This window comes from Marmota flaviventris, chromosome 2 (genome assembly GCF_047511675.1).
Source record: "Marmota flaviventris isolate mMarFla1 chromosome 2, mMarFla1.hap1, whole genome shotgun sequence".
Lineage (NCBI taxonomy): Eukaryota > Metazoa > Chordata > Mammalia > Rodentia > Sciuridae > Marmota > Marmota flaviventris.
Window position 1 is genome coordinate 82255718 of NC_092499.1, and position 72089 is coordinate 82327806.

Consider the following 72089-nt stretch of genomic DNA (forward strand, 5'->3'; position numbering starts at 1 on the left):
TTTATTTTTCTGGATTTGGGGAAATTTTGGTTCTGGTTCTGGTTCTGATTCAACATGTCTCATAAATAATTAATTCCTCACTGATGACAGTAAGAATTACAAATTTGATTTCAAGATCTGATCATTCAATCATCTCTACTGGGATAGTAGAGATGTAGTGTGTATCAGATGAAAGATAATAGACAATTTGTTTAGTTTGCTTTTATTATCTATTGGTCTGTTTTTCTTCATTCCATGGGAAATAGAACAGCTCTTACAAATCTGGTATGAGATTGCATATGAAAATATTTCATACTTGCATATGTGAGTGTCTGTGTCTATGTGTGTGTATGTGTGCAAGAGATTTTACCTATATTTGTATAGAGTCTCTGTATCTTCAAAACATATTAGTAAAATATATTCATTTTTTTCTGCTTTTAACCCATTATGTCCCATCATCCTACATATAGGACATCTATAAAAACTTAAATTTTTATAACACCTGTAAAGGGGAAGGGAGGGGGCGGGGTTAGCAATGATGGTGGAGTGTGATAGACATCATTATCCAAAGTATATGTATCAAGTCATGAATTGGTGTAAACATACTTTATATACAAACAGAGATATAAAAAATTGTGCTCTGTATGTGTAATAAGAAATGTAATGCATTCCACTGTTATATATTTAAAAAATAAATTAAATATTTAAAAAATTTTATGATACCTATAAAAATACCTAAGTTTTTATAAAACAAAAAAAACTAAGTTTTTATAAAAACTTAGATATAGGTGTCATATATGAAGGATGATGGGAAATAACAGATTAAAAATAGCACTTACTGCCCTTAACATATGGGTAGGATATTTGCAAAAATAGGGAGTTATATTTTGAGTGTTCATGAGCTTTTCTGAGCCACTAAAATAACTATATGTCAATGATTCTCAATTTTCCTTCTTAAGAGACGAAAGACTTTTTCTTTTCCTGACCAAAATTAGTCAGACCCCCTCTGAGCTCTCTTCTCAACTAGGCCTCTACCTTGGTCCCCTTTCCTCATGGGTATGTATACCCAGCTTTAGCAAAAATCATGCTAAGTAGAAATACAGAGAATACCCGCACCCTTGATATCTTCTCTTAATACTTTTCATTCCACTGACTCACAACCTGCTGCTTATCTATAAAATTCTCCACTTATTCTTACCCTATGGAGAATTCAACCCAGTGCAATGCTGAAAGGTCTCTATTCCCCTATTATAATAGTTCCTGAACAATATGTTTTTATCATTAACTGTAGTCAGGCTGCAGGGCATTTGTTGTTGTAGTAGTGTTTTGTTTTGTTTTGTTTTGTTTTGGTACTGAGGATGGAACCTAGGGATGCTCAGCCATTAAACCACATCCCTAGCCTTTTTTATATACTTTACTTAGAGTCAGAGTCTCACTAAATGCTTAGAACCTCATTATGTTGCTGAGGATAACTTTGAAGTCCTGCCTCAGCCTCCCAAGCCACTGAGATTACAGGTATGCACTATCACGCCTGGCAAATAGCAAGATTTTTTTAAAGTATTCTCTATGAAATAAGAGTAAGTCACTTTGATTAAAGTCATAATTAAAAGGGGTAACTGAGATGAGAAGAAATAGTGGACAACATAAAAATGGCTATAAAGGGTAAAAGGATATGGCTTTCTTTTTCAAGAGGAAAAAAGGTACATTCTAAGATAAAATGGCTGATTATTTCCAAATTTAGGCCTCAAACTTGGCCCCCTTCACTGATGGATATGCATAACCCAGTCTTAGTGAAAGACAAAACCTAATGGATATAGAAAGTAGGAAGTAAATTCTATTTTCCCTTGTTGTATAGGTATAACTTCAATTAACAAAACTAAAGAGAGGTGATGACATCTGTTAAGTTTTGGGCAAAGTTTATAGAGTGTGGCTTTGATGAATTACTAAAATAAAAAACATTAAGGAACACTTAATTACCAACTGTTACATCAAAGCAAGACTAGAGCTCAGTTTTCTCTAAGTTACTTCTACTATGTTAATTAAAAATACATTTCACTCTGTAGTTATACTACAACCATTTTAGTTCCCTGATAGCTTCACTACCTATACTACTACTTTGGGTTGACTGGTTTCCACCAAGTAGATTCTTTGCAGTTTTGTGAATGTGAGATTATTTGCAAATGGGATCTTTGCAAATGTAGTCAACTTAAGATGAGGCCATACTGGATTACAAAGGACTAAGGAGAAATTTCCTCCTGTTCTGAAGTCCTTAATTAAGGTAGAGTTTTCCTGTTATGTATTTCTAATAATTACTTCATATAATATCATCCATTTGGGATTAGGCTCAAAATCATTATAATCTTTAGTTTCTAAATATTTTGCATGTAATTCCTCCTCTTTCAGAAATTAATGGCCCTCTTTCTTAAGTGAAAGATAAAATGGACTTAATACAGTATGGATCATCAAATCAAGATAGGACAAAGAGAAGCTTTTATCTGAGTTTGACCATCACAGTGATCTTCAATAGTCCATGAGTATTCTTTACAACACTACCAATCACTTAAGAGATCTTCCTGTAACTCACTAACTGTCTGCATATTCTCCTCATTGCCACCTTCATTTCTTGATTCCTTAGTGTGTAGATGACAGGATTCAGAAAAGGAGTCAGAACTGCATCAAAGAAGGCCAGGAACTTGTCCAAGTGTGTGGAGGGAGACGGCCGTGCATATACAAATATCAAAGGAACAAAGAACAAGACCACCACAGTGATGTGAGCTGAAAGTGTAGACAGAGCCTTGGAAGAACCAGCAGAAGAGTGTTTCTGAACAGTAAGAATTATGACAATATAGGAAATGATCAGTATGAAGAAGGAGCCCACAGAGATGAAACCACCATTAACTGTGACCATGAATTCCAGTCGATAGGTGTCTGTGCAGGCAAGTCTGATGAACCAAGGAAGGTCACAATAGAAACTATCCAACACATTAGGGCCACAGAAGGGCAATTTTACTACAAAAACTAATTGAACCACTGAGTGAATAAGGCCAACCACCCAGGCAGCCACTAAAAAGAAGATGCACATCCTTGGGCTCATGATGGTCAGGTACTGAAGAGGCTTACATATGGCCACATATCTGTCAAAGGCCATGGCCATGAGTAGCACCATCTCCACACCACCAATGACATGGATGAAGAAGATCTGAGTGATGCAACCTCTAAAGGAAATGACTTTTCGCTTCCTGAAAAGGTCATAAATCATCTTTGGGGAGATGACAGAAGAAAAACCCAGGTCAATGAAGGAGAGGTTGGCCAATAGAAAGTACATGGGAGAGTGTAAGTGAGGCTCAGAAGCCACTGTGAACACAATGAGGGAGTTTCCCATCATGCTTGCCACATAAAACATGAAGGAGAACCCAAAGAGGAGTAGTTGGATACTCCAGGAGTTGGTAAGTCCCAGGAATACAAATTCCGACACCACAGAATGATTTGCTCCATCCATTGACTTTGTTGGAGGTGCTGCCTGAAGAACAACAGGAGAAAATGCAAATTATGACAAGTATATTAGTAAACTAGGAGGAGAGAAGTCAAAGTTATAAAAGTTTATTTATACTTTAGCGTTAAAACTGACTTCACATGCTAATAGTCCCTGAAATATAAAATTGGTCACCGTTATGTATATCTCCTCTCGACACTTATTTTCTGTCTTTATTCAATATAACACCCTGATTCCTCCCAGCTAGTCTTTGTGATGTTCCTTGTGAGAAAGAAGATGACCAACATAAGTAATAAGAACTCAAACCAAAAAAACTCTTCCTATTTTTGTCAGCTCCAGTCACATGTTACTAAGCACTATTGCATCAACTTTCAAGACGATGAAACATCTGGAAAACACTCCTTTTCTTCCTTTATTTCTAACCCTACCTCTAAGATGTGGTCATCTTCACAATTAATTTCCATTTGCCACATCGATGAAATCTCCCTTTATTATTACTAGTATTTATTTTACTGTCCCTTATATTAAAATAAAATTGGTACAAATCTAACTCATCAAGGAGACCATAAACTTCCTGAATGCAGGCATTATGATTTACCCATATTTAGGCTCCTAAATCAACAAAAATATGGTATACTGAAAAGTACCTATGAACTGTTATCATTTTGCATCACATTAGGTACAAAAATTGAAAACAAATGTTTAGAAACTTCTCTAGAAATTAACATTACAATGATACCAATGTTTCTGATTTTGTATTTTTCCAAAAATCTCCACCTGTGAAGGACAGCAAATTAATGGGGAAAAGGACTGGTCCCTTGTGGTACAGTAATTTGAGAAGGGCTACCTTAGAGTACATGATCCATGTTCTGAAAAGCTTAAAGCTAGCAGAATCATCACAGTGAAATGGAAAATATATTCTACAAATCTCTGTGATGATTCATCGTGTTAACTTGTAATTATTTAATTTTAGTTACAGAAAGAATATGGGGTTTAAATTCACAAAACAAGATTTCTTCCATTATTCATCCATTGACAGTTTTGATTTGGGGCAAGTTACTTACACTCTTTGATCTTAAGTTTATTTATCTATGAAACTCTAATTGGTGCAATAATTAGTATATCTTAATCATATGATTTTTGTATATATTTGGGAATTTTTTTCTCTTTATTTTACTTGTCGATGATAGATGGTTCAATTCATGAGACAAAACTGATGAATGAATAAAAAAATAAGATGCTACTTTCCGGCAGAAAACATGAAAATTCCATATCATAAGATATATATTTCAATAACATAATATGCCAAAAAAATAATCAATAAATGGGCAAAGGAACTGAAAAGGCACTTCACATAATAAGAAAAAATACAACCTGTCAACAAATATATGAAAAAAGGCTCAACATCTCTAGCCATTCGAGAAATGAAAATTAAAACTACACTGAGATTCCATCTCCCTCCAGTCAGAATGGCAATTATCAACAATACAAGTCACAATAAATTTTGGCTAGGATGTGTTACACTCATATATTGCTGGTAGGACTGCAAATTGGTGCAACCACTGTGGAAAGCAGTATGGAAGTTCCTTACAAAACTTGAAATGGAATCACCATCTGACCATCTGACCCAGTTATTATCCCATTCCTCCACATATACCCAAAGTAATAAAAATTTAGAATCACTCCTGATGTAAAATATGGCACATAAATTTTTGCTGAAAAGATAAATAAAATCCATTTGTTTGCAGTTAAATTTACCAGATGAGGATAGAATAAAAGGTAGAATGAAAAAATTTGTTCTACCAAAAGTCAGAATAGAACTAAAAGGTAAGTCTCCAGTCTATTCCAGGAGACCCAAATCAATGAGGTCAGCTTTAAAACATACAGATAAATTGAAGATCTCTAATTCAGGAAAGTCTCTAATCTTTTTAGATCAGGAAATGCATTACCAAATATATTAAATAACTTGACAAAAAATAAACTTAGTGATAGAGCTTAGACTAGAACCCAAGTGACAAGGTGATGATAGAAACTGTTGGGGAAAGATGAGCACCTTTTACAGCTCCTCACTTCCACTCAATGACATTGATGAGTGCTGCTTTGGCCACCAAAATTAACCATCCCAGACAACTCTCAGCTTTCTAATATCTTGAAAAATATGACAGTTTCCTAAAACATTTGTTATCATTCTCATTGTTCAAGAAAATACTGTTACTTGAAATAGATGGGTTTCTATATGGGCTCATAACAGAAAATGCCAGTTTAACACTCAACTCTGTCTCCAGAGGAATGAAACCTCTAGAGAGGGTCCAGCAAGCTTTAATTGCTATTAGAGGTTGCAAGATTGTGCCTTCCTTTGAATTCATCTCTATTTTAGCTCTTATAAGATCTAATAACAATTTTTAAATCTCCATGTAATAATATAATGATTATAGGTTTCAGTATATGGAAAAACTATGTTTCACGTTCTTCTACCTAATAACTTGATGATCTTGAATAACATACATTTCATCTCTGAGCACTTTTCCCATAAGTAAAATGGAGAAAATTAAAGTCACCGAAATGAGAATGTGAACTAATATGATACCAAATATAATTATTCTACCTCCGAAATGTATCAAGTAATGAAATAATTTATAAATAAATTATTGTATATTAATTCACTGTAATAAATTATTTGGAAATTTTGGAAGAATGAATCAGATTTATACTTCTCACCATGAAGAAGTCTCAAGAATATAATATTTAATGGAAAATATCAGATTATAAAATAGTATATTCATATAAATTGACCAAAATTTTAATTCCATACATATTAAATATTATTAAATATAAATATAAATGCATATACATATAAACCATAAAATACATATATACCATAAAAAAGTTTGAACAAAAAGAATATCCAACTCCAGAAAAGTGATTTTCTCTGGGAAGGAAGAAAGAGGAAACTAACAGGACAAGTGAATTCAGCTGTGTTTGTAATGATTTATCACCAAAAAAAAAAAATCTCATGAAAAAATAGCAAATATTCATGTGTTAAATCTGGAAACTAAACACGCAATACCCATGATACAGTTAAGGGCACTTTTTCAGAGGTTAGTGTGTCATATTTCCTTTTTAAATTTCATATGTCAGCCATATATCTGTATCTTTCTCTCATCAGGTTTCACCAGGGTCACTACAAAGCCTCCACAGCATCCTGCTGCTTCAACAAGCCTCCATCTGCACTCAAAGCAGATGCTGACCATCCCATTAGTGGTTTAGAGCATCCTCTCTGCCTCCAGGTGAACTGCAACCTCTTCAAGCATTCAAAGCCCGTTTAGAGCTGCTACCTTCTAACTTCATTTTCTACTTCATTTTTTCTAGTTTTTTTTAATCTCATGATCCAGCATTATCAATTTATTTGTTGGCATTGCCACGAAATAAACATTCCCTCATGCCTTTAAATATACAAGTCCTTCTTTCCCAACTCCCTTCCCATCATCTAACCATTGCTCTCCTCCACCTGGGAGAAAACTGCTATCCATACCTCATGGAGAGCTAAACACATGCTTTAGTAGACTCCCCTTCTCAACAATCTCATTACATCATAAGCAGAATCCATACTTTACTCATCTCAATGTTCCTACTCATAACATTTTATTCATGCCAATAAATAACACTGAACACATTATATTAGTTTTACATTTGTATGAATTGAGGACATGAATTGTGTTATGTGATTTTTATAACTGCAACTGCTAACACAATGCAAAGAATAAAAAGAGGCAAGAGGAAAGAAACCAAAAATATTATCCCCATCAAAAATCAGTTGAAGGTTTCAGTGATGGAGAACTTAGACCTCAGATATAATAATGGTAAGCTGGGAAAATCACATTGCAATTGAAAATCAGAAAATAGAACAATCAGATTACAATTGAAATACTGATAGATACAGCATATCATGTATTTATGATATCACAGTTTAGGATAAAAGAGTTTACATTGAAATTACTTAAAATGTAAAATATACCTAGTAATATAATTAGGGAAGATGAATTTAAAAAACTGATAAAAGTTCTGAAGCAACAAAAAAAAACAGAAAATAGAAGATTATGAAAATGAAGTAGAATTAAGGAAAAAGAAAATATATAAAAATCAAAGCCATAAAGAAAAATAAGTAATATAAGAAATTGGGAAATTTAAGGAAAACTGAATATAAAAGCAAAGATATTGTAAATATAATCTAATTGGACAATACTAAGTTGTCTTTAATTGCCCTAAAACAGGTACTGGGGAAGAAAAAAATGGCAAAAGTCAATAAGAAATTATCCCTAGATGTACTAAAAGAAAGAGTAGTAACAACCATTAGAAAACAGAAATCCACATAGTTTGGGTCATCAAAACTAAATCCACTTGAGGTAGAGTCAGGATCCAATTCTCAGTCCTAAGCAATAGTCATAAGCATGTTTCTAATGGAATAACAAGGAATGGTGCCCATTCACATAAAAGTGATCAAATACTTACAACCCTATTGATTATGCTCTGAAGCAATTTCTTAGATTGACTGTTCTCAAGAGAGAACATTTTTACCTGACACCAATATAGTCAAATAAGCCAATTAATAAATGGGCAAATGAATTAAGCAGATACTTCTCAAAAGAAGAAACACAAATGGCCAACAAATACGTGAAAAAATTGCTCAACATAATTAGCAATTATGGAAATGCAAATCAAAACTACATTGAGATTTTACCTCTCAGAATGGCAGTCATCAAGAATACAAATAATAGGGCTGGGGTTGTGGCTCAGTTGTAGAGCACTTGCCTGGCACATATGAGGTACTGGTTCATTCCTTGGAACCACATAAAAATAAATAAATAAATAAATAAGATATTTTTTAAAAATACAAATAATAATAATACAAATTCAATATTGTCCAATTAGGTTAATAAATGCTAAAGAGGATTAGGGGGAAGTTACACTCAAACATTGTTGGTAGAACAGCAAATTAGTACAACCACTCTGCAAAGCAGTATGGAGATACCTCAAAAAACTAGGAATTGAATGACCATATGACCCAGCAATCCCACTCTTTCATATTATCCAAAACAACTAAAATCATCATACTATAGTGATACAGTCATGTCAATGTTTGTAGCAGCACAATTCACAATAGCCAAGTTATGCAATCAGCCCAAATGCCTGGCAACAGATGAATGGATAAAGAAAGTGTGGTATATATAAACAATGGAGTTTTATTCAGTCATAAAGAAAGATGAAATTATGGCATTTGAAGGAAAATGGATGGAACTACAGACCATAATGTTAAGCAAAAAGACTCAAACTCAGAAGGTCAGGGCTCATGTTTTCTCTCATTTGCAGAAACTAGAGAGGAAAAAGGAAAAGAAAGGTGGAGGTAGATCTCCAAAAGGCAAAGGAAGATCAGTAGAGGAAAAAGACCACAGGGTGGGAAGCAGAGAGGAACTGGAAGTGCTGTGGATTGATATTGGCCAATTTGTATTGTTATAATGTGTGCATGTACAAATACGCAACACCAAATCCCACCAACATGTACGACTATAATGTACCAGTAAAAAATATGGGAAAAAGTGTGTTTTTAAAGAATTTTTCCAAAACAAAAAAAAATGATACAAAACACTTTGAAATTCAAAAGCACATAAGAAAACAGAACTAACTCAATTTCCTGGTAATTTTGTTTTACTTTAATTTTCCACATTTTATTTTAAAATAACATCTATACTAGCAGCAATTTATTAATTTTTGAATTTTGGATATCTCTTCTACTCTTTGGACATCTCTTCCATCCTAAAAACTTAAACATATCTTAATAAATTTGCTTCTATTTTCACAGTTTGTGCCTCATCTCTTTTTTTAATTATTAGCTGACAAACACAAATTTTATAGATTTATAATGTACAACATAATGTTTGGATACACTGTAGAATGGCTAAATCAAACTACCATATGCATTAGCATATATACTTATTTACTGAATTAAGAAATCTTAAAATCTACTCTTTTCATATACAACATATCATTAATAACTACAGTCATCCTGATGTACAATACAGCTCTTAAACTTATTTCTTCACTAACTGAAATTTTATGTTCTTTGATCAACATCTCACCAGTGCACGATCCCTCAACCTCCAAAACCACAGTTTTGCTCTTTGTCAGTTCAACTTTTCTACATTCCATGCACAAATGACATGACATACACACCTCATCTCTTTTTAAGCTATAATAAAAACAAAATTATAAGAACCCTTGTTTTCTTAGTTTCATGTGCCACTAAATATTTCTTACCTGTTTATCAAATTACAGAGGATGAGCATCATTCATACAGTCATCACTGGAAACAGTGTGATTAATTAATAGCAAGATGAATACAAAACATAAAGCTGTTTGAATTTTTCTAATACTTTTCACATTACCCCAACACAATGTGGTTCTAATTGAAAGTCCATGTCAGTTAACCACTTCTGTTTCACAATTACTTCCTTTTATCATAATTATTCTCCAGTAGTTCAATTTGTCACCCTAGACACTATCTTCTGTGTTTTATGATGATACTCATGCACTGTAGGAAATGATGCATGTCCATGGGAATTCCTATAACAGAATCATGTCAGACCAAAAACCTAAACCTGTTCTCCATACTATTAATTTATTTCTGATCCTCCATTTAACCTACAGAAAGAATAGGGCACCTTCATGGAGTCTGAGATTTTCCTGTGTTCTCTTAACACTAAAGGCCATAACGTTCTGCCATGGGTGGAAATGAAGCTGATTATAGCTTAAGGACAGTGGCCAAGTGATACTGCATAGATATGAGTTTAGACAGTCCTCATGGGTCAAAGGACTTTGTCCCCAGAGACCTATTCGGTTTTACCAGAAAAAACAAACATCCTAACATCTCATAATGAGACACTAGAGAAGAGGAAATGAGACTGGAATATTGCCTTCTTAATACATCTGTACTATTTTCTTGAACATTTTACAAATATAGGTAATGGCTTATTCTAGGCAGTTCCTAAAATATTCATTAAAAAGAAAGTTCAGACTCTATAAAACTCAGCCACACACATTACTAAGTAGAACAGTAGAGAGCAAACTTGCATGTATAATAGGTTGCTGTGCATATAAATATTTACTCCTCTGAGTCAGGCACCATGGTGCATGCCTGCAATCCCAGCTACTTAGGAAGCTAAGAAAGAAGGATCACTAGTTCAATGCCAGCATGGGAAACTTAGCAAGACCATGCCTCAAATTAAATTTAAAAAAAAAAAGTCTGGGGTGTGGCTCAGTAGTAGAGCTCTTACTTAGCATGCATAAGGCCCTCGGCTCAATCCCCAGTACCACTAAATAATAAATAAATACTTACTTTTATGGATAAATAGAGATTTTAAATTTTTCCATAAATAATTCAGGAAAGTAGGATCATTAGAGGAGCAAACAAGGATTTTGACTTTCAATTTTGCACACTTTTATCAGTCAGGATCCCATCAAGATAAGAGATGGCACAGTCAAATTAAATAACTGAGAAAGCTCAATAAAAAGAATATTCACAAAGCTGTGAACATTGTAAGGAAAAACTAGGGGTCCTAGGCTAAAGACAGCAGAGAAAACATTACCTCTCCTGAGCCTAAAGGGACGAAGACAAAAAGTAGTTGTAAAAGTCTAGAAATAAAGCATTTGTGGATGGAGAGGGCCATTGAAGAGTAACACAGCCAGCCCACGGTGTCCCTGAAGAGAAGAAATAAATGAAATGATCTGATCCTGGATCTCAAATCTCTCGCTACAGTTACACTTTGGCCAAAACCCAAAAGAAAACAGAAGACAATGGAACCTGTTTATGCAGCTCAGTGAGGTCAGATTTCCAAAGCCCATAAGAAGTAAGTGTTGAGACTGAAACTAGAGGCTATTTGCACTTTTTTTTTTTTTTTTTTTGGTACCAGGGATTGAACCCAGGGGCACTTAACCACTAAGCCACATCCCCAACCCTTTTTTATATCTTATTTAGAAACAAGGTCTTGCTGAGTTGCTTAGGGCCTCACTTAGTTGCTGACTTTGAACTTGCAATCCTCCTGCCTCAGCCTCCCTATTTGCTGGGATTACAGGCATGCACCACCACACCCAACTACCATTCACCTTTTATCAAGGAAACAAACAAGAAGGGAAAGAGGAAACTGAGTAACATAAAGAATTATTGGTCAGACATGGCAGTACAAGCTTGTAATCCCAGCAGCTTGGGAGACTAAGGAAGGAAGATCCCAAGTTCAAGGCCAGACTGGGCATCTTATTGAGACCTTGCCTCCAAATATAATTTTAAAAAGAGCTAAGGGAGCCAGGTGTGGTGGTGCACACCTGTAATCCCAATGGCTCAGGAGGCTGAGGCAGGAGAATCTCGAGTTCAAAGTCAGCCTCAGCAACAGCAAAGCACTAAGCAACTCAATGTGACCCTATCTCTAAATAAAATACAAAACAGGGCTGGTAATGTGGCTCAGTGGTCAAGTGCCCCTGAGTTCAATCTCAGTACACCCCCCCACAAAAAAAAAAAGAAAGAAAAAGAGCTGAGGGTATATAGCTCAGTGGTAGAGCACTCCAGAGTTAAATCCCCAGTATGGAAGGAAGGAAGGAAGGAAGGAAGGAAGGAAGGAAGGAAGGAAGGAAGGGAGGAAGGAAGGAGGGAGGAAGGGAGGAAGGAGGGAGGGAGGGAAAAACAAGGAAGGAGAGGAATGAATTCTTAGTGATCTAATCCAAAAATGTGAGCCACCATGAATGTATGTGCTTCTTACAAATTAGCAAAGAGGAAAATGTAATTAACATAACACATAGCTGTCATAGTCCCCACTTTGTGTAGCTGTTCATGAGGGCTATTTTGACAAGAGAATTTCTCTCATTTCACATTATCTGCCATTAGTATGTACCCTAGAGACTTCTCTACTTGATAGAATGAACAAAGCTTCTTTCCTATAGGATATTCATCATGACATAATCTTTTATTTACTAGGATGCCACTATTTTCTATTGATGAGAACTACTGGGCAAAGGAGTACTAAGAATCATCCAATGGATCCCCTGAGTTCTGGATTTAATATTCCTTGTCCTTGATATACAGGAGGAATCAAATTTCTCCCTGGTAATTGGGATGTGTCATCCCAATAATCATACTGTCCTTTACCCAAACAAAAAATAATATACTGCTCTGACCCATGCCATAAAGGCCCTAAACTGACCTCTCTCCAGCCATGCCCATCAACATGAAATGGAGATTTTGAGAGATACCTACCTGGACCCTACTTCCCTCCTTATTCATTTTTTTCTGATCCTCAAACATCACAAATCCATAAATGTGGTTTTTCCAAATTAGGTATAAATATATAAATATCAATATAGTGTACATTTATCAACACAGAAAGATAGAACACACTATACCCAAGAATTAATTACCTTGATGTATAACTTTAAATATTTCAACTAATGACTCATTAGTTTCCATTTTAACTCTTTCCTCAGACCACAAAATGTCAGACAGAGACTTTTTGAACTCTGGTACATGACATAAAGAGCCCCAAGCAGTCAGAGGCCATTATCAACTGTGTTCCCTGTGGAAAATTCTTCTCTGGGGCCCAAGGACCTCCAATCTCATTAAATAGAGTTCAAAAGAATAGGAGGCACACAGGCACTATGGTATACACCTATAATCCCAGAAAGCCAGGAGGCTGAGGCAGGAGGATCTAAGTTCAAGGACTCCTGTTCAATAGAGCATCTCTTTTTCATTTGAAGCCTCTCTTCACATAAGGACTGGCATACATGGATTAAGGCAAGGGTGTATCAGAGTGGCTCAAGCGGCCTTCTCTACACCCAATATTATGCAGATATAAAAGAGTTAATAGCCTTGGTCTGAGTGCTGTAGAATAAGAGGCATTAGCCACATGTGAGGTTGATATGTAAGATTTCCCTAAAATCAAGATACATAATATGTATAGAGAAAAGATAAAAATCATCCTACTAACTTAATATTGACCATATGTTAATGTCAAGTAACATAGATCTTACTGCATATTGGAGTTTACATAGCGTTTATGGTATGTTATCATATTTCCATGTCATAGAGGAATTCAAAGTCTTAAAAAGTAAAAAAGAGAGAGAGAGAGAGAGACATAAATTTTTCAAACATATAGTTTTGTTTTACATTTGTGACTTTTTTCACATTATATATATTCTGACCATATAAATATATGGTATATGTATATATATAAATATATATGGCATATATATTTATATGGTCAGAAAATATATAAATATATAATATATATTATATATAATATAATATATATACTACAAGAATCAGTACATATTGCCACTGATTTAAAGGATGCACCAAATAAATTAGACAACATGCAAAGCATTTACCAGTGAGTGGTTTTGACTTACAGAGTACAAATATAGCCAGTGAATTCAATACATATCTGTCCATTGTTATACTTCATTTTCTATAAAAAATGTTTCCAGAACTGAAATTACACCCTAGTAATAGATAAGGCAGGAGAGGTATTCTACAATTTCATGAACTGTAGTGTTGGAAGGAAAAGTCAGAACCTAGGATAAATGTATATCTCTATGAAAACCAGTCTTTATGTCTTCCATAAAATAAGGGCTTACCTTTATTCCACCTGCCACACAGTGAACAGCTAGTCCAGTTTAAGGCATGATGAAGCATGGTGCCACACAGTATACAAAGGATCTACCTTCATGCTGGTGGTTTGGGCATGCAATAGTGATGATACCAGATTACCCCTAGTGAAGGGAAACTGTTGTTGACTCCATACAAAGACTTTATCTATGCTGTATGGTCACTATTTAATACCAATTAAGCACCAAGTATATACTTATTTAGTGCCAATTAATGAGTCCTAGGATAGATAGGGAAAGCAGCTGAGTGACATTACAGAAATGAATCATCTCGTTCTTATTCAGAGAATAACTTCTAACATCATTTTTCATAGGCCATAAATATCTTAATTCCCCAGACCCTTTCTGAAAAATTCAGCTATATTCTCTCTAAAGAACCTCATTCCTTTTTTATTCCTCAGGGGTACTTTACCACTGAGCTAAGTCCCCAGTCTTTTTTGTTTGGTTTGGTTTTGTATTTATTTTGAGACAGGGTCTCACTAAGTTGCTTTGGGCCTTAATAAGTTGCTAAGGCTGGCCTTAAAATTATGATCCCCCTGCCTCAGCCTCCTGAGTCTCTGGGATTACAGGCATATATCATCATGCCTGCCTCTGCAGAATTTCATGTCAGTAATTTTATGATCTTCATTCTTTAGCCCTAACAACCAAACCAATCATTCATTTGCCTTACCAAAATTAGAAAGAGATGTTCCTCAAGTCATTATACTTTCCAAGGGAAGTATATAGTGGATTCCCTGAAATTCTTCACATTAAAAGGGTTTTACTTCATCATTATTCTCAGGACAACCCCAGAGTCTGTTTTAATAATGCAGTGAACATTCACTTGCATGACATATTTATCCATTCATAATACAAACTCACTGTTAATTAATCATATAGAACATGCTCACTGGAAAGAGATGTTGAAGGAGTTGGACACCATAGTTATCTGAGTATGCTACTCATGAAGGTTATTTTTTGCCTCCAGGCTGTCTAGAGAGACTTTCTTTGCTCCAGACAACTCTCATATCTGGAAGTTTATGAATTCTCCCAATAAATATGCTAGAGCAATACTCTCACATACTGTATATACTGCCTCCAAAATCCAAAGAGATTAGGTGAGGACTGGGTTTCTTTCTCTGCAGTGTGGCAACTTCAGAAAAAACAACATGACATGACTCAAACCACTTAGAGATAGAAGTCACTAATGTTGGAGGTCTATGAATATATGCAGGATTCATCTTCCATTATGTGGAACACATATGTCTTATTAAGGCATCTAGGATACTTACTACTTCTAATTCATCAAGTCCAGTTATCAAGTTATTATTAGAGCAGTGGAACAACATAATATTCCATATCATACCAATCCCCTCCAGATCTTTTTCTGGCAGTAATGATAAAAAATAAATGCATCACAGGTTGGATTCCCTGGGAAGTAGACTCTGAGATGTAGAACAGCATGCATCAAGTTTATCTGAGATTTCTCTCAGAATCAATTCTATTTGGAGATAGGAGGTAAGCCCGATGCAGCAGAGGGAGAAGCTGGACAACAGTAAAATTATAATATAGTTTCATCTCCCTTTCAGAAAGTTCTACACTTGGGAAGACCTATGATAATTGTTCCAAGTGGACTACTAACAACCAAAATTACCACAAAATGAGGGCATAGCCTTAGATAAGTCAGGTCTCCCTAGCAAAGACTATGCCAAAGAGGGAAGATTGATTAGAGACATAAGACAATAGTGCTTCCACCAGCTGGGGGACTGAACCCTTCTGACCTAAGGAGGGAATCTGAGTAGCACAACACAGCATACATGAATTCCACCCTGGAGCCATTTGCATCTTTATGCTTCACCTGAGTTCTGGGAAAGGCTCATTCAGGATTTAGATACATCTCGTAACATAAAGGCATATTATAAGAAAAGTTAATGGGATGAGTTACAATACTTGCTGCTAAAGTGAATCTTGAAATCACATCTGGCGCTCATATGCCTCCTATCCTGTACAGGCTAGAGTCCTCAGCTGGCAAAATCTAACCTACTTGGCTCATAAGTTCATTTAGACAGTTACCCATGAGTACGCTAAACCACTGTACACTATGTACTTCCCAAGCCCTGGCTGTTGTAGCGGCCCATTTACCATCACAGTTGGTTAAGGAAGTACTAAAAGTCACCTGTGTAGATCAATTAGTGCCAAACTGTGTTTTCCTTACTCTGATAACAGCCTTACTTCTTCCTAATGAGCAACTGTCCCTGCTAAGATGATGGTTGCTCATTTTGTCTGTTTGTTCTTGGCAGAAGCAGCTTGACTTTGCTGAGCAATTTCCATTAACCACATTTTAATGGGACTCGTGTCTGTGGTACAAAAGCTCCATCTAACTGTGAAAATCAGGACTTCTATACACATAATGTCCAAAGTTTCAAGGATGTGAGGCTTAAGTTCCCAATTATACCTTGTTTTCTGAACCTATATATACAATCTAATGGAGACACAGTATCAAATGATAATTACTGATTTATTATCTATAGAGTAACCTAGAGAATTCATCCTATTCTCAAAATATCATTTCCAAGCAGGTGCTTCAGCTTCGTGTGAAATGAGCCATCTCTGCTCTATTAGACCAGCAGATTCTATTACTGGGAACAGTAGACGTAATGGTCATAAGCTAACTCTCATACCTCCATTTCTTTAATGTTGGTCCTTGGTATAGTATTATGTGTGGTGGCATCCTCTGTCTACATATTACTCTGTAATACTTAGGAAAGTGGTTGCTCAAGCCCATACAGATTTTTGTTGTAATAATCCAACTGGTGCTTGGCAATAAACATCTTTTCTCTTCTCTCCACCAATTTTTCTAATACCACAGAGTATGCCAGATAGTATGGCCTACACAACAAGGCTATTTTCACAGAATCTTGACCCACTGCAAAGAATTTATATATTTTTGCATATCTGTACCCCACTCAAGTATGTCAGCCTTTCATATCCTCTAGTACATAGGTTGGAGTGGTATTCCTGATTATAGAATAGTCTTCCTCCAAAGAAACCTACCTGGCATAGTGCTTCCTATTCAGTGTTGGAAGACAGAAGATGCGATAATTTTCCTTTACTTTGAAAACAATGTCCTGACATGCTCCAAACTAAACTCCTAAAATTTTTAGTGATGTGACAATTTAATAATTCTTCATAGAACTTATTTGCTCCTTTGAGAGCACATATATATTACCAAAGCATCCAATACTGGCCAAATCTTATTTACCGGGTTTTGAAGAATGCTATCTTAAGATAATGGACCATTATAGTGGTTTAAAACACTCAAATGGTCCAGGTCTTTCCAGACTATATTGTTACAAAGGATAAAACTGTAAATGTATATGTAGGTCCATTCCAAGTAAATGCTATTTCTAATTCTCCCTTCCGAAAGAAATGTAAAAGAAAGTTTACTAGATCAGCAGTCACATATCATACATTCAAGACTATGTTAAATGACTCCAGCAAAAATACCACCTTTAGCACAGAAGCTGCAATTAAGATTACTCATGGGTTGCATTTACAATGGTTCATTGTCATTCTCTTGGAACTGTCTAATTTCTATAGGGGGACACACTACTGAATTAAGTACAGATAAGACAGAGATCATCATTCCCATACTTTGCGGGTATCTTTTTACCACCACTGCCATAAAAAATGCAAGAGAAATTTTGAAACACTATCTTAGCCCAGGAATGGAAAATTTTCAGTGCCTTCATCAATATAACAACTATAACTCACAGGGCAAGAAAAGATTGTGGAAGTTGAACCAACTTCCAAGTACATACATTCCAATTATACATTCAGGTAATGGTGTGACCCTCATCACTGGGGTTGTCATTTGGTGAACCCAATATACATTTGATCAAAACTAGGACTCCATGTATTACATAATTCCTATATGCTTCCACTCAAACCAGAGGGCAATGATGAACCCTTAGGAATATAAGTCCAATGTCAACTCTGAGTCCAAAAGTCTTTAAATGATGTGCTATTTCTTTTTTCCTGACATTTGATGATGCAAATAAATGGCCATAGGTACCTTTGGGCAGTAGAATTATGAAGCTGTTGCACAGTATTTTTATCACAGCAGACTTGGTAATACCATGTCTTCCACCCCTTTCCAGAAGAGTAGAGTTAAGGATTATCTATATAGGTTATGCATACTGAATCCACTCAAATATCTTTCTGAGCCTTTACTTTTTCTCTCTACAACCTATTAGGGAAACTCCAGAAATTTTCAACTTCCCTGATAGTAGTGAGTGCATAAAACAAAATACGTAGTTGATTATATATAAATAATAACTATTTGTAAGCTGACCCATAAATTTGGGGCTTTGGTGGTGATGAGGTCACCAGAGGAAGACCCATAAATAGGGATAGCATTCTTTTTTCCTTTATTAGTTCTTTTTTAATTATACATAACATTAGAATTCATTTTGACAAAATTATGATATATAATTTGTATAATTATATAATATAATTTGTTCTAATTCAGTCCCCAGTTCTACCCCTTTCCCTCCCGTTGTTCCCCTCTCTCTACTCTAATTATCTTTCTTCTATTCACTTATAGTTTTTTTTAATTGTGGATATATACATGATGGTGAGATTCACATGATGGTTGTGGTATATTCATGTACATACACAGGAATAATTGGTCAGATTCATTCCACTATTCTTTCATTATCACATCCCTCCTCCCTCCCCTTCAAAGATCAGTGAAATATATGAAGAAAATGCTTTCAAGTAAAAAAAAAAATTCTTCTGACATCTTAATTACCAAAGAATCACTGAAGTGCAGGAATTATGATAGCAGATCCTAAATTCAAACTGCCAGACTTTGAGTCTAACCTAATAGACCTTGAGGGTAGTTAGTATCTCTGCACCCCAGACTCTTTCTCTGTATTGTGGATAATGAAAGAATGTGCTACAAAAAATTCAAAGTAAATCACTTACAAAAATGTCTGGATCATGAGAAGTACTATGTGAGTCATATCGGTTGTTCCTTCCCCTAGCTTACAAACTACAAGAAACAATCATAATGCCATCAAACGTAAAAAGAAAACTTCAATCAATAGGGTTCTTTCCAATCTTTAGTAACCAAGTTACTGCACAATTTTTAGACAAAGAGAACTTTCACACTATTTTACTAATATTCCATTTTCTGTTTTCTGAAATATTTGAAATTTACCTGTCTGAGAAAGAAGCATAATGATTTTAATGTGAATTAATTAAGCAGCGTACACAATTCACCAATCACGTTTCTCACAAAAAGGAAGTATCATCAAGCTACCTGCATGTATGGAAATGTTACAACGAATTCCAATAATATGTACAAATAATACGTGTTAATTTTAAAAGATAATTTAAAAATTACTAAGAAAAGTATAAATAGGAAGTTGGTAGGCTGACCTTTCCAGATGTTACACTTACCGTAAGTCCACTGTCCTCAAGAGTAAAGTTCGGCTGTCCCGCTGTGCGACACTCCAAGCAGTGAGCAAGCGCAGAGCAGCCCGAACCTTGCGCGTGAGCCCGGGGACCAGGTGTGAAGGCTTGTGTCTAAGCTAGGGGGTTGCCAGCCTTACTGGTAGTGGTGTTCAAGTGCTCTACTTCCCCATCCATGAGACAGAGAAGTGTTGCTTCATCCAGGAAATCCTCAATGAGACCATGGACATCAGCAGTTATAGAACCCAGTTGCAGTGCAAGCAAAAGTTCTTCCTTCTGCTGACCTGGCATACAGGTGGAGGTGAGGGACCCTGAAGGCAAGGTGGTACTGTCCTGGCATTGGGGCTCCTATACCCGCTCCATGTTCACCTACCACACCCCCAGTGAACATCAGATCTGTCTGCCCTCCAACTCCACCAGAATGGCCCTCTTCTCTGGTGGCAAAAAGCATGTGTCCCTGGACGTCCTGATTGGACAGCATACCAACACCTATCCTGAGTTTGCAGCTAAGGATAAACTGACAGTAATGTGACTCCATGGCTGCCAGTTTCTTGATCAAGTGGAACAGATCCAGAAGGAGGATTACCAGAAGTATCCTGAAGAGGGCTTCCATCTAACCAGTGAGAGCACCAACCAGAGGGTCCCGTGGTCCTCCATCACTCAGAATGTCATCCTTATCCTCATTGGTATTTGGCAGATGAGTTACCTCAAAAGCTTCTCTGAGGTGAAAGACCTCTACAAAGAAAACTACAGAAGCTAAAGAAAGAAATCAAAGAATGAAAGAATTATCAAGGCTTGCTGTCGGAGAAAATGCCAGTTTATTGAGGCAGCTCTGCATGTTTATAGAGCTGGGGATGATCTGACAGTTATGACAGTTTAATGGTTGAACGGTTTTACAGTTGGCATGGGATGCTTTCTGATTGGTGGGTAAGGATCATGTGAGCCAGCAGGGCTAGTCTGATTGGTGGGTAAGGATCATGTGAGCCAGCAGGGCTCACCATTGGATGGCAGAATCATGTGAGCCAGCAGGGCTCACCATTGGATGGCTCTTTTTGGGGGATGGGGAAGTTAGTCTTTGGAGCCGGGATGACTCCCAACAAAGAAGACCTTAGAAGATGGAAAGATCTCCCTTTTTCTTGGCTAGGCAAAATTAATATTGTCAAAATGACCATACTACCAAAAGCACTATACAGATTTAATGCAATTCCAATCAAAATCCCAATGACATTCCTTATAGAAATAGAAAAAGCAGTCATGAAATTCATCTGAAAAAAATAAGAGACCCAGAATAGCCAAAACAATCCTTAGCAAGAAGAGTGAAGCAGGTAGCATTACTATACCAGACCTTAAACTATACTACAGAGTGATAGTAACAAAAACAGCATTGTATTGGCACCAAAATAGACTTATAGACGAATGGTACAGAATAAGGACACAGAGACAAACCCACATAAATACAGTTATCTCATATTGGACAAAGACTCCAAAAACATACATTGGAGAAAAGATAGCCTCTTCAACAAATAGTGCTGGGAAAACTGGAAATCTATATGCAGCAAAATGAAACTAAGCCCCTATCTCTCACCATGCACAAAACTCAACTCAAAGTGGATCAAGAACCTGGAAATTAAGCCAGAGACCCTGTGCCTAATAGAAGAAAAAGTAGGCCCAAATCTCCATCATATTGGATTAGGCCTCGACGTCCTTAATAGATCAGTGGAATATGTGAAGAAAATGCTAAGACTCTTATAGCACAAGAAATAAAATCAAGAATCAATAAATGGGATGGATTCAAACTAAAAAAAAAATCTCAGCAGAAAAACAATCAGTGAGGTGAAGAGAGCAAATTTTTACCACACATACATCAGATATAGCACTAATCTCTAAGATACATAAAGAACTCAAAAATCTTAACACCAAAAAAACAAATAACCCAATCAATTAATGGGCTAAGGAAATGAACAGACACTTCTCAGAAGATAACATATAATCAGTTAACAAATATATGAAAAAATGTTCAACCTCTCTAGCAATTAGAGAAATGCAAACCAAAACTACTCTAAAATTTCATCTCACTCTAGTCAGAATGGCAACTATTAAGAATCCAAACAACAATAATTTTGGTGAGGATGTAGGGAAAAGGCACACTCATACATTGCTAGTAAGACTGCAAATGGGTGCAACCAATATGGAAAACAGTATGGAGAATCCTTGGAAAACTTGAAATGGAACCACCATTTGACCCAGCTATCCCACTCCTCGGTCCATACCCAAAGGACTTAAAAACAGCATACTACAGGAACACAGCCACATCAATGTTTACAGCAGCACAATTCACAATAGCTAAACTGTGGAACCAACCTAGATGCCCTTCAATACATGAATGGATAAAGAAATTGTGGTATATATACACAATGGGATTTACTCAGCTTTAAAAAAGAATAAAATTATGGCATTTGCAGGTAAATGGATGGAATTGTAGAATATCATGCTAAGTGAAGTAAGCCAATCTCTAAAAACCAAAGGCCGAATGTTTTCTCTGATATGTGGATGCTGATCCATAATGGGAATGGTGGGGAGGCAGCATGGGAGGAATGGAGGAACTTTAGACAAGGCAAAGGAAGGGAGGGCAAAGGAGGAGGCATGGGCGTAGGAAAGTTGGCGGAATGAGATGGACATAATTACCATAAGTACATGTATGAAGATACAATTGGTATGACTCTATTTTGTGTACAACCAGAGTCATGAAAAATTGTGCTCTATATGTGTACTATAAATTGAAATGCATTCTGCTGTCATGTATAACAAATTAGAATAAGTAAATAATTTTTTTAAAAAAAAGCTTCTCTGAGGCCAAGAAGTTAATGTAGTGCTCTCTCCATATGACCCTTTTCACTTGAATACTTTTGTACTTTCCCTAACCAATCCATGAACTATCCAAACCACTTGGATTTTTGAGGATAAGAGAAACGAAAAAGAATGATTTCTCCACTCTATGGCAACAAATCATTCAGTACAGTAACTTGCTTAAACCTGGTTCTCAAGGACACAGGACATTGCTCCAAGAGTTCAAATTCTATTTTAGGGCTTATGAGGAGTTGAAACTAATCCAACACTCAGTCTTGTTTGTTTTGCCTCCTGGATTTCCCTGTCCTCTCACAAAATGAGCAAATGACCTTCGGTTTTGTCTTCATCTAATTATCTAGTATGATACTGGCATACCCCACAGAGAAGACCCTGCCTCAGTGCTCCCTGGTCAGTTCTGGGTTCACTCAATGGCTTTGGAAATGTAAATAAGGGGGAGGTCTTGGTCCCAGAGAATTGAAATATTTTTCTACATATTAGAATGATTTTTTATAAATTATTTATTTTCTTTCATAGTTGAAGTATTATTGCCAAAAATCCAGTTTCTAGGCATTCTGTTTATTCACACATTTTTAATAATTGCCATGGACGCTCTCAAGATTTCAGCAGTCTGTAAGCCAGAAAGCAGCTACTATCAAGGCCAAAAAAGAGGCTTAGCAGAATTCTCTTGGGGAATTCTCATAGGGCCTCAGAGTCAGAGATAAGATAGTGGCAGAACCAGTATGGACAATGCACTCTTACCCTCCCTCTTCCCCTCACTTTTAAGGGTTAAATTTGGTTCTTTGTTCAGATTTTTTTCAATGAAATAAAACATCTTATAGTAACTGTGTTTGAGACGAAATAAGAGTTTATGGGCACAGGAAGGTAAAAAGGGAAAGAGGAAAGATTCTTGTTCTGCCTGGGTGGGTGATCTGGAATGGACTTTTGTACGGACTTGTGCTAGGGCTTAGCTTGGATGGGCCTCTTTCCAGGGGTCTATAGGTGGACAGAGTGGTTGCTTAACCATTTTCAGAAGCCAACCAAGAAAAGAATATGTCGGCAAGGACATGTGAGGAAGTTAAGTACTTGATTTCTTAGCCCCTGAATCCTAAATGTGAATAGCTAATGCCCTTCTCCTATACTAAAACTTTATGATTAATTGCCCATTCTTGACATTTTTGTTTCATAATTTTATTATATATTTATTTGGAATATTATTTATTAAATTATTTTATCTGACCTGCAAAAAAAAAGAGTACGGTTTGGACAAAACAATAGACAAATAGAACAGCTGATAAAATAGTTCCAGAAATAGGTCCCAAAATATATAATAATTTAATGTATTAAAATACATTGCTTCAATTCAAAGGAAAGAAATGGAACAGAGAAAAAGTAAATGCAAGCCTTTCCTTACCATATATAAATTCAAAATAGATTAAATATTGATAATTTATAGGGATAAGGAAGCACCATTAACTTTGTTACTCAGGGGGCATTCATGCCCATATAGTAAATTTTAATCTAGCATCCCCATAAACACAACTATAGACAAAAGGATACTACTTAGTAGTGAGGGTTAAACTTTTTGTAATTAAACAATGGCTTAAAATTCAGCTTTGGTAAGTCTTGAACAAAGAAATGTAGTGGTAGAAATTAGGGAAAGATTTAGGAATGATAAAGAAATTCTAATGACAACTTAGAGGAAGGAATAAAAAAAGAGGTATATAAAGCTCTATTACTCAAAATTAAGCCTACAAAAACTGTTTAAGAGTAGGGCTGGGGTTGTGGCTTGGTGGTAGAGTTCTTGTCTATCATACATGAAGCATTGGGTTCAATCCCCAGCACCACTTTAAGAGTGAACTGTGAGCATAAATTCAAACACAAAATTGATTTTAAAGTGAAAGGGCACTGATTGATTACCTAATAAGCAGACTCAATTTCTAGTGCTTAGTTCTCCCTGATGATTTCTAATGATGTGCTCTTGGACAAATCACATCCGTTTCTCTTCTTTTTTTTTTTTAGCATATATAACTTGAAGAGATCAGAAAAAATATTGTCAGTAATTCATTCCAATTTTAAATTCTAATAGTCTACATATACAAATAATAATTTCCGAAACTGTGAGACAGAGGAGCCTGATAAAGAAGAAAAAGATGTACACACTGGGGCAGTAAAAAGCAAAAAAAAAAAAAAAAAAAACATTAGGAATAAAAGAATTGAAATCAAAATAGGTAATAAGCAGATTAAAGATCATAGAACATAGTTTGTCTATCAATAGACTAATCTATCCAATATAGGAAAAAGATAAAATATTATTTATTATCTGCTCAATTACGTGACACCTTCCTAGAGTATAGACTTTCAACATGGTAGATTACAAAAGACATATGATTTTATTTTTAACACTTTAATGTACAGAGTGTCAAACAATAACATCACTTCTAATTTAATGGTAAAATAGATACTTAGTAGTTAGTAAATTTCTGTTCATATAACATGGCATAAATCTTCAATGTTTCTCTGAAATTGCATAGTGTCTTTTCTGCAACTACCATGAGGGAGAATCTATAGTTCCACGCCTTCATAGGCAATCCATTTATGAAATCTTTCTATAATGCATAAGACGGCTCCATAGTTTCCTCATTGCCACTTTCATGTCTTTATTCCTGAATGTATAGATAACTGGATTTAGAAAAGGAGTAATAAATGCATCAAAAATAGCAAGATATTTATCCAGGTGTGATGTGGGAGAAGGCCATGTGTAGAAAAACATGAGTGGTCCAAAGAACAAGACAACCACAGTGACATGAGCTGACAGAGTAGAGAGGGCCTTGGATAGACCACCAGGAGAGTGTTTCCAAACAGTGAACAGAATGAAAATATAGGAAATGACTAGCACAACAAAGGAGCCCACAGAAATGAGTCCGCTGTTGACAGTGACCATGAACTCAAGTTCTTGAGTGTTTTTGCAAGCAAGTCTGAGGAGCCGGGGAAGGTCACAGTAAAAGCTGTCAAATATATTAGGGCCACAGAAAGGTAAATCTACCACAAAAACTAATTGGACTGATGAGTGGATAACTCCAATGATCCAGGAAGTTACTAAAAAGTATATACACATTTTTGGACTCATGATGGTCAGGTAGTGCAGAGGCTTGCATATGGCCACGTATCTATCAAAGGCCATAGCTATGAGCAGCACCATCTCAGTAGCCCCAACAGCATGACTAAAGAAGATCTGGGTAATACATCCCCAAAATGAGATGGTTTTGTGCTTCTTGAAAATATCACAAATCATCTTAGGAGCTGTGATTGAGCAAAACACCATATCAATGACTGAGAGGTTAGCCAGGAAGAAATACATGGGGGAGTGCAGGTGAGCATCCAAGGTTACAGTGAACACAATGACAAGGTTTCCCATTATGCTTGAAAAGTAGAACAACAAGGAGAAAACAAGAAGGAAAAACTGAATATCCCATGAATTAGTGAGTCCCAGGAACACAAACTCTGATACTACAGAATGATTCCTTCCATCCATTGCCTCAGAGAACAGCATCAGTTTTCATGTGCCCTAAGGGAAGAAAGAAATGCACAAGTATTAGTACTCAAGAAAGCAAGCCTCTAACCATGGAAATAATTCTCCTGTTAACAACTCACACAGCAAAATAACTTCATCACATTTACACTGGTATCTACTTAGAGGGATAGCTAGCTCCTAAATAGCATTATGATTTTCAAAACTGCTACTACTAAGTTAGTTCCATCTCTAGACCTATTTCCCTTCTGCTTTTGTTTAGCATTACATGGATACTTTCTATTTCCTCCTGCCCAGTCTGTTCTTCTACCTGGATGACATCTAAGGTCATCTTCAAATACTTTAGACTTTGACTTCTTATGAATGGACAGATTTCAACCAGTCATATGAACCATGTCACAATTACTCATACACAGCATAGAGTTTTTAAAGTCTCTGTTCTACTGTATATATTGCTCAAATGAACTACAAGTGTTTCTCTTCTTTCTTCAACTTTCAGATTTTCTCTCATTCTATTCTCACAGAATCCAATTTTCAAAGTTCTTTTTTCCCAGCTAAAACTCCCTCATTTGTGAGATCTTCCCAATCTGCCTAAATCTCTATATGCTATCTGTACTACTAGCATTTATTTTGCTTTGCCTCTCATGATTATATAAACATCCATCTCTCCAGTTAAAATATAGCTTCTTGGGTACAGGAATCTGTCTGGTCCACATGTGCAGCTCCCACTACCACCACAATCACCAACAGTGACTAACAGTCACATAAGTGCTTCACACCAGTTGAATGAAGAAATAAATCAGTGGGACTCAACCAACAATAAAAATTTAAAAAAATAAAAATAAAATAAAATCAGTGGGACTGAAGAATGTCACTGGAGTTAAGAGAGTATATCTTGATTTAGTGAGGTTCATATTAATAGTCTGCAAATAAAGATTCATATTAATAGTATGTAAATAAAAAGTCTATACTCAAATAACTTGAAATCAGCATACTATAGTGATGCAATGTTTATAGCAGCTCAAATCACAATAACTAAACTGTGAAAGCAACCTAGATGCCCTTCAATACATGAATGGATAAAGAAACTGTGGTATATATACACAATGGAATATTATTCAGCTTTAAAAGAGAATAAAATTATGGCATTTGCAGGTAAACGGATGGAGTTGGAGAATATTATGCTAAGCGAAGTAAGCTAATCCCAAAAAGCCAAAGGCCGAATGTTCTCCCATTAACAAAAATCCTTGATTTTGTGTAATTCGCCTTCACCATAGAAAATGCAATTCTGGTATTACATACAGATCTTCCTTCTCCAGAAAGGGTAAAAACACTTGAAGAAATTCTGTAATTCATCAACACCCAGGAAGCCCCAAACACTCTGCCTGCCACTAAGTTAATTTTCACCTTCAGAAAGTCTCTTCTTGTTTATTCTGACTTCTTTTATCTGAATTCTTGTACTGATAGCTTCTATTACACTATTTAATTTTTCAATGATTTTGTCTAATAAATATGCCTTGGTTTTATCTTCCCACATATATTTATAAAACACTATGTGTGGGTTTCATGTATCATAATCCTTTGTACTGAATGAATGAAAAGCAACTCAAAAACAATGCTGGGAATATTTCTTGGCTTATTCACTTATTAATTCAACAAATATTTATACAGTATTTACAAAAGTGCTTGCCAATGTGTTGAAATTTGAGATAATAGGAAGATGAAAAAACTAGATATCAATTTTGTGGAATAAATGAATGGAATAAGAAATTTAATATATAAAAATAAGAATAAAAAATAAAACCCTAAGGTTGTCGTAGCAATTTATTTTCTTATTGGCTCATTATAATTAAACATAATAGTAGGGTTGACTGTGACATATTCATATATGCACACAACATGATGTGAAAAATCTCATTCCCTAGTATCTTCTCTTTCCCTCCCCTCTTCGTTTCACCTGATCCCCTTGCTGTACTCTACTGGTCTCCCTTCTATTATTACTTTTTAATTTGTGCATTTAATTATATATAAACAGAATAGATGCAGTGTATTCATACATGGACATAGCATAATTGGCTAGACTTCTTCAAAACAATTTTAAGTAAGAACAGTATAAACCATCTTATTATTTGTATCCAAACCCCTATCATGAACTATAAACTAATCAAAACATCTCTAAGAATGAGCCAAAGCAAAAGAATTTCTCTTGATCACTAAGGGAAAAAATATGCTTCTAACCAAAATGTTATTAAGTCTCCCCTGACGTAGGAACAATGAGAATATACTAGAAAGTAGGATTATAAGTAATTGTTCCTCCAAATTGAAATTCTGACAGCAACAAAAGGCAGATAAGAATAAGAAAAGAAATGATGGTGCACTTGCCTGTTAATGAATTTATAAGGAAAAGAGAAAAACCAAAAGAGGATTTATTAGATCATTCAGAGGGAGAAAACATGATTCTATGTAAAGTCTACACAAAGACAGAGCCTGAGCAGAGAGCAAGGTGGACACTTTTAGAAAATTAAATTCATTTTTAAAATCAGAAAGAAAAAATAAATAAAACCAGAAATAAATGAATGAAAAACTGAAGAAAATAAATACAAAGAGAAATTGAATAATTGAAAGCCACAAGAGACCTGGATAGTCAATTAGATGGAAATTTATGATAGAGAGGAAGCAGTGGCAGAATAGGCATTTATTTAAATGTTTAATCCTTTTTCATTGGTACATTATGATTATAAATAATAGTTGGATTCATTAAGACATATTTTACATGCTAAATGTGAAATCTTAAAAGCCCAGTGCCCCAAAATATTTTCTATTAGCATCCAGAACTGTCTTCTTTTAGCTTATCATATTGCATGTCCTGGACTCACTCACACTGCTAAGGTAAGGGTTAAGCTATGACAGACAGATAAATAAGTTACCAGATGGCTTTCCTTAACTGAGATTTTACCCACGCAAGATGTAAGAGTTCTGATAATAAAGACATGTGATGCCTTTTAAATCTGAGTCATTACTTATGGAGGATTAGCTTGGATGGGTTGCTGCAAGTGACAGATTATGAACAGAAGCACTGTTATTCATTTCACAGGAATGACAACTAGAACTAAGAATAGGACTAATGGGACTGAAAGCAAAATTTAACCCACTCTATAAGCTCTTAAGAACAAAGGGAAAATAATACAAATAGAAAAATATCACCATACCTGGAAACCTACTCAGCTCTTGTCTTGAGTCTTCAGATTTCGTGAGTACTAAGTATCCATCTCTGGGCATCAGTCTCTGAATGGCTTCCAGAGGGAGATGCTGGGCACTTGATAACTTTAAGGCATCCTGCACCCTCATGGAAAAGAGCGCATCCCCTCCTAAGATCATTGCCAGCAGGGGATAGATATTCTGCTCTGAGATTTCTAGTTCTGTCTTCATTTGAATAGAATTAGGCTATATTTTAGATTTGCTTCATGATAACTTTACATTTTAAATTTTCAGGGGGGAAAAGAGCTGTTCATTATCTCTAATTAATAAAATCATTAAGCTAAAAGAAAACTAAAAATATATTCTGAATCAGTTCCTTTCTTATATTTTTCCATCCAGGACATGTCAGTTCTTCCCCAGTTAACCAGGTTTTAAAATTCATTTTATTTCCTGGGTGTCCTGCTTTTTATTAACTTAATAATCAAAAGACTCTCCTTTGCAAAAAGAAAATCTTTCATCCTTTTGATGAAGCCAATGTCCAACCTAATTCACCCCCTGTGGGCACAAAGAAGTTGCCAGCAACTCTCTCAGATATTTATCTGAGTTTAATACCCTTAAACTTGATAAAATCAAATAAAGGTCACTCCTCTGTACCCTCCAGTTTTAATCCCCTTAGATTTTCTTCATAGGATCCATCTTTTATCCCTTTGTCCCTTTTGCCTATTCACCCCATTTCACCACCAAACCTCTCGTTGAATTGACCTAGAAAAAATTATAATAAATGTTTTAAAAACACAAACAAGAACCAAAAGATTGACTCCTGGCTGTTAAACATTGCACATCTAGTTTCCCACTTTTTTCTCCATTTTTTCATCACCTAATTCTAACTGACACCACATTATTTCACTTTAAGGTAAGTTAGGTCCCTAAATGTTTTTCTTCCAAGCAAGTTTTCAGGCATTCTTTTTCCTTCTTGATTCCATAAAAATGGAGTTTTATTTTTTTAAGTATATTTGTCGCTAGTATCTAATGAACTTCCTCTTCTTTATGTCTTAGCTCTCCTCTAAAGAAAGTAAAGCAGACAACAAACTTGTTAGGAAGATGATAAGCATATTTGTCCTTATTTTCTTTTTTTTTTAATTTTTATTGTTGGTTGTTCAAAACATTACATAGTTCTTGACATATCATATTTCACACTTTGATTCAAGTGGGTTATGAACTCCCATTTTTACCCCGTATACAGATTGCAGAATCACATCAGTTACACATCCACTGATTTACATATTGCCATACTAGTGTCTGTTGTATTTTCAATGCTAACAAATTTTCCTAAAGGTTCCCTGGTATGGTTAACAACTTAACCTTCATCTTCATCCAATCCCGAACCAAGCCATGGTACAAACTCCAGATCTGTCACCAACCATCAGCTGCACCTGTGGATCTCCAAGTCATTCCCAATTCTAGTTTAAAATTAAGGTTACTTCTCTATATCCACAATAGTTCATATTTATTTTTCTGCTGTGATCCTCATCTTGCCCCCACCACCACCACCTGCTTCTGCGTGTCCTCAACTTAGTGATGTGTGCAAAGAGTAAGATGTTACCTGAGTCTTCCTCACCACTGAAGTTAAAATAATTTAATGTCTTCCTGTTCTGAGCATGCCATGCTTCCTTCAAAGCTATTCACAGACTGTTATCTCAATTACTTTGAAGTGTATCAAATGTTTCTATAAATGAAAAAATGCTAATTACTGCACTGGGGAGGCCAGTGACCAAACAAAACTATAATGACCTGGTACTGCAAAGCTAAAGTCAATTAGCCAAGGAAATTGTCTCCAAAAATGCATTCATCATGTCCAAAACAACAAGGGAAAATGCTGATAATGGGTCACAGGAGGGCAAGGTAACACTGGAATCGTTAAGAAAATCAATCTCTACCACTTTGTTTGCCAGTTTAAGTCCTCTCAAGTTGAATTAAAATATCTCCAGGTAATCTGATTATACTCATTTCCCAAGAGCTTTATAGACATCATATTAAATATCCTTATAAATGTCAATTTTCTCTATGCATAAATAAATTTAAAAAGTGAAATAATAAATTACCAAAAAAAAGTTATTTTAAAACTGTCTTGTGACTTTTATTGAATTTCAAACTTTACACATTGTCATAAGCATTTTGAAATTCAGGCTTTATTTAACTCATGTTCACTTCCAAAGAAACTTATGCAGTTTCCTTCAGTCAAGTGAACCAACATAATTAATGAATTTAACAAAGGGATCCAGTTGTCAAAATAATTCATTGTCCCTTGACTATGCTTGTCATTTGGAAGGAGAAATAATATAAATAAGTGTTTACTTCAAAATATTAAAAGAAAGTAATAAGATTTGTTCTTTTTTATTTTTTGACAGACAATAATATTTCATCCTTATAGGGTACAATGTAATGTCTTCACATGTCTATGTGGTGTAAGGATCAACTCAAGGTATTTAAGTTATCCATAATCTTAAACATTTATCATTGCCTTGTGTTCAGAGGATTAAGATAATCATATTTTTCTACTCATGGTACATTATATGCATTGGTTTATAAAGAGTTCTGTCTCTCTTTTTTTACTTATTTGTTACCTTTTTAATTATTATTTTATTCTAATTTGTTATATATGAGAGCAGAATGCGTTACAATTCATATTATACATAGAGCGCATTTTTAATATCTCTAAAGTTTCCCTGGTATGGTTAACAACTTCATCTTCATCCTATCCTGAACCAAGCCATGGTACAAACTGCCACTCCAGATCTGCCACCAACCATCATAAATTAGAGTCACACCATTCGTGTCTTCATACATGTACTTATGGTTATGATATCCATCTCATTCCATCATTCTACCCCCACCCCCCTTCCCTAACCCTCCCTCCCCTTTGCTCTATCTTGAGTTCATCTAATCCTCCCATGCTCCCACCCCAACCCCATTATGAATCAGCATCCTTATATCAGATAAAACATTCAGCATTTAGGTTTTTTGGGTTATTTGTTACCTTTAATCTCCATTCCCCATTACTAATTCCTTTCTCTCAAAGACAACCACTCTGGTCTTTAAAAAGTATACCCTATTGTTGTGTGTGTTACTGTGAGACATGTATTGATTTTTGTGGATGTATGTATAAAATAATCTCATTCATCTCATTTGAATTGTTTTTTCCCTCTTAGCCCATGTTGCTATGTGTACACCTTACTGAATAGCACTCCAAGGTGAGTATGCACCACCTTCTACATGCCTGATTACCCAGATTACCTCCAAGTTTTTCAGAGCCACTACAATATGATTTTGGAAGAACTGGATGATCTTCTCCAACTTAAACCCATACATCCTAATAATGTTATTATTCAGCCGGAACACACCAGGAAAATAATACTTGTTAAAATTCTTAAACACTTACATACTGGTTAGAATAGTCACTTTCATGAGTCTCTTGGAGTTTCACCTATCCCCAAGTTCTTTTCCCAGAAGTCTTTATGAATTAACTAATAAAAGTTAGTGCCTAAAAAAAAAGGACTTCTCAGACTGCTCCAACTCTGGCCAGCATCTGTTCTGAGAGGTCCTAGTCTATACATGCAGTTGTCTCCTCTTTCGAATATCACACTTGCTCTATAATAAAAGCTGCAATGACATCTTCATGAATGTCTCTCTGAAGATCAGCAATGACTATTATTGCGTCTTTCCGAGCATTATGAGGCAATGATTCTTTGAACCAGTGATCATTATTTTATTAATCACTCTTTTATCACATAGAAAAAATAATATAAATAAGGCAAATTACTGATCTACTTAGTGATCAAGTTCCAGCCTTAGAAATAATATAATGTAGGAAAAAAAAAAAAACATTTTCTTCCCCCATTGTCCTTGATCCCAATGTGAAGGTATAGAGAGCAGTTGTTAATTCATCCATGTGGGCATGCTAGCAGTTATAGGTCAAAGATTTGTGACACAGTATGCAAATGCCCACTCAAATAGAATTAGGCTAGAGGGTCTGGGTAAAATATAGGGTAGCCAGGAGCTGACCAAGGTGATTACACAGCCAAAGATACTTCAGTAAGAATTTCTGGGGGAAACTAACTGTCAAGAGATTATCAAATATCAATTCTAAAAGGCATAAAACTAGGAAACTCAAAGAGAAAGAGGCCAAGAGTTCTGTCTGGATAGGAGCAAAAAGTAACTGAGTCAAAGATGAAGCAAGAGAAGAGGATCCGGAGCAATCCTGTATCCAGAGTGCCTTTACAGTCTGACCAATGTGAATATTATGTTTCCCAAAATCATGTAATAAGAAGCTCTCTTCACCTCTTGGGTGTTCCTTACAAAAACTCAGTACCCAAGTCTAAAACTTCAGACAAATTCAAAATAAGGGACAGTCTACAAAGTACCCAACTAATATTCTTCAAAGCTATCACAGCCATGAGAAACAAAATAAGACAAAGAAACTATCAAAATCAGAGGATACTAAGAATACATGATAACTAAATATAATGTAGTATCCAGGATTGAATTTTGGAACAGAAAACAGACATTAAAAGAAAACTAGTAAAATCTGAGGAGAGTCCAGACTTCAGTTAACAGTAATGTATCAGTGTTGCTTTCTCAGTTTGGGAGAAAAGTAAAATGATAACATTAGGGGAAACCAAAATTGAGTGAAGGGCATTATGGGAACCCTCTCTACCAACTTTACACTATTTTTGTAAATCTAAACTTATTCCAAAATAAGACCATTAGAGGAGAGAAAGGGCAGTAAGGAGAGGGAAGAGGAGAGGAAAAGAAGAGACTCTGGGGACTGAAATTAAATTCCATACACATATGATGATGTCAAAATGAACCCAACTATTATGTATAATTATTTGTTCAACTATAATGCACTAATAAAAGCATTAAAAGATCTTATTTTTAAATAGAATAAGAAATGTAAAAATAGAACTGAAAATATCAGCAAAAATCAAATGAAAAATCATGCTTGAGCATTTATGGAAATTCTGCTACTTGACATTTAATGTACAAAATGAATAATATATGGTGTATGTCAGTGAAAAATTAACAGTCCAGTTGGGACACCATACTTACAAACCAAGGCAACATGCTCTCAAATGATAAAAGACAGCAAAAGACCAGGAGATCATCAACCTATATTCTAAATTTGGACCTTTTATATATTACTTTTTTTTTTGGTACCAGGTATTGAATCCAGGGGCTTTCAAAAACCTAGCCATATCCCCAGCCTGTTTCATTCTTTTATTTTGAAACAGCATCTCACTAAGTTGCTTAGGGTCTCGCTAAGTTGCTGAGGCTGGCTTTGAATTCATGATCCTCCTACCTCAGCCTCTGGAGCTACTGAGATTACAAGCATGTGCCACTGGGCCTGGCTCATACATTACTTTTAAGATCTTGAGCTAATTACTTAATTTTCCAGTAGCTGAACTTCCTAAAATGTGAACTCTCTAAGATGATGTACAATTTACATTACAAAAGCTTTATGATCCACAGTAAGTTTAATGCTTTTCTAAGTAACTGCATGTCTGTATGTAATCTTTCAGATCTATGGTACTTATTTTCTTTCTGATTCAAAAGAGCTGGGACTCTGCCAACTTTCTTTCTGTCATCCCCTCCTTTTTTAAGCCATACCCTTAGAGGGGGATAAAGTGCTACTGCAAGGCTGGAAGCAGAAGAATGGGTTTGCTTCTTCCAGTTGACTTCCAGTAGACATCCTCTCTGCCCCTGAGATTCACCCAACCACAAACCTCACCTCGCAGCCTTGGTTACTTTTTAAAGCAGTAGCAGGGTAGTTGCAGTATAAGAGGAACACAACCCACCCACACACTTCTCAAGAATACCAGCACCAGCCAGAGGCACCTCTCCCTCAGGGCTGTGTCCTGTCCCATAGGCCCTCCTTCAAACAGAGACACCAGCAGACAGCATCCACTCCTCAAGGATTTAATAGTTTGGGGGCTTGAGTTTTAATAATTCTAAGGCAAAATTTGCTTCCTACAAATGCTACATCTATGACTTTAGAGTTCATTCTTTTTCAAGTAACTACTTCACTGTCAGAAACAAAATTACATCTAATTTTGTTTAAAGCTGTAATTTGGTTTTATTTGTGATTCTAAAATCAAGTGAAACCTCATTCTATACAGTACAATAGATGTCTAATGAGCTGAGCAGAGGAAGTTGATTTTAATACCACAAAAGACTAGAAGAAATCAGAATCAAAGACAAAAAGTAGAGTTACTTCCCTTAAAGGATTAAAACAGGAGATTTCCTTGTTCCACTGATTCAGGTTGTTTGGAATCTCCTGGGTTGGTTTTGGTTTGTTTTGGTCTGGTTTGGTTGGAAAATGGGCCCATTTCAAAGTTAGGATTAATTGCATAACACTGAGCAGAGTGAGTCCATTCTGGTTTGGTCTGGCCTGCTAGGGCCTAGTGTAGGCTCCTAGTGCAAAATAATGGTTTCCAACAAAAATTGTATAGTACAATTTTATATTTAGTTAACAACTCTTTTTTATAAATTAATTTCATTTATTTTTTACACAAATGGAGCATTTAGTTAATAACTTTTTACATCAAAATTTCTCTTTTCAAAAAAAAATTGGTATGGCTTCTGCCTTCTTACTGGACTTTGAAAAAAATCATATTCACAAATAAATAGCTCACAAGTAAAGAGATGAAAACAAATCAGCTAAATAGTAAGACAAATCAGAGTCAGTAAAAATTAATATTATATTTATAGTAAGATCATCTACTTAAAATGGAAAAAATAGATAATAGATAATAAACTACATACTGACTTTAAAAATGGATCCTTTAACATTTAAGTTACTCTGCTTACCCTTATATATAGATAAGCCCACTAGTGAGATGAAGTAGCCACAACCTTTCATCTTCAATTCTGTTTATAAGGCAGTTAACAGACTTATATCACAATTAAATATGGGCAGAAAGCAAAAAACAGAGCACAACTTAGTAGATGGTGGCATTCTGGCTAAATTTAACATAGCTTACATAACATGTGTTCATCTGAAATTCAAATTTACTTTGCTGTTTCATATACCATCTATATACTTAAGAAATTTCATTATAATTTACAAACTGAGTGCAGAGTCTTCTCATTGCCACCTTCATATCTTTATTTCTAAAAGTGTAGATGAATGGGTTTAGAAAAGGAGTGATAACTGCATCAAAGATGGCAAGGAATTTATCCAGATGTGACGTGGGAAATGGCCACATGTAGAAAAAGATTAATGGCCCAAAGAACAAAACCACCACAGTGACATGAGCTGACAGAGTGGAGAGGGCCTTAGATAAACCACCCAAAGACTTTTTTTGGACAGTCATCAAAATAAAGACATAAGAGATGATCAGAATTAAAAAGGAGGCCACAGAAATAAATCCACTGTTGGCAGTTACCATGAATCCCAGTGTATGGATCTCTATGCAAGCAAGTTTTATAAATCGAGGAAGGTCACAAAAAAAGCTATCTAATTCATTTGGCCCACAGAAAGGCAAGTCTATAACAAAGGCCAACTGAGTCACTGAATGAATAAAGCCAATAATCCAGGAAGCAACTAGAAACAAAATGCACCTCTGTGGGCTCATGATGGTCAGGTAGTGGAGAGGTTTACATATGGCCACATATCTGTCAAAGGCCATGGCTATGAGCAGTACCATCTCTGTGCCCCCAACTGCATGGATAAAAAAGATCTGAACTACACAGCCTCCAAAGGAAATGGTTTTGTGCTTTCTGAAAATGTCATAGATCATCTTGGGAGCTGTGGAGGAGCAAAATATCAAATCAATGATGGAAAGGTTGGCTAGCAGGAAGTACATGGGGGACTGTAAATGAGGGTCAGAGGTCACAGTCAGCACAATGAGAAGGTTTCCCATCAGACTTGCTACATAGAACACACAGGAAAAGAAGAAGAGGAAGATCTGGGTTGCCCATGAATTGGAGAGTCCAAGGAACACAAACTCAGACACCACAGAGTGGTTGGCTTCATCCATTGCCTCTGTCAGCAGTGATGTCACTCATGTTCCCTGAAAGAAAGTAAAGGAACACTCTTAGGATAAATGGCACTGATCTTGGCAAAATCATGGGCAATTCAAAAGTTGTCAGAAAACCAAACAACAGTTAATTTATTCTTCTGGAGACAATTTTAATCATAAAGCAATTCATATTCCTCTGTTATATATTGCCAAAAATATATTGCACAGAATAATTTATTTCACTTTTTTATGACCTCTATTGTGTTTTTAAGTATTAGTTTATAGTCATACTTCATATAAAAATACAAACTAAAAAACTTTTTATACATTAACTGTAGAATTAAGTGACAGTGGGTTTCATAACTCGGATATTCCTCAATATATTAATACCATATGTATAACCATATTCCCAATTTCTTTCATAATCTTTCTATGCATTTTTAAAGGCATAAATTTCCCTTATTTGTAAGACATAAATTTCCCTTATTTTTAAAGTGGACAAAGTGAGTTATTTTAGAAGAGAGCATTAAATACAAGAGCAGAGTTTGGCAGATCATGGCACTCACCGTGAGTGCTAGAGAAACTGGTGTAATTATAGGTACTGTGGAGGAGATTCTGACTAAGGGTTGGGGGAGAAAAAAATGTGAGCAATCAAGTAAAAGAGGTAACCAGAATGACAGCAATGAGTCATAAATCCCAAGGAGAACAAGTAAGAGTGAATACAGAAATGTTAGAAGTGTTAGAAATGTTCTTATCTACTTGTATTTAAAGATGTTTAACCTCATGAAATGAATGCATGCTAAGATAGCAAGATACTTGGGATTTTTTATTATCAGTTTGTCAGATATTTACACATTTAACAAAATTCAGGGTATTGGGGAAGGAGACAAGCAGTCTCATACCGAGTGATGGAAAAACACACTTATAAATATTTGTCAATTTGGAAACACCCTCTGAACTTTCACATGCTCCGGATACTTTGACTCGGCTGTTCTACTTGCAAAAGGGGGAAATTTTTCTGAACATATGTTTGTGTACATGGACAAAGTGGCCAAAGAAATAACATTTTTTTGTTATTTTTGCTAAAGCATTTTTTTTAATTTAATATTTATTTTTTAGTTGTAGTTGTACACAATACCTTTATTTTATCTATTTTTACCTGGTGCTGAGGATCGGACCCAGGGCCTTGCACGTCCTAAGCAAGCGCTCTACCACTGGGCCATAATCCCAGCCCTTAAAGTATTGTTTTTAAGAGCAAAAGCTTGACAATGCAATATATAGACCAGGAGACTAGAAAAATAACTTTCCATGGAGTACCATGCAGCCATTCATAACACAGAGGTAGACTTAATGTACTTAGGGAAGACAGGAGAGAGATCAGTAATTTCCAGCACTACAATTTGCCATGTGGTTTTAAAAATAAAATAAATAGGTAGAAAACATCTAGGTTAATACCCAAAAGCCTGTTACTGATAATTGTCTCTAAATTTAAAAAGTGATGAAGGAGAAGAGAACTTTTACTTTTCACTTTGTGCCTATCTTAAATTTTGCAGTCAGCATATACCAATTTCATTTTTACAGCAAGGTAAATTAGTATGTGGATTTTGAAATTACACCATTTGTATCTTCAGAATGACCAAAGATATAATCATAATCTATCTGTGTGACTCCACTTCTCCTTTTACCTCACACTCTAAGCTAAACTACTTCTTCGCTAGATGTGCATCTGAATGGTATTTTCTTTTCCCTCATGCACACCCTAGGCTGTGCTTCACTCCCCCATCCGCTGGGCCTGCAGTGCCCTCGCCCTCATGACACTTCTCTAATTCTTCCCATTCTCTCCAACACACTGCCCAGTAAAATTCCTTCTTCCATGAAGTCTTCTTTGATAATTTTACTTTCGTATGCACTAAATGGAGATGAATTTTTCATATATTTCGGTAACCAAACCAAAAACACTAATAATAGTAGTACTGTTCTTAGTGTTCCAAAAAGGGACCCCTTTGAATTCCCTGTTATTGTAGGAAATGTTTCTCCAATATGCCTTTAAAAAGTTTTTTTCAGACTTTCTCATAACAGTATAAATGACAATCATATTCATAAAGAGCAGTTCAGCTTAGAGTTAGATTCTTTTTATAGTGGTTATCATTAGAAACCTCCCCCATTGAAACAATTGATCCAAGCAAATGATTGAATTCTAAATTGCTCCACTAGAAAATGGCAGTTATTCTATCAATGTGCTCAATTCAAGCTCAATTCTAAACCCTGTTTAATTTTTACACAAAATCTTGTTTTTATCTCTAAAATTTTCATGTATATTACATTATAAAGATTTTTAAGGGCTGTAGCTGAGGCTCAGCGGTTGAGCACTCACCTCGCAAGAGTGAGACTCTGTATTCGATCCTCAGCACCACATAAAAAATAAATAAATAAGTGAAATAAAGGTATTGTGTCCAACTGCAACTAAAAAAATAAATTTAAAAAAAAGATTTTTAATTAGATGTATTACTAGTGGTGGTAAAAATTTGGAAAGCAGACTTGTATACTAGGTAGTTCTGCTTTCTAGCCAGTTTTCCATGTTCTGTCTATTTTGAAATCTTGGGGCCTCTAACTTTCCTATGTGCATAAATGAATAGACCACAATGAATTTCCCCTTTATGTATATCCATTAGAGTACAGGGAAGAGAAGAAGAAAGGGAAAGGGGAGTTACTGCAACTGAAATAGAGCAATTATATACCACACTTGTATAATTGTGTCTCAATGAACCCTAATATTATGTGTAACTACAAAGAACTAATTTAAAAATATTTTTTAAAACTTGATGTCTCTAGCTACCACACTTTGAGCCAGGCATGGCAGCATAGACCTGTAATCCCTGCTGAAGCAAAAAGTTCTCAAGTTTGAGACCAGCCTGGGTAACATTGGAAGACTCCATCTCAAAAAGGAAAAAAAAAAAATCCAGGTACCACTTGGTATTAGTCCTCACTAAATGACATCCCTTTTTAACACAGGCAGAATCATAGTTTGGATCTGAGCTTTCAGTGAATATAGAGTGAAAAATTGTCTAGTTAGGTCACTAATATAAAAGGAAAATAGGTTATTAGTGGGGACAGGCAACTAAACCCCAGGTGCCTTTGCAGTTTTCTGAACCCCAGGATTATGTTGTAACACAGAGCACCCATCTCTGCCTACACTCCCACCATTAAGAATAGAAGGAGGAACAAAGAAAACCATCTACTGACAGCTGACTCTCTGCTCAGGTCTGCTCATTCCTATACAGGCCAGTATAAAGAGGAAATGAACTATAAATCACATGAGCTTACCACCAATTGAACAAAGCTGATAATTACAGAGTTTTAGAAAGTTAAACAATGTTTGGAGTCATTCAGATAAAGATATGTAGTCTTCTACTTTCTAACCTTTGGTCTCAAGTTACTAACAAAGTTTAGTTAAAACTAGACTTCCTGGGTAATACTGAAATTTGCAAGGAAGCATTTCAATCTGATGATGATAAAAGTTCCTCCATTGGTCCACTAGTTTACTCTTCCTGAAATGAGTAGAAAGAGTTCAGGACCTATTCAGAATATAGGAACAATATATGTGAACTTGAAACAGAGCTACATGCTTCAAAAATAATTGTTCTTACTACTATCAATGCAGCAAGACTTGTAGATTGCTATAACCCGAATGGCATTTTACTAGTAAATGTAAAATCCTTTTATTTTAGAATTAAGGAAAACAAAGTATAGGGAGGGTAAATGACTCTGCTGAAGGTATATAACTAGTTAGTAACAAATCCAGAATTAATATGTTTGACTCTTGGCCTCATCAGTTCAGGTTATTTCCACTTGGCATCTTGTCTGTGACCCAGAACCATAATATGCCAAATCTACAAAACAGCAAGAAGAGATGATTTTGAAAGTTTCACCACAAAAAAAAATGACAAATGTTTAAGGTAATGAAGAAGCTAATTATCTTGATTTGATCATTATACAAACTAGACATGTATCAAAACATCACATTGTACTCCATAAATCTGTACAATTATTATGTGTCAATTAAAATTTTTTAAAAGAAAACCAAAAGTGGATATGTGTACATATTTCTTTAGTATTGTCCAAAATTCATATTACTCCAGCTAGACAAATCTTGCACTCTTAATTTATTCTTTTCCTAGAGATCCATGTGCACAACATCTGTGCAAACACCATCAGAATAACCCCCACAATACAATCACAATACAACACAAAATCATAATTTGAGTCTATTCATCCTTTGGTCTTCTATATTTCAATCAGTAAATCTGCTGCAATTCCCCTGTTAAATAAGAGAGTTCGTTTGTTTCTTGAGATTTATGAAATTCTCCCTCAGATAATTGTGTGTTTCAATGTGGAGTTCTGATCCCCATCAAAGACAGTTCCCATCCATCTAACCTACCTGGACCAATGTTAAAATTATCATGGACTTAGAAGACCACAAAATGCAGAGTTCTTGCCTTTGAACCGTTATCATTGTTTGGCATAAAAAGTCACAGGTAATACCTCCATAGAGGCAAAGTAACTAATTAGCAGCACTGAAAAATTACTTAATGCTGTTGTAGAATCCTGGGATTGGCTTCTTGAGCACATTTGGCCAAGGGAATTGTTTCCAAGGACCACAGATATTTGGCCACAGTAATCAAACAGAAAAATTGGTAATGGGTCACTTGAGAGGAAATAAGAGAGAATAGGGATGTGTGTGTGTGTGTGAAAATTTCATATTTTTTAATCTTTTTGCCTGTTTGTTTTTCTCATTTATGAGGGAAGAAACTCCACACAAAAGAAAATAAACATTTTCCAAAAAGTGAAAATAAAGCATATCATCTCCACAGGAAGAAACAAGGGAGAGAGAAAAGTATGAACAGCATCCTCTGATGTGGAATCTGAATGTGCTCTGTGTCCCATAATAAAGGATAACTAAATTAGAGGTAGTAAAATGCACAGCCGTCTGGTCAATATTTATTTAGTTCTTGATTATGTGTGAGATATGGAAAAATGAACAGGGTGTCAGCAGAGAAACAAAAGAGGATGGACTCAAAATGCTAGTGGAGGTAGGATAAAGGAAATCACTAGCAGTGTAACCTCTCATAGGTTAGGTCTTTTCTGTTAAAAAAAAAAAAAACAGAATTTTTAAAATCTGATTATATTTTATTTATTTACCTAAAAAGTATACAGTCAGTCAATGAAAGGGCCATTCATAAACAATACTCTGTATCTATTTTCTATTGGTGTATAACAAAGTAGCTTACATCAATAGCATTTTACTTGCTCATGAGTCTGCAATTCAGGCCAAGCTTGGCTGAGTAGTTCCTCCCCTGGTCTCATTTGGGCTTCCCCAATGGCATCAGTCATCTGGCAGTTTGACTAGGTTGGAAGGTTAAAGATGGCCTCACTCAGGTTTAAGACAACCTTAGTGTAGCTTATAGACTGGCCTCTCTTTCAAGGGAGTCATCTGTCATTCAGTAGTTTTGCCCAAGCTTCCATATATGGTGATGGAGAATGCCACAAGAGGGCACAAGTGGAAGCTGCAAAGCAACTTGTTGCCAAAGTTCCAGAACTTAAAAAACATCCCTTTTGCTACATTCCACTGGTCAAAGCAAGGGACAACACCAAGACAAATTTAAGTTGGAGAAATAGACTTCACTTGTTGACAGAAAGAAGTATAAAATATCCTAGCCATGTTTTTAATCAACCAAAGATTCCATAACCACACCATTCAGTTAGAAATAACTTTAATATAGTGACCTGATACAGTGCTCTAAAGTGATATTATTCCAGATTTTATTAACTCAAAGGGGCTCTCTTCCATTCCTGATTGTGTCTTATATTATTCAACAAATTAGTAATAAGTGATTTGCCTTCTTATTTTCTTATTGAGCCTCTATCCTGATACTGCACACATCTCAACTCAGCTGCATGAACTCCTACAGGCTTTTTTTGCCAGAGCTGAACAGTGTCTTGATTGCCAAAGTTGTTCAGGAAATAGAGACACAGCTATGAAGATTTGAAAAGAGACTTGAAGTCCTGTGAAAAGAAAATTCTCATTATCAACAAATGAGATTAGATACATATAAAGCTGACTTATAACTTGAGGCATCCAAAAGAGAGAAATTTGGTACATCTAAGAAAAAGTCTTGCCAGGTACAGTGGCACACACCTGTAATTCCACCGACTCAGGAGGATCACGAATTCAAGGCCAGCCTCAGCAACTTAACAAGGCCCTAAGACCCTGCCTCAAAATAAAAAATAAAAAGCCTAGGAATGTTAAGCATAAAATATCAAGCAGGGTAAGCCACATTAAGCAGCAGGACCTAGTGACAGAGCAGACAGCTACAGATCAAGAGTGTGCATGGCCACCTTCCAATACAGCCTTTCTGTCCCTCCCCACACTGCCCTAGATTCTCAGTTTTCTACACTCTTGGGGAATGGTTAGGCTGTGGTAAGAAAAGCCTCATTAAACTAGGCACTCAAAAGTCCCTCTAAAAGAGCTGCAAAGGGGAAGTAAAAAACCAAGCAAAAGAGCCAGGGCAGTCAACAAAGTTTCAGGCAGCATGATATGGGCAACTCAGAGCTGGCAGCTTGAGAGAGGTGAGCAACGTCAGAAGTAGATAACTATGTGTCATGCATGGCTTATGTCCTCCAAGAAGAATGGCTGCACCATGGACCGTGGCAGTGCTGATTATGTGCAAATGCTTGGGGAAATAAATCCAAGGAAAAATTAAACCTCTGCTGCTCAAGCTGATCATAGAAGTCTTAAAATATTGTGGCAAATATAACACATTTGTATTCAACAAGTCGTGCTGATTGTCTTAAATTCTTTTAACTTCATTCCTATGCATGCTTATTGAATAGTGGGTGATAACATTTGTTAAAATGTTGAACAACTAGATAAATATTTTTGCTTATTCCAAGTATTATTCTACATCTTTACCAACCCAAAGATATTCAAGGCCTAAGTTTACAAAATATGTGAATCAATATGGGGAAGGTTTTACTTATAAAACCCTTCATTTACAGCCAAAACATTTATGGCCCTCATTCATATAAATGCTATGAAGAAAGCATGCTGATATCTTTTCATTTGAGATTTGATGTATTCCACCTACTTATACAACAGAGATACCTTATATAACAGAGATGCATGATTACTGTATACTATTATATATGACAATTATGATTATTAACTATGGCCATAAAAATTCATCAGGGTTTCAGGAAAAGCTCATTTCCCAATTGTAGTTCTCACTCCCAGTTGACTTACTTTATAAATGATCATTCTATTATACTCAATGCACACTCAAAGGATTTGTCTATTCTTTCAAAATAAATTCAAATTTATCAATATTGAAGCATCTGCATGGCTAAAATTCTAGGCAAATATACTACTAATTTTCACCTAGTTTACTACAAATCCTCCTAAATGTCTTTTTTTTCCTACTCTTACTTCCTTAAATCTTTTCTCCAGGCTAAAGATGTAGCTCAGTGGTATCGTACAGCCTAGCACAGGGGGAAAAAAAAAAAAAGTACTCTGTTCTCCAGATAGAAATTCAAGTGATATTTCTCAGTTGAAAACAACATCTTATCATTCCTCTGCTTGATTTCTTCCAGTGATTTCCAAAAATAGCACAGAATAGAAAAGAGGGAAAGGAAAAAATAAAGTTGAGGAAAAGATAAAGTTGAAGACTAAACAAGAGCCAAATGAAGAAGAGATTTATAACCATGTTAATGAGTTTAAACTTTCTCCTACTGGTGAGAAGGAGGCACTGGAGTTTTAGCAAGGTGTGATATAGTAAGATCTATACTGTAGAAAGAATAGTTTAGTGATGGGGCAAACGTTACATGATATACTTGCATCATAACACTACATGCTATTCCATTAATATTTACAACTTTCATGCTTTTATTATCAGTTTGAAATGTTCAAATCTTAAAAAAAAAAAACCTTTGATACCCAGCAGGTGACATCATCTCAGATCCATGGGTTGCTGCTTCCCTGGGTGAGTTCCCATGTTCCATCAGGATGCACCTGAGCAAAAGGATGACTGTGACTAATATACTGTTCTTCACAGCACCTAAAAGGATGTAATTCCTATAACAGGAAAGCTGTCAAAATTGATAGTCATTTTTCTTCTCCAAGTTTTCCCTTTTTTTAACTTCTAAAGTGCATGTGGTGACACATGCTAGTAATTCCAGTCACATGGGAGGCTGAGGCTGGAGAGTATCAAGTTTAAGCCCAGCCAGGGCAACATAGAAACACTCTGTCTCAAAAATAAAATAAACTATGCTGGGCATGGTGCTTCGTGCCTGTAATGCTAGCAACTCAGGAGGCTGAGGCAGGAGGATTTCAAGTTCCAATCTGAGTCACTTATTGAGGCCCTAAACAATTTAGCAAGTCCTGTCTAAAAATAAATTAAAAAGGGGGCTGGGTATGTGACTTAGTGGTTAGGCACCCCTGGGTTCAATCCCCAGTACCCAAACCCCATCCCCCATCCCCTGCCCCCCCGAAAAAAAAGGAAGAAAGAAGGAATATTAGTTCTTGATCCATAGAATTGTTGTAAGAAACAAATAAGGTTGTATAGAAAACATTCATTAAGTGTACCACCAATGATAATGAAGATGAGAGAGAGCATTCTATAAATCACTCAGCCTGCATTCCTAAGAATTCTCATCAAAAGAACTCTGACAATGTGACATGTTGATTTTACTGGGAAGTTCTAAGAGATATTTTTAATTATCCTATTAGTTAACATTCCAAAATATCTCCAAATGCTTTTAAAATAAATGCAAAGCCCTCTTGAAACAATCATGGCTCTGAAACTATGATTTGCAAGACACAAGTTATGAGACTTGCCATCATTTATAAGAGTATGTTCGTATATGTCTGATTTAAAATCAATTATAGGTGGACAGAAATTCAGTTTGATAGTTTATCTAATATAAGGTTAAGTCATACAACTCATTAAACTTGAACTTATCTTCACCACCACTTCTTTATTATTGATGGAAATAATCATTAAGTCAAAAAAATTTATCTTCAGTTCATCCCCATTTTATCTTCAATTCATTGCCATTTTGCAGGTAGTTTTACCTGCATCTCAGAAGTCATTCTTCCTTTGGACCCCCCAAATTCACCCTCTACACTGTGATAAAAGTGATGTTAGAAAAAAATCTTTTCATGTTACCCTCATGTTAATGTTTGTCCCATTACCTATTAATACTCTTAGTTCTAGCTACCAAATACATTAATACGACCTCTGCCTACCCCTCCAACCCGATCTCTATTGCTGTGATGCACCAAAAGAACACCTTCAGAATTCATCAATTAAGCCTGCCCTTGTACAGTATTCCACACCTTTGAATAGTGTTCACATGGCATGAAATGCCTTCTCACACCTAGGTGGCAATCTCCTACGCAAATTTCCCTTTTTTCCCCAGCTATTGAAGTATAATGCAGAAAGAAATATTGTATATATTCAAGGTATGCAGTGGGATGTTTTGATAAAGGTATCCACGTAATGAAATTATTACCATAGTCAAGCTAGTTACCATATCCATCACCTCACATAGTTACTTTTATTGTTGGTGGGAATAAATAAGATCCACACTTAGAAAATTTTCAAGGATACAGTACATCACTATTTTTTTCTCTTTGCTTTATGTTATTTTTTTAATTTATTTTTTTAGATATGTCAGCAGAATGCATTACAATTCTTATTACACATATAGAGCACAATTTTTCATATCTCTGGCTGTATACACAGTATATTCACACCAATTCGTGTCTTCATACCTGTACTTTGGATAATAACACACTACAGGAATACAGCCACATCAATGTTTATAGCAGCACAATTCACAATGGCTAAACTGTGGAGCCAAACTAGATGCCCTTCAACAGATGAATGGTTAAAAAAATGTGCCATATATACACAATGGAATATTACTCAGCAATAAGAGAATAAAATCATGGCATTTTCAGGTAAATGAATGGAGTTAGAGAAGATAATGCTAAGTGAAGTTAGCCAATCCCAAAACACCAAATGCCGAATGTTTTCTCTGATATAAGGAAGTTGATTCACAGTGGGATAGGGAGCGGGAACAAGGGAGGAATAGACGAACTCTAGATAGGGCAGAGGGGTTGGAGCAGAGGGGAGGGGGCATGGAGTTATTAATGATAGTGGAATTTGATGATCATTATTATCCAATACATCACTATTAACCATAGTCACCATGCTGAATGTTTGGGAACCAGGACATATTCATTTTCCTCCTCAATTTGCAATACCAAGCTCAACTTTCTCCTCTGAGACTTCTAAGAAGAATTGTTCATCTGCTCCTTTATGCCTACACCTCATTATAGATTTACACATTTATGGATGCATAGATAGATACAGGGATATGCATTGCATATGGAACTTATATGTTTTATTGTAACAATTTGTTTCCTAACCCTCTCTTTCACTAGACAGTGATATCCCAGAAATTTGTAATTGTGTATTTTTCATCTTCCATTTCCATCCCCAGCTGGCACATAGCAAGTTATTCTGAATCCTACTTAATTCCTGGAGACATTGATTATAGGACTGATTCTCACCTTTTTGGGTTTTTTATTATTATTATTATTTGTTTTAATTAGTTACACATGACAGTACAATGATCTTGACATATCATACATTTGAATCAAATGGGGTATAATTACTCTTTTTTCTGAGTGTACAGGTTGCTGAATCACATTGGTCATATAGTCACGTATATACATACAGCAATAGTAGTGTCTATTTTATTCTGCTGTCCTTCCTATCCCCCCTTCCCTCCCCTCGCTTTTCTCTACCCAATCTAATGTGACACACTTCTTTTTTTCCCTCACATCGTCATACATGTAATCTGTATAATGATGAGGGTCTCCTTCCATCTTCCATGCAATTCCCCTTCTCCCTCCCTTTCCCTCCCACCTCTCTTTCCTATCTAGAGGTAATTTTCTTCTCATGTCACCTTTTGATTACAACCCAACCTTCTGCATCCTCTTGAGAGAGAGAATGGGCTAACCAGAGGCTCCATCGAGGCTACCCTCTGGCAGTCAATTCCAGCTGTAAACCAAACACTCATGAAAATTGGCTCATTCACTCCCACTAATGAGTGGACTAATTTAAATTCTGTTTCTATGAGAATGAAGGAACCCCATGAAGTGTCCACTTAGGCTTCAACATTTTCTTCAAATGATATGATTCTATTGTGGACTAAGGATCTCCAAGGAGTACACAATGCACTACCTCCATAATGATGGATAGGAGAAACCTATAAAATTATCTTATTACATAAATTACTTCTAAGTCTTACCCCCTTCAAATAATAAACCCATGGATATTTTAATGATATATTAAAATGACAGAACATAAATTTCAAATAGCATATTTTGGGGCCTGGCACAGTGGTGCATGCCTGTAATCCCAGTGACTTGAGAGGCTGAGGCAGGGCGATCACAAGTTCACAGTCAGCTTCAGAAATTTAGTGAGACCTTAAGGAACTTAGCAAGATCTTGCCTCAAAAATAAAATAAAATGGGGCTGGGATTGTGGCTCAGTGGTAGAGCGTTCACCTAGCACGGGCGGGACCCAGGTTCGATCCTCAGCACCACATTAAAAAAATAAATAAAGGCATTGTGTTGTATCCATCTACACCCCAAAAATAAATATTTTAAAAAGTAAAATAAAATAAAATAAAAAGGGTTGGGATGTGGCTCAGTGGTTAAGTGCCCCTGGGTTCAATCTTTGGTACAAAAAAAAATCAAATACCATATTGTATTGAGTTGATGTATATTTATCTTTACCATTTTAGGCTGTTAAGTAAAGAGAAAAATATTTAGATTTTAGAACTACACGTGAAGGGACCCACCATCCTGGGAGGTAATATAATATGGTGATTCAAAAGCGGGATGCTGAAGCAGAAGCCACCTAGATTTAGATCTTTGCTCTATCGCTTAGCAGCTGCATGTCCCTAAACTACTTGCTAAGTATTTCTGTGCCTACTAGTTACCTAATCTGTGGAATAAAAATGATTACCTAGCTGACTGCTGTTGGAATTAAAGAAGTTAATATGTGTAGGCAACCTAGGATATTGCCCGCCACATCATTAGTATTCAATAAATGGTGGTAGTGGTCGTGTTGATGTTGGTAGTGGTTCTGCCAATATTTTAAGAAATGATATTGGTAGTGGTGGTGGTGGTAGTGATATTTGGATGAGAACAACAAATGAGCTTAAATATGTTGTGAAAATACAAATAGATGAGAAAAAAGTTATGATGGCTTCAATTGGGTTTGTAAATGAAACAGCTAAAGACAAGTAGAAAAACTAACCTGAATTTTATTTGGAAAGATTGTACATCTAAGTTGCCATTTGCCAAACAGAAAATCAGAGAGTCACATAACTTTCTTTTACACTGATATACAAAAAGATCTATCATGAGATTATCAAGAGAAAGAAATAAACAAAGCATACCAAAAGGGAAAAGGAACAATGTCATACATAGCCAACCCTTACCCAATGGCTAATTTTACCAAAAAGAAATTTTTCTCACCTGGTTAAGTTAAAATGTAAGCTTGTATTTTTCCTAATACATATATAATTTATAAGTGAATTAACAATTTTTAAAAGTCAAAAATAAAATAAGACTACACATATTTTCTCATTTTTCTTTCAAAGTAAAGTAGTTTATGCATTTAGAGCACAATTTAGTATGGAATATCAGAACTAATAGTACTGTTAGTAAAAGGCATGTGTGTGTTAAAGATTGCTCAGTTAATTTTACATTTTGTCATATTTTATTATTGATACAATCGAAATATTTGAGAACATGTTTTAAGAATCACTCAGCTCATTTTGTGTAGCTAATGGAATTTACTATACATTACTAAACATTCTGTCTTAATGGATGAACTTATTTCTAATTATGCATGGTAATGGATGATGATGTAATAAATAACACATTTTCTTTATTATATTACTAACCTGTGATCAAATGCTAAAAGTTCAATTATTGAGTCAAAGGGTAGAGGTGGAGCCATTCAAAGTGTCTCCACAAAGCACAAAGGTTAACCCAGTGGTTTCCCTCCTTCAACTCAATGCCCTGTAGTGCTACTTGTGAGATTTTATAATCACAATAAAAAGGGTTTTTAAAAAAATAAATTAAATAAGAATAAAAGTAAAAATGAAAGAATAAATTAACTTCCTAAAAAAAAGTCTAAGACCTGCCAATATTTTAAGAAATGAATTCATCATAAGGACCTATGAAAAATCAACAAACTTTGTCGGGCGTGGTGTGATACACCTGCAATCTCAAGCATTTGGGAGGCCGAGGCAGAAGGATTGTAAGTTCAAGGCCCTTACTGAGCAACTTAGTGAGATCCTGTCTCAAAATAAAAAAATTAAAGGGATTGGGGATGTAGCCTGGTGGTAAAGCATCCCTGGGTTCAATCCCCAGTAGCGAAAAAAAAAAAAAAGAGCAAAACTTCAGAGATATGGATATAAATGCAATATTTTTCTAGATTCCTTAAAATAAATTGATATTAACATAATATCATATATATTAGTTTATAAATCAATAAATTATTTTGTTAATAAATCAGAAATATTTTCTCTGTCCTTATACTAACTTTAGGGCCCAAAATTTCTAATGTGTCCCAGCTGTTCAGTCATGGAAACCATGATCCACTAACAGAAGCATACAAAAGCATACAGTAACACACATACCCCAAATTCTTGAACCTTATATCAGAAACTGACAGACCTTTGTAACAATGAAAAAGTAATGTTGAATGACCTTTAGAGGATTCATTCAGTAGAAAAGCGTATGAACAGAGGAATACTGTTTGATTTTGGAGGGTTTTTTAAGTGACATTAAAAAGCCATGGATAAGGTGGGTGTGTGTGTGTGTGTGTGTGTATATATATATATATATATATATATATATATATATATATACAGTTATAAAATAACCAGGACTTAGTCCAAGAAATTTATTATTAGACTGTAAAAAAAGAAGAATTTGGAAATGACATCATATGAAGCTGATGCCAATATGAAAAGAGCCTTGGATTCATTTGTGACATTTCTGCTTGGAGTCAGAAACAGAAAGACAATAGAAACCAGAGGAGCACTCATCTGTTAGCAGAAACCTTAGGAATTCAAATCAACAAGTAGGCTTAGATATATTTTCAATGTTTTTAATCTAAAAGTAAGGAGAACTGATTTTCATGATAAACTTAGATTTATCATGTGACATCTCTGTTCCTGAGTATTATCATCTATAAAATAAATAGGTTGTAACAAATGATCCCATTTGATTTAATTTTAGAATTAGATCCCAAATTCTAAAATTTCCATTGTCCTATTATATAATCAAGAGTTTTCTAAGTGTCCAAAGGATGAGGTAGGAAGGCAGATACTAAAGAAAGGGAGGGAAGGAAAAAAAAAAAAAACAAGCATTTAGTTATTAGGGCAATTTGCTGGATAGTTCGGATAAAGAATATTAACAAATTCAAAACAGGGAAAGCATACAGTGAAAAGGAGAAATACACTGATTTCCAACTCTAAATAATTAAACTCACTGCTTGGCACCATTGGAGGTATAAAGAATATTGGAAGTAGTGGATTAAAGGTAAAAATCGACTTTGGTTTGAAACATTTTACATTGTAATTACAAAGAGAATGAGCAGAAAGCATCTCTTAGTTATGTTTAAAAATTATCAAAGTAAAAATACTCACTGTGTTGTTATCATGAATATTAAATGATTTATGTTAATCACCCAGTGCAGATCCTGAAGCACAGGAAGCTCCACTGCTAGATCCCCATCTCCTTACTTGGTGGGGGTACTAGAGATACACAAGAACAAGGTAACATGGTAACATACCTAAATGTAACCTAGTGCACTACATTAAGAGAGATCAAAACTTTCAATGACTACATTTTTCCCATCGTTGTTGAGTGTAGAGTTGCATTTTGGTTTAGAGTGTTTAGGACATCTTCCTGTAACCCACAAGCTGATAGAAAAGTTTCCTCATTGCTGTCTTCATCTCCTTGTTCCTAAATGTATAGATCATTGGATTTAGAAAAGGCGTGAGAACTGCATCTAAGATCGCAAGAAATTTGTCCACATGTGATGATGGGAAAGGCCAGGTGTAGAAGAAGATCAATGGCCCAAAGAATAAAACTACCACAGTGACATGAGCTGATAAAGTGGAGAGGGCCTTGGATAAACCACCTGAGGAGTGTTTTCGAACAGTAACCAGAATGAAGATGTAAGAAATGATCAGTATGAAGAAGGACCCCACAGAGATGAATCCGCTGTTGGCTGTGACCATGAACTCCAGTCTATCAGTCTTTGTGCAAGCAAGTCTAATGAGCTGAGGGAGATCACAGTAAAAGCTGTCCAGTACATTTGGGCCACAGAAGGGCAGGTCTACAACAAAAGCCAACTGGGCCACTGAGTGGATGAGGCCAAGGATCCAGGCAACAACCAAAATGAAAATGCACATCCGTGGGCTCATGATGGTCAGGTAGTACAGAGGCTTACATATGGCCACATATCTGTCAAAGGCCATGGCTATGAGCAGCACCATTTCTGTGCCCCCAATAGCATGAATAAAGAAGATCTGAGCTATGCAACCCCCAAAAGAGATTGCTTTGTGTTTTCTAAAAAGGTCATACATCATTTTGGGGGCCACAGTAGAGCAACCTCCCAGGTCAAGAAACGAGAGCTTGGCCAGCAGAAAGTACATGGGGGAGTGTAGGTTAGGGTCAGAAGTCACAGAGAACAAAATGAGGAAGTTTCCCATTAGACTTGCCAAGTAGAACACAAAAGAAAAGAGGAAAAGTAGAAGCTGGATCTCCCACAAGTTGGAAAATCCCAGGAACACAAACTCACACACCACAGAGTGGTTGGCTCCATCCATTGTCTCAGAGAGCAGAACTGTCTCAAGCATTACCTGATAAAGGAAAGTAACAAAAAAAAAAATCAAGCTTTGTAGGGACTCACCGACTACATGAGTTTCAACTTGTAAGGAAAAAATACTGCCTGAGCAATGACAAACCCTTTTGCCATTCAACTATAGCTGCAAAAACAAGCCACTGCTTCTAACTCCCAGACTCCCTAAAATTTCCAGGTTTAAAAAAGAGATTAGGCAAAAAAAAATTAGGAATCAGAAAATCACTGGAGGAGTAGGAATTCTCTGGAATAATACGATGATGGAGGGGAAAGGGTATGGAAATGTACTCTGATTTCTCCCTCACAGTTTATTACTCCTGCTCATGGAATTCCCCAAACTTCAAGCAATTTCTCATGACCTTTGTTTTCCTATGTCTTTACTCCTGTATGCAATACTATCACTCTCATTAATACTCCCTCATGTTTAGCTTCATGCTATTCCTGTTTTATCAAATCATATTCACTTTTTCCTCATGAGGAGAGGAGATAATAGAGAAACCCTAAAATTCCCACTTTGGTAGCTCAGTCCAGGGTGTAGATGGATTACACAGCCTGGGCTATGACAGCATTCTGGTCAAGTACAAGGTCAGAAAAGAGATTCATGATGCAGAATCTACAGATGAATGGAGTAAAAACAGGATAATAACAAAATTACACAAAAATGATACTTGCAAATCACCATCCATGCCATATTAACTTTCCCTGGTTCCTGGAATGATAGAAAGAATGTCACACTTCAAATCAGAATAACGTGAACATGTCCTATCCCTGCACACACTTCATATCAGAAGAACGTGAACATGTCCTATCCCTGCCCTGAAGGAATTTGAGTACTCCGTTCTTTCTACCATCCCTCCAAACTCAGCTTACTTCCTGAACCCAGTTTCATCATCTATAAAATAAAGGGGCTGAGGCAGGTGACATTAAGGAATCTTTTCAAGTGTAATGTTTTTATTATTTTATCATTTAGTGCTAGTCTGCTGTGTAATGAAGCTCGCCACAATATTGATATTCTCTTCACTGAACTGCTAATATATTTGCATCTTTTCCCTTGTTTGTAGTTGGGTATATCTCATATTCCATAGAAGGCTCTCTCTTCAAATTAATCTCCCTCTTTTCTAATTCACTCTGTGACTTCATTAACAATATTGCAAATCTGCTGTATCATTTATTTTGTCATTTATCATAATCATCAACAAATAATCAGCAAACATCTATTAGATGCCCATCATCCTCAGTGGACACTCTGAACTTCCTGAAGTATTACTTAATGCTTTTGCACTTTAGCATGTGCAGGCGCACGCGCACACACACACACACACACAATGTAAAAATAATAAAAAATAAACTATTTTAAAATGTCAAATAAAGCCAGGAATGGTGGCACACACCTGTAATCCCAGAAACTTGGCCGGCTGAAGCAGGAGGATCACAAGTTCAAGAAGGTCTCGGCAATTTAGCAAGGTCCTGAGCAACTTACAAGACTCTATCTCAAAATAAAAAATAAAAAGGTCTGGGTGTGTAGTCAGTTTTTAAGCACTGCTGGGTGCAATCCTCACTACCAAAAAAAATGTCAAATAGTAATATGATCATAGTTTTTTAAACAGAAAAGATACCCTTGAGTTAGGGTGATTAGGACTGTCTTCCGAACGAAATCATAACTCGTGTTGCAGATTAAGAGATGGAGCTAATCTATTCCAATACACAGCATCATAACTAAGCTTAAAGAATTACTGAATGATTCCCCCAGTCTGGGGGAAAGGTTTGATTATTTAAAGAACCGCAGAATCATCCCCCAGTCTGCAACAGTGGTTGGTGAGCTTTCTATGGTAATAACAATAACTAACAAAAACAGTGACCACCATGTGCAAAATACCATAATTACTCCTTTACAGACACTATCCTATTTTATATCTATGAAAATTGGTATTACTGGCTCCTTTTTACAGGTAGAGAAATGAAGACCAAGGAGGAGAAGTAAGGTGCCAGGCCAGGAGTGAGTGGTAGAACTGATACTGATGCTCTCACTGCTCTCATCCAGCATGTACAGCAGACAGCTTTTTCTCATGACTTCACAGTTGTATCACATACCTAGACCCTTTCTAGGTGCCCCGTGTTCTACTCTCAGCACACTGGGGAAATCTAAGTGAAAAAAAGACAGATTTATCCTCAAGTGTTCACAGCATATGGATTTCTTAAGCCACTTTGAATGCATCCATAATATATTCTGGCTTTTTAAATAAACATGGTAGGAGAATACAAAGCCATAGAAAACCTGCTGTGCTTTCAGACCCCCAATGTCTTGATCCCCACAGAATCTTTAGCTTTTTGCAGAAGAGACTTAGTTCTTACCTTCTCTAGTGAATGGACAAAGAAGCAAAGGCACTCTGTCTCCATATCCCATAGAATGCCCTCTCCTCACATTGATCATGCCTTCTCCCTCTTCTGTAATTCATTTTGTGACTCGATTAACATATCATTGCAAATTTGCTGGATCATTTATTTTGTATTTATCATAATAATTTGTACTCAACCAACAAACATTTACTAGATGCCTATCATGCCTAATGGACACTTTAAACTTATTGAAGTATTAAATATTCCTTCCCTTAGCCTTTCACATTTTTAGCACACCCGCAACATGTCTCTGTGTCAAAAATAAACTCCAGAACTAAGGCAAGTAGATTCTGTTCAAACTTCCAAGACTTTCTCCTTAACATTCTAATTCCCTTTTTTCAACTTCAACCTTAAATTAATATAGATTTTTAAAAGACAAGAAAGAAATTTCAGTTTCTGTGTCCTTTTTCTTCTCATTTTATTGATGTTTGCTCATTAAGCTCTGCTAAAGCTGCTTCCCCTATGCAAGGTAATATTTAATTTATTTCTTTACAAATTAATACTGTCACTAGAAACATCTATTTAATAATACTTGCCCTTGGGGATTTCAACACTGTACCATCATATCACTAAACTATTTCTGTATGTGCTGCCAATCTACTCATTTAAAGACCAAAGATGTAACTCTTTCCAAAACATAACCACACTCAACATTCCTCTGGTCAGATCTAGCATTTCTTTATGCACAAACATTTATAAAAATGTTATTATTGTGGGAGATAGAGCTAATTGGAACACAAGGGAATACTGACCAAATGATACTACAGAGACAGGATCAACAACATGAGACTTGGGATCACCAATACATATCCAAGGGAATTGTCACCCAGAATCCTGACAAGCCAATGGAGGAAGCTAAAAGTGAGTCACAAAAAGGGAATGGAGGCAGAGATAAAAATGTTAGGATATAAAAAAACAAAAGGTATGTAAATAAGAAGATAAACCTAAGTGGCATCATACTCTGAAACCTAAAGCAGAGGTTTATGTTTTAGTTTCTAGGAGTAATTGTTTTCAAGTAATCATAAAGATCACACATATGAACATATATTGAACCACAATAAATTTCCAAAAATAGAAATTGTACATTCTTAAACCACTCTAATCACAATTTAAGAAAACTTGAATTTGATAATAATGTAAAAAATAATTTTAAATTTAAAATTTAAACTCCTCCTAATAATAACAAACAAGTAGGGGGATAAAACTACAAAGATATTCTTGTGAAAATTGAGAAAACTTGAAAATGGATTGTATATGAGATGACATTGGTGATTTGATATGTATTTTGCTAGATAAAATAGTTATGATATTAAAATATTAGGGGAGGGGAGGGGCATAGGGGCAGGAAAGATGGCGGAATGAGATGGACATCATTATCCTAGGTATATGTATGACTGCACATATGGTGCAATGCTACATTATGTATAACCAGAGAAATGAAAAGTTGTGCTTCAATAGTGTACAATGAATCAAAATGCATTCTGCTGTCATATAAAACTAAATAGAACAAATAAATTAATTAATTTTTTGAAAAAGACCTTAAACAAGATAGACATGATTTTTTTTTAAAAAACGTCACCTGCTTCTCAGGGCATTAATATCCAAACTATATAAAGAACTCAAAAACTTAACATCAAAAACAAATAACCCAATTACTAAATTAGCAAAAGAACTAAACAGATACTCCTCAAAAGAAAAAATACAATTGACCAATAAATGTGTGAAAAATGTACATCTCTAGCAATCAGGGAAATAAATGCAAATCAAAACTACACTGAGATTTCAACTCACTCCACTCAGAATGGCAAGTATCAAGCATACAAATAATAGTAAGTGTTGGTGAGTATGTGGGGGGAAACATACACTCATACGTTGTTGGTGGGACTGCAAATGAATGCAACCACTCTGGAAAGCACTAGGGAATTTTCTCAAAAAACTAGGTATAGGACCACTATATGACCCAGCTATCCCACTCCTCAATATATATGCACAAGATCTAAAATCAGCATACTATAGTGACACAGTCACATCAATGTTTATAGAAGTACAGTTCACAATAGACAAGCTATATAAAACCAACCAAGATTCCCTTCAACAGATAAATGGAAGGTATATAAAATGTGGTATATACATACATACAATGGAGTATTACTCAGCCAGAAAGAAGAATGGAAAGTATGGCATTTGCTGCTAAATTGATGGAACTGGAGACTATAGTGTTAAGTGAAACAAACTAGACTCAGAAAGGCAAAGGTCTAATATTTTCTCTGGTAAAGCTAGACCCAAAATAAAGATGAAAAAGAAAAGAGAGAAAGGGAAAATGTGGGGGTTGGATTCCATCAAAACAGAAGAAAGACCAATGGACTAGATGAAGGGGTCTGAAGGGGATGGAGGAACAGAAGGAGAAAGGACGGATAACAAAACAACAGTGGAATGAATATGACCTACCTTTTCTATGCACATATATGTATATACCACAGTGAATCTCACCATCATGTATATCCCCGAGACACTAACCATAATAAAAAAAAATTCTAAAAGTAAATAGCAGAAAGATCTGTAGAGTAGAGGAAGGAAATAGGGAAAAGAAAGAGGGGAGGCAAATGGGAAATACGGGAGACAACATTTGAGCAAATTATATTCCATGTGTTTTTAATTATGTCAAAATGAATCCTGAAGTTATGTATAACTAAAAAGAACTAATAAAATTTTTTTTAAAAACTGGAAGAAAAAAATTTTAATATCAACAATATTGAAGGAAATGTTCACAATAAAGGAGTAGCCAAATAATTATGGAACATAATAAAATACTCTGAAGCCAAAAAAATAAAAGATTGAGCAAGCTCTATGTGTATGGATATGAAATGCCCCAGAGTGACCCTAGTATAAATTAGGGACTTTGGGAGAGATAATGTGTTAATATAGATCTGCTCTGGTGGGGAATATTAGCAATGGGGGAGGTGATACCATTTTCTTTCTGATTCCAAAAATTGAACTACTGGGCTGTGATGTAGTTCAGTGACCAAGCACTTACCTGGCATGTGCAAGGCCAAGGGTTTGATCCTTAGCACTACACCTAAAAAATAAATTACTGAGGTATAGATCTAATAAAATATATGCAAGATCTACATAAGGAAAATACAGAACTCTGATGAAAGAAGTCAAAGAAAAGCTAAATAAGTGCAGAGATATTCCATGGTCATGGATCAGAAGACTCCATATTGTCAGTTCTTCCCAAATTCATCTATAGGTTCAAGGTAAACAGAATCAAAATCCAAGTCAGTTATTTTGTGGATATCAACAAACTGACTCTAAAGTACACATGGAGAATCGAATGACCCAGAATAGCCAACAATCAATGATTATTGATTAATCTGAAGAAACAAAAGTCAGTATTATCTGACTTCAGAAATTACTATAAAACCACAGTAACCAAGACAGTGTGGTATTCACAAAAGAATATAAAAATAGACCAAAGGAACACAATATGCCTATTTCCCCCCCAAAAAAAATAGATCCATATAAATATAGTCAACTGATCTTCTACAGAGGAACAAAGACAATACAAAAAGAAAAGATATTATTTTCAGTAAGTGGCATTAGAACAATTGAACATCCACATCAACATACAGAAAATCAATCTAGACACAGATCTTACATTCACAAAAAATAATTCAAAATGGGACACAGACCTAAATGCTAAACATGAAATTATAAATTAAACTTTCGGAAGGTAACATAAAAGAAAATCTATAGATGACTTTAGGTTTGGCAACGATTTTTTTTTGGGGGGGGGTACCTGGGATTGAACTCAGAGCACTTGACCACAGAGCCACATCCCCAGTCCTATTTTGCTTTTTGTTTAGAGACAGGGTCTCACTGCGTTGCTTAGTGCTTCACTTTTGCTAAGGCTGGCTTTGAACTCACCATCCTCCTGCCTCGGCCTCCTGAGCCACTGGGATTACAGGTGTTCACCACCACACTCAGCTCCAACGACTTTTTAAATGCAACACCAAAGGCATAATTAATGAAAGAAATTATTAAAAAACTAAGTAAAAATAAAAATTTCTGCCTGGTGCAGTTGTGAATGCCTATAATCCAGTGACTTGGGAGGCTGAGGCAGGAGGATTGCTAGTTCCAGTCCAGCCTCAGCAACTTAATGAGGCCCTAAGCAACTTTAGAGAGACCCTGTCTCCAAAAATTAAGAGAGCTGGCAATGTGGCTCAGAGGTTAAGCACTCCTGGATTCAATCCTCAGTACCAAAAAATAATAATAATAAATTTTAAAATAAATAAATAAAATTTTCTGCTTTTCAAAAGACACTGTCAAGAGAATGAATAGACAGTCTCCAAAAAAAAGTTTGTAAAAGAAACATGTGTGGCATGGCCTCTGCTACCTCGGTCGCTACTTCTGACTCTACTCCCGTGGTCGCTGTTGCTGAACCACTATCCTATCAATCATCTGCCACCTGCACTGCCACCACTACGGATGCTGCCTCTGATTCCACTGCCGGCCAGCCTGAGGTTTCCTGGAGGACTTCTTTCTGGGTGCTGCTGCCCTTAAAGCTGCAACCACAGATGCAACTGAAGCCATCACTGCTGCAGACCCCTGGAGGTGACCCTGCCCCCATAGCTGCAGTTGCAGCTGCCACTGCAGCCACTGCTGCTGCCAACCAGCTGCCCGCTGCCAACAACCACTGCCACTACCACTGCTACCATGACCTGAAGGACTGCTGTGGGGGAGACTCCAGGTTTGGCTGCAAGTGACTGCACCCATTTTGGGACACCAGCCTGGCTTGGGGCCTGGGTACCAGCAGGTTTACCACCACAAGAGCCTCTGTCTGGGGACTCCAGATGGGACCTGCAGGTCCAGTGTGGGGGTGCCTGCAGGTTTGGAGGAGCCTGGGGTCTTCCTACTGAGAGTGGTGGTAGCCAGTCTTGCTGCTGAATCTTGGGGTTGCTCCATTGCATAAGTGCATCCCTGGTGGTCTCTCTGCAAGTAGAAGCAGCATTGAGATCTTGGGACTGAAGCATGGCAGAGCCTGAAGTTCTGACGATGGGTGGGATAGAGACTGAGTCTGAGAGGACTGATCTGGGTTTGGTAATCCAAGAGCGTCAGAGACAGGCTGAGAATCTGTTGAACACTGACAGAAGCAGTTCAACTTTCCAGCAAGATTTATTTTATTTTATTTTATTTTTTGATTCACTAATCTCTCTACTATATTTGGAACAAGATGTTTTTTATGCATCAGTCTGTGGAGGACAATGATATATGAATGGTGTTTTGCATTTTTGTAGTATTCTTATGTCTTTAATTTTTTTCTCTTTGTTCGTATTCTTCCTCTCTCTTGTCTGTTGTCTTGGATTTTCTTGCCAACTTTTCTCCAACCAACAGCCAGTCTCTGGCAGCTACTTTCCACTCTTCCCTTGAATTTTTCCTTCTAGCTTCTATCTTCCTCCCTTGCAAATATTGCGTGCTACACTACCTCTGTTCTCTCATCCACCATTTGAAATTGTAAATCATTTTAACAAATATTCTGTTTGTACTATAAATAGTTATTGAACTCACCATTTTGGTTTAATGCAAGTAAGCAGTAGATGCCTTAGTGGGAGCTATTAGGTTTAAGGCTATATATTGTATACACTGGATGGTGTTGATATTGGTCTCACCAGTAAAGGCAAAGTGCTGGAAACCTTCAGGAATACTATAGGTCTACAGGGTAGAATTTATGCTGCCTTAGATCCATACTTCTAGATGGGAAAACACACTAAAAACATGAAAAACAAGGAAATAAAGCAACCCAAACAAAACTTCTGTTGTAGTTCTTCAACAACAAAGCCACTAATAATACAGTAGAAGAAATGTCCAAGAAGGAATTCAGATTGTACATAGTTAAATTGATATGTGAAGTAAAAGATAGTATAAGGAGTGAAATCAAAGAAAAACTACAGGAAGTGAAAGATCACTTCAATAAAGAGTTAGATTGTAAAAAAAAAAAAAAAACAAGCAGAAATCCTCAAAATGAAGGAATCAGTAAACCAAATTATAAATTCAATAGAAAGCATCACCAACAGACTAGACCACTTGAAAGACAGAACCTCAAACATTAAAGACAAAATATATAATCTTGAAAGTAGAGTTGACCATGCAGAGAAGATGATAAGAAACCATGAACAGAACATCCAAGAATTATGTGATAACATAAAAAGATCAGTTATCAGAATAGGTGAAGGAGCGGAGATATAAACCAAAGAAATGCAAAATCTTTTCAATGATATAATAGCATAATGTTCTTGGTTTTACTGGGGTGCCTCCTTCCTTTAGCAATTTACTTAAAACCCTTTCGGTTTGATTTTTACTAACTTCTGATCCCATATTTCCATAACAAAGACAACACAACACACTAAGATAAAATGAAACAAAAACTCATTGTATCAATTTTTCTATTTTCTTGAAATGGCCATCGGTCCTCTCACCCTATCTGCTCCTCAGGGGCGAGCAGCTTTCCTCCTGTCCTATCTATTTCTAGGGACAGGCAGCTTACCTTGTCACTTACCCCCGAGTGTCCTGGAGTTCCCTGTACGGGCCACCACTTGCCGCAGTCCTATTGGGCAAAATAACCGGGAGGTGACAAGCAACTTGAAGGTTGAAGCAGGAACTGCTTTATTGCAGAACAGCTGAGGTATATACATCTAACTGATTTACATAAAGCATGACTCAATCAGCATCATCCAATCATAGCATTGCTCTCCTATAGACACAGCAATCAGCCAATAAGGAGTCCCCACCATCTTGATGGCTTGGTGGTGTTGCCTCACAAGCCACTCCTCCTGGCAAACTGCCAGGCGCCATCTTGACTTGGTCACGGCCTCTGACAGCATAAAATTTCCCAAACCTAAAGAATGAAGGAAAATCAAATACAAGAAGCTTACAGGTTGCCAAGGGTTGCGGGGAGGAATGAATAAGTAGGCAGACAATAGAATTTTAGAACAGTGAAACTACTATACAATACTGTAATAAATCATGTAATTATATTTTTTTGTGTGGATACAAGTTATTGGATATTTGTTCAAACCCACAGAATATATTTAATCGCCTTCAAAATGGGATTATGTATGACCTTTAAGAGATGATTAGGTCCTTGAACATCACCCTCATGAATGAATTGAAGCCCTCATCATGGGAGTGGGTTGATTATTATAGGAATGTGTGAGCTATAAAAGGGGGGAGTTTGAGCACTTTTTCTCTTGCACATGCATTCTCTGTTGATATATGATACTGTCTATGATGTGGGTTGGCAAGAAGGCCCACATCAGTTGCAGCCCCTCAAGCTTGACCTTCCTAGCCTCCAGAACCATGAGCCAAATAAACATCTATTGTTTGTAATTTACCCAGTCTGTAGAATTCTGTAGTATTTTATAGCAACAGAAAATACACTATAATAGGTATTTTTAAAAAGACCAATATCTCTCATAAACAAATGCAAAGATTCTAATAAAATAAATGCAAAGTTGCTGATAAAATACTAGCAAACATACTGTGTGTATATATGTGACTGCATGACCAATGTGATTCTGCAACCTGTATACTAAGAAAAATGAGAAATTGTATCCCATCTGATTCAAATGTATGATATGCCAAGATCATTGTACTGTCATGTGTAACCAATTAAAACAAATTTAAAAATGAAAAAAAATACTAGCAAACAAACAGAAGTGTATACAAGGGAAAACATCATGATCAAGTAAATTTTACCCTGAAATCAAAGTTCAAAACTCAATAAATGTAATTCCTTATTTTAAAAACCAGAAAACATTTTTTTTGGAGGGGGAGGATAATCAGGAATTGAACCCAGGGACACTGAACCACTGAGCCACATCCCCAGCCCTTTTATTTTTAATTCTGAGACAGGGTTTCACTAGGTTGCTTACAATCCCACTAAATTGCTGACATTGGCTTCAAACCTGCAATCCTGCTGCCTCAGGCTCCCAAGCTGCTGAGATTACAGGAATGTGCCACCGCACCCAGTGACAAAACTCATTTTTTAACCCTCACAATAGATGCAGAAAAAAGCAATTTGACTGGGCATAGTGGCACAAACCTGTAATCCCAGCAGCTCAGCAGGCTGAGGTAGGAAGATCTTGAATTCAAAACCAGCCTCAGCAAAAGCAATGCACTGAGCAACTCAGTGAAACTCTGTCTCTAAATAAAATACTAAATAGAGCTGGAGCTGTGGCTCAGTGGTCAAGTGCCCTTGAGTTCAATCCCTCATAACGAAAAAATAATCAATTAATAAGACACAAAATCTATTCTTTTTGAAATCTCTTAGCAAACTAGTTGCCCTAGATTGTAAAGAAATACAAAAACTCTTAAGATGAAAACTCACAAATATATTAATGAACACGCTATGTCTAAAGATCTTTAAAACAAATTATTCTAATTTGGGAAAACAATTGGCAACATTAAAAAAAAATAGCCTTCAAAATATAGGTACTTTTTGCTCAGAAATTTTACTAAGAAATAATCTAGGCCAGGTGTGGTGGCTCACACCTGTAATCCCAGCAACTCGGGAGGCTGAGGCAGGAGGATGGTGAGTTCAAAGCCAGCCTCAGCATAAACGAAGTGCTAAGGTGAAGCCCTGTTTCTAAATAAAGTATAAAAAAGGGCTGGGAAGGTGGCTTAGTGGTTAAGCGCCACTGGGTTCAACTCCTAGTTCGAAGAAAAGAAGAAGAAGGAGGAGGAGGAAAAGGAGGAAGAGGAGGAGGGATGAAGGAAGAGGGAAGAGGGAGGAGGGAGGAGGAGGAGGAGGAATCTAAAAAGTGCCTGATAATGTATTACACCATGCTTCCTGTAAGTTGGTGACTAAATATATATCCACCAAAGGAAATCTGGTTTCAAAGTAAGAAACCCTTACAAATAAGGTACTATATAATCATTAAAAATAATATGTAGCTAAATACTTAATAACATGATACATTTAAAGATCAGAATGCCAACCTGTATTGTTATGATTCCACTTTATAACATATATTTATGCATGATAAACAATGAGCTTTATAAGATAAACAATGAGCTTTAGAAGACTGCGTAGTTTGGAAATTTTATCAATGATGTTATATATATATATATATATATATATATATATATATATATATATATTACTTATAATATATTTATATAACAATTATATATGATAAGCACTTACATTCGGGGATGGGGGTTACCAGGGATTGAAATCAGGAGCACTCAGCCACTGAGCCACATCCTCAGCCCTATTTTTTGTATTTTATTTAGAGACAGGGTCTCACTGAGTTGTTTAGCAGCTCGCTTTTTGCTGAGGTTGACTTGGAACGCACAAATCCTCCTGTCTCAGCCTCCTGAGCTGCTAGGATTACAGGCATGCACCACCACACCAGGGTGAGCCCTTACATTTTTAAAGTTTTTTAAATGTATGTCTAATAACAAATGATGCCCATCCTTTAACACAATTCTATGTCTTTAGTCTGTCCAGTTCTCAAATCAATGGGATTTTATCTTCCATTGTCTGAACTGTATATTTGTATTAATGAAGATAATGAATAAAATGCTACTCAATATCCTAGGAGGTATGATAACATAGCTATATAATGGATTGTCACTAATACAAAAGCCATGTGTATTTTTTCAAATAAACTTCTTGGAAATTTTATTTATACTATCCTGTACTTCTGCAATTTTGTTTTTTACATTTAAATATAGAATTTCATGTATTTCCTTTTCCTGCTCAAAAACATAATTCTTAAATTTGATGCATCTGTCAGAATGCTTTTATAGCATTGTTCTGCCATCCTATATTTTTCACTTTCACATCATTCATAAATTTTCTAAGCATGCTTTCCAATTTTTCACTCTAATGTGATAGTTATTTTTAATAACATTGAATTTTTTAGAAAATAAACTCTCAGACTCATTTTATTTCTTTTGCAGTAGAAAATAATTTTTAATATTTTAATACTATTAATTTACATTGTAATTTTCATAAACTGCATTTCTTTTTAAAACATCAAAAATCTTCATATAACCATTATTTTGTGATTTAATATAATCAACAATTTTTTAAGTCATTAGAAAAATATGGTAGTGTTCATAACAGAAAAGCAAAATCTAAATCCACTACAATCAAAAGTATTTCACTTTCTTCAAGAAACTGTTTTAACTGTTAATATCACTATTTACTGTATCATCATGAATTCTACTTGAGAAGAGAATCATATTCCTGAAATTATTCTTTATTAAGTTGAGACATACTTTGCACCATTACCTCTGTTCCTTGGTAAAAAATATTATTCATATATGATCAAAATTTTTCTAATTTTTTAAAAATACTTATATTTTTATAATAGAAAACTACAATTTAAAAAATTCTCAAAAACAGTCAAAATACAAAATCTCTCTGGACATAAACATTTAGACCACAACTTTTGAAATAATGGAAAACCCTCTGATTTATTACCAATAAATCAATATTTTTATAACATCCCCTATAAAAACAATCATGAAAAAATAATGTCTAAACCAAATTTGAATTTTAAACTCAGACTTGGTGTTGATAAATATTATTGGTCTTGGCATCCTCCCTCCCCGCCACCCTTCCCACCAGGGAGCAAGTCTTCCTTCCAGTCCCAGGAAACTGTAGGAAAAAAATTACAAACTCTTAGACAATACTATTGACTCCAAGATGTCTGTCAATGGTGTCAAACTACATTATATGTCAACTCAAGCTCAGGCCACAGGAATGGTTTTCATAAACTCTTCTCTAGTATTCTGCATTCCCAGGTCCCTCCTAGACCACCAAGCCCCTCATTTCAATCCCCACAACCGTGCAACCTCCCACCACAAGCAGTAAAGCTAGTTTTTTGTGTTCGACTTCCAAAGTCACATCCACTGATCTAAATTTATCTGGGGCCACATCATGCTATATGAGGTGTACCAGAAAAATCAGTTCTTAAAGGTCTCTAATCATGTCAAGGATTCTAGATTTTGGTGTTCAAGAGTATGTATGTTCCACCAAAGTATGATATCAATATCCAATAATGTCTTGTAAGGTAGATGGTTACAGAGAGCAGTCACTTTCTGTAGATTTTCACTACAGAAAATATCTCTGATGGCCTTGTGGGAGTCTCAATGCCCAGCAACCAATTAAGAGGTGTGGAATGAGAGACATGGCTTAAGGAAAGATGCTGAAAAGGCAGAGGAAGGAACAAAAATATGCAATATTTAAAAGCATAGATAGATAAGAAGCCGGAGGCTCAGCTCAATGGTGGAGCACTTGCTTAGCAAACACCATGCCCTAGGTTTTATCTCCAGGACCAAAAAAAGAAAATAGATAGGATGCTCCCAGATGTGAATAGAAGCTAGGCATCTCCCAGGATTCTAGCTTGAAAAGACTGAGAGTATCACCAAGCTAGGGTAGAAAAGCAGAAGAACCAGGTTTCTATCGGAAGGTTAAAGTTTAATCAAAGTTATACATGGAATTTTTAAAATTACATTGCCTAGAATTCAAGATAGAAGTCAGGACTGGTAACTTGAGAAGATATTTCAGAGATAGCCACAGGTAGGATAAAATTTTTTAATATGTTACAGCAAGAACTACAAAAGAGAATTGCTTATGAATCTATCTGCAAGTTCAAGAGAATCTGATCTTTTTTGCTGAGATTCAATTGCAAATCAGTGCAGAAAATTGGATAAAGATTTGTCAGAAACACTAATTTTAGCCTTCAACTATTTTAGCCTTCTCCTTATCTTTTACTAACAGCCTATGGATGTCATTATAAACATTGCTACTAGTCCTCCTGGAGCTTACAGATGGCAGGCCAGATTCCAAATAGCTGTGTAACCCACACTTGAGTAACTGCACATGCATGCCTGCTCCTACACATCTGGTAACACAGGGAGAACAATAAGATAGTTTCTGAATAACTATTTTTACTATTTATAAATAACATTAATTTTTTTTAATAATTACATATGGCCAGCCTCAGAAACTTAGCAAGATCATGTTTCAAAAAAAACATTTTTTTTAAATGGAAGAGAATGTAGGTCAGTGGTAGAGTGCTTTCTTAGCCTTCACAGGCCCTGTGTTCAATTCTTAGTACTGAAAAAAAATTATATATATATATATATATATATATACACACACACACACACACACACACACACACATACATATATATAAAATACACACATATATAAAATACACTTTATCATATGGAAAGTTTAATTATGTCTTCATTATATCTTTATATCTCTTCATTTATACAGTTTTACAATAAATTTTCTTTTGAAATTTCTACACTTTATTTTTTATTTAGTTATAAACCTTATTAACATAAATTAATTTTTTTGCTTTTTTATTTATAAATCAGTTTCTCCTCTTTTAGTTCCAAAATATTCAAGACATTTACAATCATTTAATAATCAGATATGGTTTTTTTGCCTTATAAAAATAAATTGTTGTTTAGAAAATAACCAGGATAAATTATAATTATCATATACATTGAATGATATGGAAATTTACATCTTCTGGCCTAAAAAATTGATTTAATATTCATTAATAATATTAAAGTTTCCTCAGTTATCTCTACGATTTACATTAAATTTCATCTTTCAATTTTAACTAAATCTAAAACCTTAGTATTAACTTGATCTGAGTGTGGGTAAATAAATTTAGATGACAAAAGCCTCCAATTCTCAAAGCTATCTAGGCAATTATCTTAATTTTGTTTCTTCTTCTCCGTGTGTGGACATTGAGAATTCTGCTCAGAGGGCATAAATATAGTTACACATGTGGATTGAAAGAGAGATGTCTTTCAGAGTCAGCATCAAAGAGAAGAAAAGCCAACGTTAGTATCAGTGGAAATGCATCTAGTATGTGAGATTTCAGCCGTGACCATCCCAAAGTCTTCAATAACAGACACAACCTCCAGTAACAAATTCAATATTCCAAGGCTGAATTCACTCCTCCCCAGTGTAAACATATTTTTCTCTTTTCATGGTGCTGGGATGGAACCCAGGGCCTCATGCACACGAGGTCATGTTTTATCTCTGAGCTCCTCCCAATTCTCTCTTCAATATTTGCAGAATTCTCAGAATAACATTTCCCTAGGAAAAACTTACCACATCAAAATAGAGTCTGTGAGGAGGCATTTCATACTGGATATTGAAAACTGAACTAAAATGAAAAAAACTTGTGAAATACTTAACTAAAGAGATTAATTTCCCAGAACAGTCAATATTAATCTGAATTTCCTGAACTGTGCATGAAAGAACTTTTCCTAAAACTCGTTAAAGCCTTAACAAAGAGTTTTCTCATTGCCACTTTCATCTCCTTGTTTCTAAATGTATAGATGACAGGATTCATAAAAGGAGTAATAATGGCATCAAAGATAGCTAAAAATTTATCTATGGGTAAGGTAGGGAATGGCCACACATAAACTATGATGCAAGGACCAAAGAAAAAAACCACCACGGTGATGTGAGCTGAGAGAGTGGAGAGGGCCTTGCAGGAACCTCCTGAGGAGTGTTTACGAACCGTGACCAGGATGGAGATATAAGACACAATCAAGATGAAGAAGGTGCCCATGGAGATGAAACCACTGTTGGCAGTGACCAGAAACTCCAGTCTGTATGTATCTGTACATGCAAGTTTGATAAACCGAGGAAAATCACAGTAAAAGCTATCCATTTTGTTGCTTCCACAAAAGGGCAAGTTTATAACAAAAGCCAGTTGGACTACAGAGTGGATAAGTCCAATGGTCCAAGCCACAGTCAGAAGAGAAATGCACATTCTTAGGCTCATGATGGTCAGGTAGTGGAGGGGCTTGCAGATAGCCACGTATCGGTCATAGGCCATGACAATGAGTAGCACCATCTCTGTCCCTCCCACAGTGTGAATGAAGAACATCTGTGTGATGCACCCTTTCAAGGAGATGGCTTTATGCTTTCTGAACAGGTCATAAATCATCTTTGGAGTGGCGATGCTGGACACACCCGTATCGATGAAGGAGAGATTTGCCAGCAAGAAGTACATTGGGGAGTGTAAATGATGGTCTGAGATGATGGTGAGCACAATGAGAAGGTTTCCCAGCATACTTGCTACATAAAATATTGTGAAGAACACAAAAAGGAGAATCTGAAGCTCCCAAGAACTGGTGAGTCCCAGCAACACAAATTCAGACACCGCTGAGTGATTTCCTCCGTCCATCAACTTCATGTGCAAGGTTGAACCTGAAGTTCCTGTTACCTGAGGAGCACATGAGGCAGGAAAAGTTTTCAAGTTGAAAAGGACGTCCTGGCTATGGAGTAATGACCCAGATATCAAAAAATGAAGGTCACCTTGCCATTGTACAATTAAGAGTTTATACTGTGCTTGAGTCACAGAGAGCTAGCCCCAGAAACTTTTTCTGTGCCTAAATCTTTGGGATCATTTGATCATACAACCTCAGATTTAGTTTGAGCTTCACAGTACAGTCCAGAAGGGGGAAATGTAAACAAAAGCACCTAAGAATTTAAGGAGTGGTGTATCAGAAGTACAGAGACTTATACTACCCAATTTCTACATGGAAAAAAATGCCACAGAATAGGAAATGTGATAAAATGGAAAAGCTACTTACTTTTTACTTACTTACACAGCCACCTTAAAATGTTCAGAAGTTGTTTACTGATATATCTTGGGCTTTCTAGGTTTACAATCATGTTATCAACCAAAAAAAAAAAAGGTAATCTTTTCCTCTTAAAATTTTGCTGGTTTAAGATTGTATTCATTTTTTTAAAAAAACTCATATTAATTATATTACCCTCTTGCTAATATCAAAGTCCTACTATACTTTTTTATTCTTTTTATGGTTACTATCCCTTTCCAATGACACATTGCTGTATTCTTTTTTAATATAATGGTAACTACTTTCCTTACCAATATATTTCATTTCCTTCTTACTTATCCCCAACATTTATGATGAAATCTTTCTAATACTTTTCTCCACCCTCTACTCCCTGTGCCTTCCCATTCAAATTAAGTCAGTTCCTTCTTGTGCTTCTGAAATTATTGACTTTACATACTGTGCCTCCTGACTCTAATCCCCCTTATTTTATTTTCTTTCATTTTTTCCATTTCATTATCCTCATCCTACATGTTTTGAGATACCCAGTGAACCTCATCTTCCAGCCTCATATTTGAATTTCAGAAATAATCCCCCACTTTTACAATTCGGTTCTTGAATTTTTCAGCTCATGATTAGACCCATGAATTATAAACTTGTCTAAATTGAGAATGTTCATATTCTCTCATGTAATTGCAAATAAGACAATTTCCTCAAGTTCTATCTTATCATAAATGCTGATCTTTATTTTTTACCCTTTTTAGTGATCATTTCCTTCAAAATAGACATATCAAAGTTTATAACATTAATTTCCTTTCCTCCTAAAAGCTTATGGCCTCTAAAAAATCTTTCATCTCTTTTGTTGAAAAAAATAGCTGTAAACAGGGATCTATGTTTTACAGATTAGAAAACAAGGACTCAAAAGAGTTTAAATAAATTGCCTAATGTTGCACAGCTAGGTGTTAAATTCAAACCCAATTCTTACAATTGTTAAAAAATGGAAGTAAATTTTAAAAGCATCTGAAGAAAATGTCAAAATTTTACCAGTTGCTATCTTTCTATGAAGATACCGTGGGTTTTCTCCTTTTTCCACTTTGTTTCATAAATTTTCTATTTGAGCACATGTATTTCTCCTTAAAGAAAAATACACCAAAACAGGTTGACTCCAGATTTCAGGCATTCTTTATTACACTACTCTGTTAAAAATACTGATGACCTAAATTCAAAGATAATTTTCAAGAATTCAACAAAGCAGCTTTTACTATCAGAGAACTTGGTAGAATTTCATAGAAGGTAAAATGAGTTTGGGGGTATCTAATATTTCATTGCCAGAACTCCTTCCTCTCTTATCATAATACATCTACTCCTACTCTGTAGTCACTATCTTCATAGCCCACTCTACTGTCCAAACTTCTTCTGTCATTCTCTCACTGATCTGGTCTCCTCTAATTCCTATCCTCCAGATTTATCCCTTCCAGAAACTTTCAAATAAATCATTTCATGCTAAGCCAGCAGACCCTTGAGTCTCACCATATTCTTCCCTTTGGTTAAATGTGCTCCTATCTGTGCTATGCTTTCTGCCACAGCTCTCCAACTGTCCCCCGACTTCCCAGCACACCACAGAAAGGGACATAAACAAATTAGCACAACACCTCTGAAACCTCCTGTACCCGATCTTACCTCCCTGTGGAAAAGTTTCTTGCCAATTTGAAGCTTACTGTATTCCACTGTCCATTCACCTGAGTTACATAGAAAAGATTTTAAAAAATAAGAAAAATGGCTGAATTGTTTCTAAGCACCAGTAATGATT

The 72089-nt window shown here is 35.8% G+C and overlaps 5 protein-coding genes and 1 pseudogene across 5 annotated transcripts; 1 reads left to right on the forward strand and 5 right to left on the reverse strand.

The window, feature by feature from the left end:
* Positions 1-2539: 2539 nt before the first annotated feature.
* Positions 2540-7331, reverse strand: LOC114084963 (olfactory receptor 4F3/4F16/4F29-like). The gene is made up of 2 exons (XM_027926092.3): positions 7317-7331; positions 2540-3481 (listed from the first exon to the last, which is right to left on the reverse strand). Exon 2 carries the CDS (start codon positions 3476-3478, stop codon positions 2540-2542), a length of 939 nt encoding a protein of 312 aa, XP_027781893.3. The 5' UTR covers positions 3479-3481; positions 7317-7331.
* An 8899-nt stretch (positions 7332-16230) lies between these two features.
* LOC114084762 (transmembrane emp24 domain-containing protein 4 pseudogene) lies at positions 16231-20393 on the forward strand (annotated as a pseudogene).
* Positions 20394-25073: 4680 nt separating this feature from the next.
* Positions 25074-26027, reverse strand: LOC114084951 (olfactory receptor 4F15). Its single transcript, XM_027926076.2, has one exon. The coding sequence runs from the start codon at positions 26010-26012 to the stop codon at positions 25074-25076; it is 939 nt and encodes a 312-aa protein (XP_027781877.2). The 5' UTR covers positions 26013-26027.
* Positions 26028-36307: 10280 nt separating this feature from the next.
* LOC114084935 (olfactory receptor 4F6) lies at positions 36308-37264 on the reverse strand. The gene has a single exon (XM_027926054.2). It carries the CDS (start codon positions 37244-37246, stop codon positions 36308-36310), a length of 939 nt encoding a protein of 312 aa, XP_027781855.2. The 5' UTR covers positions 37247-37264.
* A 15011-nt stretch (positions 37265-52275) lies between these two features.
* Positions 52276-53226, reverse strand: LOC114084967 (olfactory receptor 4F3/4F16/4F29-like). Its single transcript, XM_027926100.2, has one exon. The coding sequence runs from the start codon at positions 53212-53214 to the stop codon at positions 52276-52278; it is 939 nt and encodes a 312-aa protein (XP_027781901.2). The 5' UTR covers positions 53215-53226.
* Positions 53227-68916: 15690 nt separating this feature from the next.
* Positions 68917-69885, reverse strand: LOC114084761 (olfactory receptor 4F3/4F16/4F29-like). The gene has a single exon (XM_027925785.2). It carries the CDS (start codon positions 69883-69885, stop codon positions 68917-68919), a length of 969 nt encoding a protein of 322 aa, XP_027781586.2.
* Positions 69886-72089: the final 2204 nt, after the last annotated feature.

What these genes read in the sequence shown, in the direction of transcription:
- LOC114084935 (XM_027926054.2), bottom strand. Translation starts at nt 37,246, where the DNA reads ATGGATGAAGCCAACCACTCTGTGGTGTCTGAGTTTGTGTTCCTTGGA.
- LOC114084951 (XM_027926076.2), bottom strand. Translation starts at nt 26,012, where the DNA reads ATGGATGGAAGGAATCATTCTGTAGTATCAGAGTTTGTGTTCCTGGGA.
- LOC114084963 (XM_027926092.3), bottom strand. Translation starts at nt 3,478, where the DNA reads ATGGATGGAGCAAATCATTCTGTGGTGTCGGAATTTGTATTCCTGGGA.
- LOC114084761 (XM_027925785.2), bottom strand. Translation starts at nt 69,885, where the DNA reads ATGGACGGAGGAAATCACTCAGCGGTGTCTGAATTTGTGTTGCTGGGA.
- LOC114084967 (XM_027926100.2), bottom strand. Translation starts at nt 53,214, where the DNA reads ATGGATGGAGCCAACCACTCTGTGGTGTGTGAGTTTGTGTTCCTGGGA.